The sequence below is a fragment of the Salvia splendens genome, chromosome 7, assembly GCF_004379255.2.
Source record: "Salvia splendens isolate huo1 chromosome 7, SspV2, whole genome shotgun sequence".
Lineage (NCBI taxonomy): Eukaryota > Viridiplantae > Streptophyta > Magnoliopsida > Lamiales > Lamiaceae > Salvia > Salvia splendens.
In genome coordinates, this window is record NC_056038.1 from 22,282,573 (window position 1) to 22,354,661 (window position 72,089).

At 38.6% G+C, this 72,089-nt stretch overlaps 1 protein-coding gene across 1 annotated transcript; it reads right to left on the bottom strand.

Annotated features, from left to right (window-relative positions):
- Positions 1-28,169: 28,169 nt before the first annotated feature.
- LOC121810568 (pentatricopeptide repeat-containing protein At5g04780, mitochondrial-like) lies at positions 28,170-28,559 on the bottom strand. Its single transcript, XM_042211331.1, has one exon. It carries the CDS (start codon positions 28,557-28,559, stop codon positions 28,170-28,172), a length of 390 nt encoding a protein of 129 aa, XP_042067265.1.
- Between the last annotated feature and the right edge of the window lie 43,530 nt (positions 28,560-72,089).

The window sequence follows — 72,089 nt, forward strand, 5'->3', positions numbered from 1 at the left end:
GCCATGTTTTGTTTTGAGGAAATTGTTAGGATTGGTATACTAAAAAGCATATTTCGAGCATGTTGCACGGATAGAATTGCTTGTATACAATAAATTCTACAATCCACTTTTAACCCAAGGCGAGAAGAATTAATTTTATCGCATTGGTGTTTGCTTATGCATTTATAAGATGTTTCTCAAACATTTAAATGTATAAGAAGCAAATAAGTCTAATTCTTCTACATAGTAGACTGGTCGTGAACGACGTTCACAGAAGGTGACGCAGTCGGTCCTTTGTAGAAGAGAAATAGAATTTCACAACCTAGATAGGCTTTGGCTACCTATCGTGAAAGGTTGCAGTGTCAGTCCGCATGTTTCCTTACCTTAGGAAATAAAGGTTTGCCCAACTGGGGGTGGACGAAAAATCAGTTTTTGAGAAATCTGATATTCTGTCTTATTTCTAATCAAGCCCTTTTCGATTCTGATAAGCTTTGCCCACCCAAAGGTCAGATTCTGAGTTCGGGATACAGATTAGAAGATTCGTGGTTGAGTACGAAGATCTTCATGTGGAGAAGGCGCAAACAATCGTCGATTCTTTGGAGAATCAAATCGCAGCTACGGCGAGGGCAACTAACGACGCGTGTCGGCGGCGACAGCAGTTCGAGTGGGAGCCATTTTTGTGGGCAGTTTCCAGGCTCGGAGGAAGCTGTTGTCGCAGCCACTGCAGAGACGACAATGTCGCATTAGCAACGACGATGCAGCGACAGCAGCGTCGGTATATCGCAAAGCGACAGAAACGAGGCAGCTGCAGTGACGTCGCAGTGACAGCAGCGACGACGACATCCAGCAGTACAGCGCCAGAGCTGTGACATCGACGCAACAGCGTCGAAGAGTCCAGCAGCGGCCGCTGAGATGAAAGACGGTCGACGGAGGCAAGAGCAGGCTGTTATGACAGCGGCGACACTTGCGCGTGTCTTCGCCCTGTGACATCACTTTCCAAATTAGTTAGGGTTTCCTAAACCCTAGGAATAATTTTGGATATATTCAAGATATAATTTGAATAAGTTTTGAATTTATCAATTTAATTGGATTATCTAAAATTTAATTTTTTAATTAAAGTATGGATTAATGAGATATTTATCCTTATTTTATGGATTTAGATAGATTGAATTCTATCTAGATAAATCCTAGATAAATTTGGATAACAATAATTATTTTATTTTATCTTATGGATTTATATAGATTTAATTCTATGTGAATAAATCCTAGATAGACTAGATAAATAATTAATTATATTTAGATTTTATCCTCATTTTATGGATTTAGATATATTTAATTATATCTAGAGAAATCCTAGATGAATGTGGATGATAGTAATTAAATTTATTTACGTCATATGGATTTAGACACATTTTATTCTATCTTGTTGGGTCCTTGATTGACTAAGATAAATATTAATTAAGTTTATACATATTTTGTAGATATTGATAGATTTATATCTATGTAGAATATATCTTAGTAGATTTGTATAATTAAAATCCATATTTATCTTTATCTCGTGGATATTTATAGAATTAATTCTATTTAGAAAATATCCTAGTAGATTTAGATAATTAAATGTATCTCTATCTATAGATATTGATAGATTTATATCTATCTAGAATATATCTTAGGAGATTTAGATAATTGTTAATCCAGTATTGTAATTATCTTTTGGATTTAAGATAGATTTAGTTCTATCTAGTTAAATCCTAGTTGAATTAGTTAATATTAATTCTAGTTTATCCTAATTTTATGGATATAAATAGATTTATTTCTATTTAGAAAATATCCTAGATAAATTTGGATAAAGATAATACAAGATAATCCCAATCTAATTGGATTTTGATAAACTTAATTTTATCTATAATAAATCCTAATAGATATGATATATTCTAGTTTATTATTCAAATAATCTAAGATTCTTTAAATCTTGGAATGATTGGATTTTATCTTTATCTTATGGATTTGGAGAAATTTGTTTTTATCCTGAAATATCCTGGTAAGATTTAGATAATGATAATCCAAGGTCAGTTTTATCTTGAATTTTAGGATTTGATTTTATCCATGTAAAATCTAGAATAATCCTAAGAGGATTTAGATAGATTCAATTCTATCTAGATATATCCTAAATTAGTTTGGATAGTCATTATCCAAATAAATCGTATCAAATCCGAAATTCCTATGTTGGATAAGATAAGGAATTAATTATTTAATTAAATCTCCCTAGATTTATTAAATAATTTCAATAATTATCCAGTGAGATTAATTATCATATTTTTAAATGGATTTATCTATTTATTTGGTGTTAATCTGTTTTAAGTGGATTATCTGTCTTATCTACTTATGTGATGATTATGCAAAAACCATGTTTAAAATGACTAAGCGATAATTACAACAGTGCGTTGTATATGGTCTCCATAAATTGGTCTATATATGAAGCAGTTTCTAATATTATCGCGACCCACCTTAGTGGGAGCAATAATCCTACGAAATAGCAAGTTCATAAGATTAGACTTCTTAATGGTAAATTGTTTAATCTGGAAGCATGTTTCTAATATTATCGCGACCCACCCTAGTGGGAGCCATAATCCTACGAAATTGCAAGTTCATATGTTTAAACATATTTATAAGATAGCTATGGAATTTTGTTAGTGGTGTGCGACCTTCCCTAGAAGGAGTATCAAAACAGAAACGAAATTCCTTGATGCTAATATTTATGGTTAAAGCTTAAGCAATATTTGGCGGTCATGCCACCTTAGTGGTCTCTGGACTATTCGTCGGTATTGTGACCAGTAAATTGTTGGAATCCAAATTTGTATGACCTCCCTAGAGGCGTACTTATTTTGGTTGTCACGGTTACGAGATACATAAATTGTTTTGTGGTTGTTTGCGGTTATGTATTAAGCATAGCATGTGATAAATAGTTTTATTTCTTCTCAGCCAAATTCTTAATAATTTCTGCGAACCTTAAAGAAATTAAACTCGAAGGCCAAAATTATGTAGACTGGAAATATTAAATGGATAAGACTCTCATTGCTGAAAACTTAAAGTTTGTACTCACTAATTCATGTCCTCCATTTCCTCGATAAAATTCTACAAAGAAAGTTTGAGAATGCATTTTATGCATGTACTCGATAAGTTCTTTGAGGAAGAAGGTCAAACTACTTTCTTTTAAGTAGTGAGACAAGTCTTGGTTTATATCGATGATAAAGGAATATCCAATGAGGACGTTGTCCAGATTCTGTTGAAACATCCAAGAGAGTTAGAATATTTTGAAGAATCTTCTGATTCAGTTACTCAAATAGTTTCTATACTCAGTTCATCGCCAAATGTAACAAGAAGTGAGTACAGGAAGGTTGTTACTGAAAAGTTAGAAACCTTCGGCATTGTATTCACTTTATTACTTTTGGAGGAAGATAACATGATAGTTGACGAATTCATTAAGGCTGCATCTTTCCTATGTCTTAGTTCAATCGAACAGAAGACTAGCAATGAAAAGAGGGAAGAGCTGAATTGTCGTCAATGTCTGCTGAAAGCAAGAAAGACAAGAAAAATTTGGTGACAAGGCAAAGAGAAGATGTATTGTAAGTCGGATTGACCTCTTCTAAAGAAGAACAATGACTTAGATAACAACGCAACTTCTAAAGGAGGGATCTTAATCCAGTTGGGCAGTTGTTGCAGTGGGAGCTATTTATTTATGCTCACTTTATTGTTTTGTTTTGATGTTAGAGATTTTGTTTTATTGGTACAGTTTAGTTTGGAAAGAATTCAGTTTCAGTTTCTAAACGTGTTAATGATTAAATGATGTTCGATGTCATTTGATAATGCTTGCATTATTGAGAAATGTGGATCGAATATCTATCATAGTACCATAGAAAAACAAATTATACATCATAGTATCTAAACAATATAATTGCAAAAAGATTGAGTTTAACACCACAGTTCAACTTCTTAAACAATGAATGATAAAGTATTTATGGTACTTAATCATAAGACCAAGAAAGTACTTAGTAATTGTTTAAACTGATTTTGTCTAACTCAAGTGACTATCGAGATTTTAACAACTTGTTTGTTAAATAGCTTGAAGGTCAAGTAAGTCTGGTTGATGCACTATAAGTTAGAATCCTTTGGTGGTTCAAAGGATTCAGAATACTATGCAACATAGAAAGACTAGTAAGTCTCAATGGTTTACACCATAGGAGACGAGCAAATGAGTTAAGATCAGTAGTGGGAGTTAAATCCTAGTTGACTACTCCAAGCATTCTTCTAAAGAATGGGATAGTCATATAAGAAGATATCGAAGTCTATCGAAGACAAGTTCGATAAGTGAACAGTTTTACTCAATAACACCTTATCATTGATGGAATATACGTTGGAAACAACGAGTTATACCTTAAAGAAACTATCATAACATCAGTACCTTCTACAACACACGAGTTGTGGACTAGAGGCAAGTTTAGTCCAGCACATCTCAAGGTGTGGAGTTATTCCAACACATGTTTTGGAAAAGGTATCCATGTAATTGGAGTTGTGTACTGAGGTATGTTTTAAGGTTGTCCCAAATGATAGAAAAGGTACAAGTTCTATAATCTTAACGGCAAGATATGTGTTTGTTTACACGAATACTAGATTCTTTGATGAAGATTATGAGGAGAACTACAAGCCTAACAAACATGATAATTCTCAAGATAATGAGAATATCTATTTTCCATCTTAACCAAGAAGTCATACCATTAGAAACTTATGCACTAAGAAAATCAATGTTTGTACCTAAGGGTTTAAGAGTCGTGTCGTAGTGGGAGCATTCTTTGCGAACATAATAAGTTCATGGGTCTAAAAGAGTCTTAAGACTCAGTCTTAGATCAACTTGAACATAATCCCTGTAACTACAAGGACGCAATGACTTATTCAGATAATCATTCTTGATAAGATGATAGATTCTGAATAACAATCTTAAATAGACAAGAATGTTTGCAAGACTTGCGATACTACCCATAGACTATTTCAGTCAGTGGGAGCTAGTGGACCTGCAAGTGTAAGCATGGATCTCAGAAGGCTAGAAAAATGGCAAAGGGTTATACCTAGAGAGAATTATATTCTCGCATGCCATTTTTGCCTAAGTCGATCTGTATATTGTCTATTGTAGCCTACATAAATTAGGATGTATGTACTATGATTGTCAAGACAATTTTCTTTAAGTAGAAGTCTTGAGGAGATCATCTGCATGGAACATCTTAATGGTTTTGTAATACAGGGCAAGAAAGTTGAAAGTGCACTATATTTGGTATTCTTGGTACTCTACGATGATGACATCTATAAAAGTTGATAAACATCTAAGAGGGTTATCTAGCGTAGGAAACTGGCCGTCTACCCAGTTTAAGGATGATGGATTTAAGATAATCTAGTTACATTCTAAGCATCTGTGTCATTAGATTGCTAGAAAAAGAATATTATGTTTCTTAAAGAATCCTACATCTACACAATACTTAGACACTTTAGCATTGAAAATTCCAAGAAAAGGTTTTTCTTTTTCTAGACTGAATTATTTTGTCTCTAGTCAAGTGTTTTTCGACATTGAATGAGATCAAGAAGAATGAGACAAGTTCCATAATTGGAAGTTTCATATATGCTATGATGTGTATTAAGTTAGATATTAGCTTTGCCGTCGGCATAGAAGCATGATATCATTTTAACCATGGCCAAAGACATTGGATTGGGTAAAGAATATACTATAGTACTTGAAGAAGACTAAACGGTATGCTCTAGTTTACCAGACATCCATGTTTTGTCCTTTAGGTTACATCGACTTGATTTTATAATTGATTGATGATCGAGTTATCCTCTCACTATGTGTTAACGTTAGGAGTTGAAAACTGAGTCATGAAGGAGTGTGATTACATCACAGACTCTATCATGAAAATTACAAGTGTGGTTTCATCAAAAACTACTAAGGTAGTTGTTAATCTCAGTAACTTCCTAATAGCTTTGACCGTGAATCTGAGTATGCCTATGAGTATTATATTTTGTTATGATTACTCTAGCCAAGTGTCTAACTCGAGGGAAACACGATCTGATAAAGCTAAGCAATCACATAGAGATGAAGTATGAAATTAATTAAGGATTAAGTGCGCAGCAAGACGTTAAGGTTTCCAAGATATCATCAGAGAACAACCTGGCAGAACTTTTCACAAAAAGCCTATATGGCAACATGTTTTACACATGAGGTGAAAAGTACGGTAGTTCGATGTATCATGGCCCGAGACCTGCTTAGAGTATAATTGGGAGAGTTTTGGCAGTGGGTATACTCGAAAGCATGATTTTGAGTATAAGTGGGAGATTGTTAGGATTGGTATACTGAAAAGCATATTTCGAGCATGTTGCACGGATAGAATTGCTTGCATACAATAAATTCTACAATCCACTTTTAACCCAAGGCAAGAAGAATTAATTTTATCGCATTGGTGTTTGCTTATGCATTTATAAGATGTTTCTCAAACATTTAAATGTATAAGAAGCAAATAAGTCTAATTCTTCTACATAGTAGACTGGTCGTGAACGACGTTCACAGAAGGTGACGCAGTCGGTCCTTTGTAGAAGAGAAATAGAATTTCACAACCTAGATAGGCTTTGGCTACCAATCGTGAAAGGTTACAGTGTCAGTCCGCATGTTTCCTTACCTTAGGAAATAAACGACACTGGTGTGGTATAGCACTGAAGGATCTAACAGTTGAGATAAGTCTTTCTTGCTATTTACTGAAAGACGAGGTCTCGGTGATTGTTATTTCTTAATCATTGTTGATATAACATTGAGCATACGATATTGATTATGCACTACTTTGATTTATCAAATGGTGCGGATTTTTCGCAATCCAAGAATCCTGATATCTTGGGTAGTGGTGATTAATGTCTACAGGTGCTAGTATTGTTATTGCAATGAATCGTGTGCTGGGTGAGTCCAGTTTGATAATATCCTCAAGAGGTGTTCGAAAAAGGTTTTATTATTCAGAAACCCGGCGGTTGGAATTTATTCCAGAATAATAAATAAAGATTTTGAACTAGACAACTCTTGGAAAAAGATATTAATTAATTAAAGTCAAATAGCAGGCTTAAATTAATTAATGGATATTTATATCTTAAACACGGGAAATGTAATAATGGAGTACTCATTTCAGTTGGAAGAAGCTCGGCCAGAAAGGAGTTCGGTAAGCTCGGCTTACCGAGCTGAAACTAGCTTGGAACTAGCAGAAGAAGAAGGAAGCTCGGCTTTGAGTTCGGCTTTGAGCCGAAAAGACAGTTGGTCTTGAGCCGAGAAGCAAAGGAGTTCGGTTTGTGTACCGAGAAAGGAGTTCGGTTTGTGAACCGAGAAGGGAGCTCGGTTGTGAGCCGAAGAGAGTGCTCGGTTGTGAGCCGAAAAGAAAGTTCGGTCTTGAGTCAAGAATAGAGTTCGTCTTGAGCCGAAAAAGAAGAAGCAACAGTTCGGTCTTGAACCGAGAAGGAAGTTCGGCCTAGAGAAACTAGCCGTTGGTGCAGCAGTTAGTTAGCCGAAATGTAGCAGTTATTCTTCTTGCTTTCTTGATTCTTCTTGTAGTTAGTTAGTAGCAGTTGCTACTTGATTGTAGAGCTTTAAATAGCTCAAAACCATGTACGTAGTTAGTAGTGAAAATCAATAAAGAGTTTTCAAGTTTTCTCTCCAAGATTACCATCTTCGATACTCTAAGTGTGAGTGTGTGTTCTTCTGCATTGTGAGTGATCATACAACTGTGAGTGTGTGTGTGATTCACCTGAGTGTGTGAAAGTCTTGTGCGTATTGAATCCCAACAAGTGGCGCCGTCTGTGGGAAAGGGGATATTGAAGCTGATTTGCAGAGGATCAAACGGTTTCAGAGATGGCAGCAAGGCTTGATGCAGAAAAGTTCACAGGCAAGAATGATTATAGCCTGTGGAAGATGAAGATGAAGGCGGTCTTGATTCAACAAGGCTTGGCCGCAGTTCTTGCAAATACAGAAGAGAAAGGAAAGGCTCCAATGCTTGATGATAAAGCTCAGGCAAAGATGGAGGAGATGCAGCTCAAGGCACATTCTGCAGTGATTCTGTGCCTTGGAGATAAGGTCTTGAGGGAAGTTCAAGAAGCCAAGACTGCGGTGGAGATCTTGAACAGGTTAGATGAAGTTTACCTGGCAAAATCTTTGGCTAACCGGCTGTATCTCAAGAAGAGGCTCTATGCCTATAGTTTTTCTGGTGAAAAATCTATCATAGAGCAGTTGGAGGAGTTCAACAAGATCATTGATGATCTGGGCTCTGTGGATGTTAAAATTTCAGATGAAGACAAGGCCATTCTTACATTGAATGCCTTGCCTAGCTCGTATGACCAGTTGAGTGATGCAATTATCTATGGCAGAGATAAGCCTATCACCTATGCAGAAGTCTACTCGGCCTTGATGGCTAAGGAACTCCAGAAGACTACCAGCAGAGGCTCTGCAAGCTCCAATGTTCAAGCTGCAGAGGCCTTGAATGTGAAGAAGTTCAAAAAGCAGAACTTCAAGAAAAAGTTTGAGGGCTCTAAACCCTCAAGTTCTGATGCTCAGAAGGAAACCAGAGCATGTTTTTGGTGCAAGAAACCAGGGCACTTGAAGAAGGACTGCCATGCCTGGAAGAGAAAACTAGCCTCTGAGGGCCACAACACTTCTGATTGTGTAGAGAGTACTGATCCCCCTGCTCAACTCATGAATGTAAGTGATAATGGTATCAGTCACAGGTGGATAATGGACTCAGGGTGCAGCTTCCATATGTGCCCCAACAAATCTTGGTTTCATGATCTTCAGGAAGCATCAGGGACTGTAGTTCTTGGAAATAACCATGTGTGTCAGATCAAAGGGATAGGGAAAGTGAAGCTAAGTTTGCAAGATGGCTCTATAAAGATCCTAACTGGGGTGAGGTATATTCCGGAAGTGAAAAGAAATCTCATCTCATTGGGAATGCTGGAGGAGAAAGGATTCACCATATTGATGAGTCAGGGAAAGATGCTTGTGAAATCTGGGAATGCAGTGATGATGGAGGCTGACAGAGAGCACATTCTCTATTATCTGAAGGCTAAGGCTGTTGATGGAGAAAGCAATGCAGTGTCAGATGATTCCATAATGCTATGGCACAAGAGATTGGGCCATCCAGCAGAAGGAAGCTTGAAAGAACTCATCAAGAAGGGCCTGATCTCTGGGGATTTCAACAAGATGGACCCCTGTGAGCAGTGTATACTTGGAAAAGCAAAGAAGGCACCCTATCCTACAGGTATTCACTCTTCTACAGCCCCATTAGACTACATACACAGTGATCTCTGGGGCCCTTCACCTGTAAGCTCAATTGGTGGTGGGAAATACTACCTTGCTATTATTGATGACTACACTAGGAAACTGTGGGTGTACATACTGAAAGAAAAATCAGAGACATTCACAAAATTCAAGATATGGTGTAAAGAGGTGGAGCTAGAGAAGGGAAGGAGTGTTAAATGCCTAAGAACTGACAATGGCTTGGAATTCCTATCTACTGAGTTTGATCTGTTTTGCAAAGAGAAGGGTATGAAGAGGCACCGCACTGTTCCTGGTAACCCCCAGCAAAATGGTGTTGTGGAGAGGATGAATAGGACTATCCTAGAGAGAGTAAGGTGCTTGTTACTCAGTTCTGGTCTGAGCAACCGATTTTGGGGAGAGGCTGTGTATACAGCAGCCTATCTCATAAATAAGTGTCCATCTACTGCCCTTAAGTCTGAAACTCCTGATTACATGTGGTATGGAGCCCATAGTGACTACTCAAAATACAAGGTGTTTGGGTGTGCAGCCTATGCTCATGCTAGGCAAAGTAAGCTTGAGGCTAGGGCTCTAAAATGCATATTGCTGGGGTATCAGAGGGGTGTTAAGGGGTATAGGCTCTGGTACATTGAGCCTGGTAGGCAGAAGGTGGTGGTGAGTAGGGATGTTGTGTTCTTGGAGGATCAGATGCCATACTTAAAAGGGAAGCTGGACTCCAATGAAGTTGAGAGTGATTTCCTCAAGGTGGAGCCAGTGGGACTTTGCCAAGGAGCAGGTGGAGCCTCTGACTCAGAAAGTGAGTCTGAACCAGAGGATGATGGTGCTCTAGCTCGAGGTAGAAAAATTGATGAGCCTACAGCAGATTCTGCCAGAGAGTACCAGATAGCAAGAGATAGAGGCAGAAGAAATACAAGACCACCTGAAAGGTTTTCTGTTGTGGTCTACTATGCACTTTGTGCTGCTGAGGGCATTGATATTGCAGATCCTCTCACATATAAAGAAGCCATGAAGAGTAAAGACAGAGAAAGGTGGATTGAAGCCATGAATGAGGAAATGGAATCTTTACTCAAGAACAAAACATGGATTTTGGTGGATAAATCCAGACTGACTACAGATGGAAAAGAAAGGAGGCTGATCAGTTGTAAGTGGTTGTTTAAGAAAAAGATTGAGACCACTGATAAAGATAGAATCAGATTCAAGGCAAGGCTGGTGGCTAGGGGCTTCACACAGCAAGAAGGAATTGATTTCAATGAAGTATTTGCTCCAGTTGTTAAGCACACTTCGATTAGAATCTTGTTGGCAGTTGTGAACCAGCTAGACTGGGAGCTACAACAGCTTGATGTGAAGACAGCCTTCCTCAATGGGGATCTAGAGGAGACTATCTTTATGGAACAGCCAGAGGGCTATGTGAAGACTGGAGAAGAAGGCAAGGTGTGCCTGCTACAGAAAAGTCTTTATGGACTTAAGCAAAGTCCTAGACAGTGGAATAAGAAGTTTGATGCACAGATGAAGAAGATTGGCTTCTCCAAGTCAGAATATGATGATTGTATTTACATCAAGAAGGCAGGCAGGACTCCCATTGCCTACCTGTTACTCTATGTGGATGATATGCTACTTGCAGGCCCTTCTATGACAGAAATTCAGAAAGTTAAACAAGATCTGAAGTCGAGCTTTGATATGAAGGATCTAGGAGAGTCAAGGAAGATCCTAGGCATACATATTCAGAGAGATAGAGGCTGCAAGAAGCTGTGGATGCTGCAAACTGATTATATTGACAAAGTTATGCAGAGATTCAGAATGGAGAATGCTAAACCTGCCTCAACACCCTTGTCCCAGAGTTTCAGATTATCAAAGGAACAAGCTCCTAAAACTAAGCAAGAGGCTGATGAGATGGAGGCTATCCCTTATGCTAGTGTTGTTGGGAGTATCATGTACACTATGATTTGTACAAGACCAGATCTTGCTCATGCTATCTCAGTGACTAGCAGATACATGGCAGACCCGGGGAAGGAGCATTGGAATGCTCTTAAATGGATATTGAGGTACATGAAGTCAACTAAGGACTGGGGGATTGTGTTCAATGGCTGGGAAGGTGGATCTGAGGAGGTTGTGCAGGGGTATTGTGATGCAGACTATGCTGCAAATCTGGACACCAGAAAGTCTCAAACAGGTTATTTGTTCACCATGTTTGGAACTGTGATCAGTTGGAAATCAGGTCTGCAGAGTGTAGTTGCTCTCTCAACTACAGAATCAGAGTATATAGCTCTCACTGCAGCTGTACAGGAGAGTTTTTGGATCCAGGGAGTGATTTCTGATTTTGGTTTTGACCAAGAAACAATGGTGATTCATTGTGACAGCAGCTCAGCTATATGCTTGGCTAAACATCCGGGTTTCCATGAAAGGAGCAAGCATATAGACATAAAGTTGCACTTTATTAGAGATGAGATTGAAAGGGGAAGGGTGAAGGTGGTTAAGATTAACACCTTGCACAATCCGGCAGATATGCTAACTAAATCTCTAAGTAGAGACAAGTTTGATCATTGCAAGAAGTTGATCAATGTTTGTGCAAGAACTGAGATGAGCCCTCAGGTGGAGAATTGTAATAATGGAGTACTCATTTCAGTTGGAAGAAGCTCGGCCAGAAAGGAGTTCGGTAAGCTCGGCTTACCGAGCTGGAACTAGCTTGGAACTAGCAGAAGAAGAAGGAAGCTCGGCTTTGAGTTCGGCTTTGAGCCGAAAAGACAGTTGGTCTTGAGCCGAGAAGCAAAGGAGTTCGGTTTGTGTACCGAGAAAGGAGTTCGGTTTGTGAACCGAGAAGGGAGCTCGGTTGTGAGCCGAAGAGAGTGCTCGGTTGTGAGCCGAAAAGAAAGTTCGGTCTTGAGTCAAGAATAGAGTTCGTCTTGAGCCGAAAAAGAAGAAGCAACAGTTCGGTCTTGAACCGAGAAGGAAGTTCGGCCTAGAGAAACTAGCCGTTGGTGCAGCAGTTAGTTAGCCGAAATGTAGCAGTTATTCTTCTTGCTTTCTTGATTCTTCTTGTAGTTAGTTAGTAGCAGTTGCTACTTGATTGTAGAGCTTTAAATAGCTCAAAACCATGTACGTAGTTAGTAGTGAAAATCAATAAAGAGTTTTCAAGTTTTCTCTCCAAGATTACCATCTTCGATACTCTAAGTGTGAGTGTGTGTTCTTCTGCATTGTGAGTGATCATACAACTGTGAGTGTGTGTGTGATTCACCTGAGTGTGTGAAAGTCTTGTGCGTATTGAATCCCAACAGGAAATAATAAATTAAAGAGGTAAATCCCGGATTACTCGTAATTTGGGATTGGACGGGCAGTCAATATTATTTTACTGTAGTGGTTGATAATAATATTCTGTCGGACTTGTATTAAATTGAGACTCAGTAAAAGCCCAACAGGTTTGGCCCAAGTCCAACCCCATGGATCCCTAATCTGGCCCATTATAACTCAATATAAAAGGAGATTAGAAAAGAGATTTAGGGTGAAAAACCTCATAATTTTCGTGCTCCCCTCTGGGAGTGGACGAAAAATCAGTTTTTGAGAAAACTGATATTCTGTCTTCTTTCTAATCAAGCCCTTTTCGATTCTGATAAGCTTTGCCCACCCAAAGATCAGATTCTGAGTTTGGGATACAGATTAGAAGATTCGTGGTTGAGTACGAAGATCTTTATGTGGAGAAGGCGCAAGCAATCGTCGATTCTTTGGAGAATCAGATCGGTAATTCTAAACCGTATGAAATTCATGAACTAGGTTTTAATTCCTTTTACATGAATTGTATGCGTTCTTGTATGCAATTGATTATTTAACATGTAGATATTTAATCCCATAATCGGTCAAATAAATCCATATGTATGATTTATTTGTGTATGCATGACTTTCGCTGTGCAAAGGGCACCAAACCCCAACAGAAATGTCTATCTTTTTGTTTAGCATGGGGAGCGTCCCTACTCCGACTAATTATGTAATAATCGAATTCGTGTCTGGGTGTGGCGAGTGTCCATGCCCAGACTAGTGTACACAACATGTGGATTGGATGCCATCCTTCGAGTTGGGCAGTCTACGGGAATCGAAATATGGCCACATTTCCCGTTCACGTACAGTTCAGATGTGGTATACGGGACCTATCTAAAGTGGTTGTTGCCACGTATGGTTAATCGAATTCGGGTCTTAATATGGGTAGCGTCCCTACTTTGTCTAGTGTACACGAGAGACCGCGAGTCATCAAGCGGGTTGGCTGATTATTGCGACCATGGGAGGTGGCCACCTTCCCGGTACCAGAAAGAACAGATATGATAGTTTTTTAAAAGGCAAGGCCAGATCAGTTGTTATGATTGATGAAATGTGTTAGTGTCCTCGTTCTTTTTAATAAAACCCCGAGCTCACTCGTGATGGATTGACATGAAAGTTTTATGAAAATGTATTTGGCTTGTGTTCACTGAGTTGTACTCAGCCCAGCATATGTTTTAAAAATGTGCAGGTTGAGCAATGATGACGATGAGTGGTGTTGAGCAGAGATGGCGAATTTCCTTCGATAATATTTGGATGCATCATGTGATGTCATTCGCTCTTGCATGCTTCTGCTAAACAATATTTCTTTCGAGTTCATGTAATTGTCGATATGAGATTCTGATTTTATTCAAGTTATTCCTATAATTTCAAGCCAAGTCCAATTATACAATCGTGTTCCCCCTTCTTCCCCTCTTAATCCCCCACTAGTCGCGATCAACCATTCTTTCAATCCTTAGAAAGAGCGGGCGTGACCAAGGCACACTAAATGATGACTTATGATGAGAATTTTCTGATGGGTTGATAGTGTAAAGAAAAGCATACCTTGTTGATGATCCAATCCCTTGTGACTTCCTTTGTAATTACTGGAATTGCCTTTGTTTCTAGCGTGCCTCTCACTCTATTCTTTGAGTTTCTCTGTGCCTGGTACTTGTTAAGTGAATGGAAAAGTACCAAGCTTCCCATAAAAAATTGTCTCCCTATTTCCTCCAAACTGAGCACACATGAACATTACCTTGGTAATGAACCTCTTTAATATACATGATCTGAATGGGTCCTCTTCATCAGGCAACAGGTAGTACCTATCTGCACTTCTTGTCATGTAGAACCATTTTTTTTATCAATGTGAACTATGTTGCGCATATCATGATATGGTACTTTACCTTCATTTATAATGGGTTGGAGCTGACTGAGGCACTATCTCAGCCTTGCCGGCTTGTTCTGATCAGTGAGATGTGACTTCACTACACTTGTATGTACTCTGAGTTGTTTCTTCGTCACCCACCTGCAAAGGTTGGTTTTGCTTACTCCAACCTTTGGTGCCATCTTCCCGTAGGAAGATCTCTCAAGGACAGATAGCGATTTTATCTTTTCCTCATCCACATTGATTTTATATGCTCTTTTAAACCCGGTAACTTTTGCCGCCATGATTGCAGGTTCCCCATTCTTCATCTTCTGTGAGGCTGCCTTCCACCTGTAGATGGTCTTCCTATGCACTCCAAATGTCTCTACCTCCCCTTTGTGAAGAACACCAGCATCACTATTCTTGAGCAGGTGCTGCACAATATTGTTCTTGATTTTGCTGCTCACGAATTTGCTGACTCTCTGCTCTCCATGTTGCTCCTCCTCCTCCATTCCCAATTATGAACATTTTCTGAGGGATCTTTAAAAAAAAAGAAAATGTAGTGGGTTTATTGGATTTTTTTATGGTAGTGGTAGTTGGATGAGTAAATGAGGAGATGGGTGTATTTATAGTGTTTAGATGTTGAATCTGGACAGACAACCAAAATTTCAGGTTCCCTTTCAAATTTTTAAGAGGGAAATTAGCCAAATGTAATTCCCTCATTTTTTTAAAATCTAAGTGACCTTTGATTTTCAGTTTAAGGTTGTACATTTTTTATTGTTTATATGTAAATGGCTAAATTCTGAATTAAAAAAAATTTGAAATCACATGAATTCGGTAATTTTTGGAGTAAATATAAAAAAAATTTATGTTAAATTGTTAGGATTGGTAATGTTGTTTCATTTTGCCAAAGAGAATAACAAAAAAATCACATGAATCGGCCATTTTTGGGGAGTAAATGTAAATAAAAATTATTCTAAATTATCCAAGGGTAGAATTGGCACTCCATTATAAGAGGATAAAATTTGAATAAAAAATGGACAAAAAGTTGGTCCCAAAGTTGTCACACTCATTTACCACATACTCCAACACTTTCCTAAAACTCCCACCTAACTCAACCGGGACCCCTAAAGTGGGACAGATGGAGTATTAATGAGGGTCCCACCAATTATACATTGATTAATCTTCTTTTCATTTCTCATTTCTCTTACGTTACCAATTATACATTGATTCTCGTGCCGTCTCAATTGACCATATTTTTTTGGGACGGGTGGAGTAAACTTTTTCAGTGATATCATTATAATTTAATAAGAAAATCAATTTCATTAAAATTTAAAAGTATAATGTATATTTAATTTATATTTTTATTACAATAAAACTTGAGCTACAAATTTTAATACTTCCTCCATCCCATAAAAATATATGCAAATTTCATTTTTGTCCATCCCATAAGTCATCTAATTTATTATCCTTATGCATAAGTGAATGACAACGTATATCATTAGGCCTGTCAAAATGGATATCGGATATTGAATACCTGATATCCAAACCCGAAAAAACCAGATAATTGGATACTCGATACCTAATTTTTCGGGTTTCAGATCGGGATCGGGTAGTGAGATTTTTGGGTTATCGGGTATCGGATAACCGGATATCCGATCGGGATATCCGAATTACCCGATTTTTTAAGTTAATAAATTAAATGTAATTTTGAAAGTCACATTTAGTGTTAGGGTACACAAAATATTAAAATCCGTGAACTCCCCCCTCTCCTGCCTCTGCTCTCACCTAGGCGTCTCCCTTCGCCGCCATCCATGTTTAGTGGTAAGAAGTGTTTTTGTATTGCTTTTTGTTGGATTATTTAATGTTTGAAGATAATCTTTGATTCTATATCTGTTTAGTTTATCTTGGTGTATATGTAAATTCACTGTAAGAAATTAAGAATATAAGGCAAACAAAATTAAGAAGCCTTTAATTGTGGTTTGTTACAGAATTTGCAGACCTGTTCTATCATAGCTTGACCTCATTGCTGTCAACACCCGATTTTTCCAGATTTAAGACTAAATAACAGAACCTGAATCAAACTTGTTGTATTCCAAAATAACAGTATTAACATACATGTAGAAACAATTTCAAATATTTTGTGAATTAAACGCATTTGTACTCATAATTCATTCACCATCCAGTTTGCCTCATTCACCACCAGTAGCTAAAATTTGCATGAAATAATATGCACAGCTTCACCAATGTACTAATAAAATCAAAATCGAGACTGGATACTCGATTTTCGGGACTGGTCACCCGAGTCGGGTATCCGGATACCCGAAATCAGTTTCGGATCGGGTATCGGGTATCAATTTTTGGGAAATTCTGGATCGGATACCCGAAATTTCTGAATCGGGTATCCGCGGTACCCGATTTGACAGGCCTATATACCATCATTAAAATACTAATGATAATTTGAATTTCATTATCCACTCTTACTACTTTAATTATCATTCTCTTCATCACTCTTATTTTACCAATTTTCTCTTAATTCTCGTATTATATCATATGCCCACGTTATTATGCAACGGAGGAATTACGAACCTAGAAATATATTTAAAATTTGAGTCACATGAACCATTACTGAAGCAGGGTCAAACACTAGAGGGGAGTGTTTGGGTGTTAAATTTGGGATGACAATTTGAGTGTGGAGCTATGATGCGAAAGCAAGTGCTCTCCTTGACGGAAGCGGCAGCCTCTAGAATACGCCACCTCTTAGACCAGCGTTACCGCTCTTTCCTCAAGCTCGGCGTCAAGTCCCGCGGCTGCAATGGCTTATCCTACACCCTTAATTATGCCGGTAAAACCCCCCCCCCCTCCTCCTTTTTGCTTTCTATTCTTAATTAGGGTTTTTGCCTTTTATGGATGGGTATGGAAATGGCTTTTAGGATTGGTTAAATTCATCTTAATTTAATACTATATCATATGATGAAGTTAGCAGTTCCATCAATAAACATAAAACTGAATCGTTTTTATAGATTATATGCGAATGAACCATCTTGACATGTCTTCTTTAAGATAGGATTTTGATTTCAATCTAATACCACCTCCGTTCTTGAAAAATAGAATCAGTACGGTTTTAATGCACAATTAGTAAAGTAAGAGAGATGAAAAGAAAAATGGATAAATTAAGAGAGAATTTGAGAAAAAGTAGTGGAAGTAGTAGTGGTGGATTGTGAGGTGCATATCCTCGAATAGAAAGTTTAGAAAATTTCTAATTTTAAGTGACGATCCAAAATGGAAATAGTTTATATTTTTAAGGGACGATCCAAAATGGAAATAGTTTTTATTTTTAAGGGACGGAGGTAGAATGTGACAAGGGTGTAATTGAGTTCCATTTCTTGGTTAAACATCTGAGCTGGGGTTTATTGTAGTTGGTTTGAACACACAAGCAGACTGTACGACAATTGTTGACTTAGTTTCTCTTTTTCCATGTACTGTTTATGCTCTTAAATGGTAATGGAATTTGATATGTTTGAGTATGATCTTCACTTTATAGATTCCAAATCCATGGTAGAATCGGAAATGCACTTGTCATTTGCACTGATCGAGTTTAGGCATAGATCAATGCTACAACGGGGCTTAGGGCATCCAAAATGGGCGCCCTAAGGCGCGCCACGTCAACAGTTTTATCCTCCTACCCTCACACCTGTAATGGGGCGCCCTAAGGCGCGCCTTATATATTTTAATATTGTTTTGTTAATTAATTTAAATGTTTTCAAATATATAATGCAAACTAATTTAAAAACACAACGAGTAACCAAAAACCAGTGAATATTGCATTAATAAATACACAAAAGTTACACGATTCAAGTTGGCTAATCTACGCAATTCCCAACTTCCGGCGCAACTCATCGATCAACCCCCGGAGAATTTCGGCTTCGGCGAGGTCCGTACACTTCTTGAGGGCCTTATGCGTCTGCAACAACGTCTTTGCCATTGAGGCTGCTGCCAACGACTCATACGCGGCGGCCGTCACGCTCGGGGCCGGGATCGGCGATGGCGCGGCGGCGGTCGAGGATGATGTCGCCGCCGCCTTCCCCTTGGCCTTCGCAGCCTTGACGCCTATGGGACGCAGGGAGGACATCGGTGTGCCGGTACTATCGTCCTCCATGTACGTCCGGTTGAGGTCCACCGGACGAGTTCCACTTTTGCTGCTCGTGTAACCACCAGCTTCGGTGGTCTTCGTCCTCTTTGTCTCCCCGGTGTGCAGAATCCCGCCTTGGAACTTCTGCTTGTCCCTCAAGAGTGCCCAGATGGCCTCGTGCTTGAAGTCGCCGTACAGGGACTGGTACGACAACAACGCTTTAGCGCGCACGTCGCTCAAGCTCTCGCCACTCCCCTGCTCCCTCGCGCACTTCTCGTACTCCGACGAGAACATGTTGATTTGTCTCTTCACCTAGTCCCAGTGCTTGCGAAGCTGCTCCCGTTGGCGCTTGTACGCGCTCGGCGGCTTCGCCGCATTGTAGCGCTCGGCGATGCGCTCCCAATACGCCTGCTGCCTCTGGTTGTTCGCGAATATCGGGTCCTCCGATATATCCACCCAACACCTCGCCAATACGAGGGTTTCATCCGACTGGTAGTTTGTACGGCCGGGGGCGTACTCTTCACATACTCCCGGAGGTGGCAACTTCTTTTTCACGGGGGCAGAAGCGGATGGGGTGTCGTCGGCGGCGGCGGATGGGGTGTCATCGGCGGCAGCACGTTGGGAGGGGCGACGGGTCGGTTTGGTGATAGCTCCATGTCAGACAAACCATACGATTCCGTGCTAAATTTGGGATCATACTGTGCGTTGGCGTCGAACGGCCGATATTCGTCGGGTTCTGTACCCGGCCAACGCGACTCCCCAAACATCGGTCTGTTGGGACTTGCATCCATTTCGTTGAAATAATAAAAATGTGAGTTTCGAGAGTGAAATCGTGAAAATGAAACGTTACAAATGAAGATGGGGTAAGGGCATTATACACAAATAAAAAACGCGTGACATCGTCCGCGACCATCGTCCGCCGATCCCGCAATGAGGCGCCCGATGGCGCGAACGATAGCCCATCGTCCGCGCCCATCGTCCGCCGAGCCCACAATGGCACGGACGATGGCGCGGACGATATGCCATCGTCCGCGCTTCAAACGCAGACGATGCATCAGGCGTGGGCGTAGGGCGCGGACGATGGCGGGAACCACAATGGGGCGGACGATGGCGCCCGCAGAAAATGGCACGTATCGGGCGTCCCATTGTGGATGCCCTTATATGAGGAAAAGGTAGTGGGTGGGGGAAACTTAGTGTCAGGTCATGTTTTGAAAATTTTATATTCCCTCCGTCCCATTACAAGTGATGGATTTGGCCAAATTCCACGAATGGACCTCCTGGGAGGTAGTATTCGTCGTTTGTTCCCACAAAAAAAAAGTTTCCAGAGAGGGGAAAGACACGAGAAGCTCACACGTATATCCATAGTAAACACACGTTAGGCTCATGCGTGTTTCAATTAAACACGCGATTTGCTCATGCGTATTTGAATTTATACACGCGCGTATTTCAATGTATACACGCGATTTGCTCATGCATGTTTTAATTTATACACGCAATAAGCTGATGCGTGTCTCCCTTGGATACAAAATTCAGTCCAAGCTGCTGCTTCTGCTTTCTGCCTCACACAGAACGCGAAAACTGCTCTGCTTCGTAGCCCCATTCATCCCAACCAGCAAAAATCGAACCCTAATCCGACATTTAGCTGCTCCCATTCCAATTTGAAGTGTTGTTAGGTAACTTTCTACCCTTTGTTTCGGTTATTATTGGTATATTTTAGTTGGGTATAAGATTTAGGGTTCATGGTGTTTTAAATTTTTTTGTTGAATTTGGTTGAATTTAGCGTATATGATGTTTATCGTACTTATTTTGCAGGTGTGATGGTGTTTGTGAGTTTATATTGGGCTGGGAAAATTATTCAGCTCCCAGGTTTGGGTGTTGCTTATGATCCCCCTCGTGCAAAATCATTTATTATATTAAATGAAAAGATATCTTATTATCAGCTAGTTTCAATGATATGTGAAAAAATTGGAATTGATTTAGATGCACATACGATTGATTTAACATGGAGGCATAATGTGGTTTTTAGTGGAGTGGTGAATTATATAGCTACACCAGTGGATGATAATTTGTTGGAGTATATGTTTGCTGAAAATCCACGTCAAATTGAATTTTTTATTGAATATACTCCTTTGACTACTGCGTTGCAATCTGAACCACCTATCACTCAGCATGATGTTGGAACATCTAGGAGAGATGATTTTCATAGTTTTGATGTCGGGACATCTAGGAGGGATGATGAATATCATAGCACTGAATTCAACACATTTGGGAGGGAGGTTGATGAACAACTAGATGTACCAAATGTGACATGTGATGGTTATGATGGTTCAGATGGTTTAGATAATTGTGATGGTTCTGATAATTGTGATGGTTCAGATGGTTCTGATAATTGTGCTGGTTTAGATGGTTCTGATAATTGTACTGGTTTAGATGGTTCTGATTGTGATGGTTCTGATGGTTCTCAACCAACTGATCTTGATTATAGTGTAGAATCATGTGAAGATTCTACAGACGACGAGACACTTGAAATGATAGTTGAGAATTATGTACAACCATCTGTTCATGGGGAGCAACCTGTTCCCGACTATGTGCCTGAAGGGTTACCATTTTTTCGATCATAGAGATGTGGGAACGAAATTTGATAGCAAATTGCAGTTGAAAACTGCTGTGACATTATGGCATGTGGGAATAAGTCGGATGTATGAGGTTATGGATAGTAAATCAAGAAGATGGCATGCAGTTTTTAGGGACCCATTTGGTCCGAAAAGAAAAGGCAAGGATATTGGGCAACGATACCCATGTAATTGGGAGGTTAAAGCAACGTTTAAGAAACGTGATGGTAGCTGGTCTATCAACTCATGGGTTGATCGTCATTGTTGTATGGGAGATCACGATCCAAGTGAACATGTTAATCTTACATCATCCATGATTGCTCTCTGTATTCGAAGTCAAATTGAAAATGATGTTGAATTCAAGCCTTCTTCGGTACATACATATATCAAAGATAAATTTCACGTGAAAATCAGCTACAAGAAAGCATGGTATGCTCGCAGAAAAGCTATTGAGCTTGTATATGGTGGGTGGGAGGGATCATTCAGACAACTCCCCAGCTACCTGACTGAGTTGTAAAGTCAAAATCCTGGAACAATCGTTGAGTGGTTGCATGACCCTATATTGAGTCAAGGTACTACAAAGGTGTTCCGGTACGTATTTTGGGCATTTGAGCCAGCAATAGAGGCATTCCAACTAGCAAAGCCGGTCTTATCTGTTGATGGGACTCACCTGCGTGGAAGACTGAAAGGTAAACTACTTGCTGCAGTAGGGTACGATGCAAATAAGAACTGTTTGCCTGTTGCTTTTGCTATTGTTGATGAAGAAACAAATGAGTTGGAGTTGGTTTTTGAATCTTGTCACAGTGCATATTATAAAGCATGACCAGGAAGTGTGCATAATATCAGACAGACATCAAGGCATAATAAATGCTATGCAGTCTGATGTGTGGAAAGAGGTACCCGTTGGTTATCATCGATACTGTTTAATTCACGTTCGATCGAATGTGTTACAAAGACACAAAGGCCCCGGAGTAAAGAAATGGGTATGGATAATGGGTGAAGTAATTGAGGAGCGGAGATATTGGACTGCAAGGCGTGAATTAGAAAAGGTGAGTCCAGAAGCTCTGAGGTACCTTGAAACCACCATAGATAGATCGCAGTGGACTATGGCACACGATGAATTTCGTCGATGGGGTGAGACATCTACTAACATGGCCGAGTGTTATAACAATGTGTTGTTATATACGAGGGAATTCCCAATTAGAGCTATCATTGATATTACATTCTGGCGGACCATCAACTGATTTGTTAATCGAACGACTCTAGCCAAACAATGTCAGACGCCTTTGACACCGTGGGCTTGGGAGTTATTTCAGAAGAATGACCGTCGAGGGAGACGTCATCATGTTAGGACTACAAGCATAGCACAAGGAACTTATGAGGTGCTAACCTATCACAGAGGTCCGGGTAGAGGCCATAATATGCATGTTGTGGATTATCGTGAAAAGAGATGCTCATGTGGAAAGTGGCAGACCTGGAGAATGCCTTGCTCTCACGCTGTTGCGGTGCTGAGAGAACGCAGTGATGATATCTTTAGTCATGTTGATTCCCGATACCATACAGATGTTTGGATTCACCAGTACGCAGGTATGTTATTTAGATACTTCTTATTCTTACATTATTATCATGTCTTACGGTTGCAATTTTATGCAGCTGCGTTCCGTCCATTGAGACACCAAGATTATTGGTATGAACCTGAATGGACGTTGGAATGTTCCCCAGCACGGCTACTTCCTCGTTCACGTGGGCGATACAACAGAAGCAGGATACACAACCAAATGGATGAGCGCGAAGACGATCCGCCAAGAGCTCCTCCTCGATGCCGCCTTTGTGGAGAGACCGGCCACAACAGAAGAAAGTGCACTTTAGGACGTGTTGTGTAGTCATATTATATTTGAGAATCATGTTTGAGACTTAAATATTATTATGTTTACGAACAGTATTTTAGATTTTCTAATAGTTAGTCAGACTGAAAGTACATGCTTAAGTAAATTTGTTATGTACAAACTCATCTTGTAACGAAAAAATCATCAGGTTTGAGAACAGTATTTTACAAGGCATGCGGCGCCCAGACCAAACACCCGGCCGGGTGTTTTGACATCACCAAAACACCCGGTCGGGCGATTTCTACGTGGTGTTCAGAAAGTTCACCCGGTCGGGCGATTTGAAGTCCCAATTTCGCCCGGCCGGGCGATTTGATGTCTAAATGCTAATCTTCATTTTCTTGCAGCAGTTTTGGAGGAATAAAAAACGGTGTACGACGAGAATTGATTTTAGAGCTATTTTATTAAGCTTGTGTGTTATTAGTGCGTTGATATAAAAGCTCGAAAAATTATTGGTATGAACCTGAATGGACGTTGGAATGTTCCCCAGCACGGCTACTTCCTCGTTCACGTGGGCGATACAACAGAAGCAGGATACACACCCAAATGGATGAGCGCGAAGACGATGCGCCAAGAGCTCCTCCTCGATGCCGCCTTTGTGGAGAGATCGGCCACAATAGAAGAAAGTGCACTTTAGGACGTGTTGTGTAGTCATATTATATTTGAGAATCGTGTTTGAGACTTAAATATTATTATGTTTACGAACAGTATTTTAGATTTTCTAATAGTTAGTCAGACTGAAAGTACCTGGTTAAGTAAATTTGTTAAGTACAAACTCATCTTGTAACGAAAAAATCATCGGGTTTAAGAACAAAATTTTACGAGGAATGCGGCGCCTAGACCAAACACCCGGCCGGGTGTATTGACATCACCAAAACACCCGATCGGGCGATTTCTACGTGGTGTTCAGAAAGTTCACCTGGTCGGGCGATTATCTGGACCAATTTCGCCCGGTCGGGCGATTTCTACGAGATGTCCAGAAGAAGTCCCAATTTCGCCCGGCCGGGCAATTTGATGTCTAAATGCTAATCTGCATTTTCTTGCGGCAGTTTTGGAGGAATAAAAACGGTGTATGACGGGAATTGATTTTAGAGCTATTTTATTAAGCTTGTGTGTTATTAGTGTGTTGATATAAAAGCTCGAAAAATACACATCACAATCCACATGTAATAAGTAGACAATACATCTCATGATAACTGACTACTTAAATGACGATGGTGTATATTTAATCGGGCCTTTTCCTCTGTTGTCACGGCTAGACCTTCTACGTGGGAACATGCCCATAATTGTCTGAGACAAACTTGGCCTGGAGCGTTCCTTGTCGAGACGGGCCGTATGTGCACTACTACTAGGGCGATCAACTTGTACACTACTCCTAGGAGGGTCAATATGTTCTCTCCTCGTGGGGCGCTCTATGTAAGCACTACTTCTGGGACGCTCCAATTGTGCAGAACTCTCAAGAGCATCATCAGCATCGTCATCATCATCATCATCAGCATCATCATCATCATCATCATCATCATCATCATCCGCAGCATCATCATCTAATTCCTCATTTGTTGGAGAGTGCACGATATGGACACCTGAGAAGAATGAATCATGTGTAGTGGGCTGCCATGGTAGCCCAACTCTATCAAACAGAGTCACCCAACTAGTCTGTGGTGCGTCTGACCAGGTAGGAAACCAACTAGAGGGATCTGATGCTGGTGGATTTTGCATTTCGGGCTCAGCAGCAAAATTGTCAATGAGTGTATCCAAATCTATGTTGTCATCTGAATTAATATTTTCTTCATTTGCTGCTTGTGATGACCCTGGCATGTCCTGGGACATTCTGAAGTGCCGTGAATAACCGTGCCCGCCTGTTCGGACACCTCTTTGACCAATACCGCGAGCACTTCAGACAAACCCCCGGGACATATCCACATCAGTGCGCTGTGTGGAAGGTATGACCGTGCGTTCACTGTCGCCGCAATCGGTAAGGCAGTTAAGAACAAGATTGTTAATCTTATGCAACAAGCCTACGACGTCTGCTGGATCAAAACCGCGCGACAATTGAAATACACGGGCCAATGTCTCAGACTGTAACAAATAAAACATGAATAGTTAATAACATAAATACTTTAAAAATGAAACAACAACTATAAAAATACAATACTTTGAGTGTTGATGATGATGCAACATTGTTCATCCCTACTTCTGGAAGCCTACCCGGCAGTGTGATATATGTGATAGTTATTTTAAAATACCACTCCATGTATAATCGAGTTCTAGTCACCTGCACGTGGTCTTCAAGAGGCTCCAAGTAATGATCAGACACGAACTCCGACCTTCTCTCCCACTGTTGAATGTAAGCCTTGTTCTGCGTTGCCCAGTTCGTCTTAGCTTTTCCATGCCGATTTGTTTTGAAATGCATTTCATTGAAACCCCAATCACGCAATTCCAGAATGAACAGAGTGCCTCCAAATTGTCTCACAACGCGCTCAGGCTCATGTGCTTCGACAATAGCCCAACAAACCATGTACGTCACAGATCTCCAACTGTTGTTTATCTCGAGGCAGGAGTCTGGCAATTGACGGTCCACATATGGCATCCAAATAAACTACAATAACAAGTTTACATTAAACTAATACACAAATATATATAATATTATACAAATATATATCAAAACATTATTCATTATACCTGGCTATTTTGGAGTAATGATAACTGTTCACGATAATGTCGAACAGAATGTTTGGGGGCCTTGTTTATCATATATGAGCCAGTCCACCTACAATGAGATAAGTTTCCAATTTAATATGTTGTCATTAAATACACAAAAGAGAGAAAACAACAAACTTACATTAATGCACATGGAGTGTTGTTTGTATGTACACGTGTCATCACAAAATCAGGTCTCAAAGTGGGCATCCTCTCCCACACCCACAACTGTAGGAGTACGGTCGGACCTCCAATGTCTATCCTTTTGCCCAGGGACGCCTCACAAAGATTATGATATAGTGTAGCAAGTGCAGCACTCGCCCAACTAATCATAGATGCAGCCTCTACATCTCGAAGTTGGGTCAACCACATCAGAGGTATCTTACACCCTGAGCCGTCGGGTAATATCAACCCTCCCAATAGCACAAGCACAATCATACGTGCCCGTTGAATGTAGGCCTCGTCTTCCAGACCATCTTCTAACGGTTCAATCGACATCCTATGTATTAGAGTCGATGCCAAGATACCGTTTTCCTTCATCTCGCTTTGAAGGGGATAGAAGCCCAACAGCTCATCACATAAACTCCTCCACCCAGATTCACAATACCCATTTCCTGTAAAGGGTACTCCATCTACACGTAGAGCCCATAATACTTGAACGTCCTGTAAAGTAATAGTAGCTTCTCCTACGGGAAGATGGAATGTATGTGTCTCTGGCCTCCAACGTTCAACCAAAGCTGTGATTAAAGCATGATCTACATCTAGCGCCTTCCCACAGTAAAAAACCCCACAGAAACCAAATCTGCAGACATAATCAATCACGCGTCTGTGATGATTATCTATCTCCCAAAAATGGCCCTCAAAGCGCCGAATATTGAAAGGAGTTGTTTCCTCGCCTGCCCACGCCTTGCGAGATATATGACTGTGCTGATAATGCAATACAGAAGGATCTTCTGGTCCATATCGCGACATCCAAATATAATCAACAATTAACAACATTCGACACCAATTTCAATAATTAAACAAAAATTCGACCCCAATTTCAATAATTCACAAATTCATCACAATTCAACACAAACTTTATCACAAATTCATCCCAACACCTAACATTCGAAACCAATTTCAATAATTCGACAAAAATTCGACACCAATTTCAATAATTCCCAAATTCATCACAATTCAATCCAAAAATTCTTCACAAATTCATCCCAACACCCAACATTCGAAACCAATTTTAATAATTCAACAAAAATGGCAGACACCTATTTCAATAATTCACAAATTCATCACAATTCAACCAAAAATTTCAACTCTTGAACCCTAAATCTATAACCAACAAAAAACGAAATTAAGGGTAAAAACTTACCTAACAACACTTAAAAGAGATTGGGGAGCAGCTAGATGTCGGATTCACTTTGATTTTCGTCGATTTCTCTTCATTTTCGCCGATTTCTCGCGTGCAGAGGGGGAGCGCTGGAGTGAAGAAAGAGGGCAGAAGCTTCGGTTTTCATCCAAGGCAAACACGCGTTAGCGTGATGCGAGTTTAAGGCAAACACGCAAGAGCGTGATGCGTGTTTAATTGAAACACGCGAGAGCGTGATGCGTGTTTACTAAACACGCGAGTGCCTCATGCGTGTTTAGTTAAAACACGCGATAGCCTGATGCGTCTTTCCCTTATCTGGAAACTTTTTTTTTCCGGGTACAAATGGCAGATAAGTTCCTCCATAACGTCCATTCATGGAATTCTGCCTGATGGATTTCTTTTGGACACAGGAATTAAGAAAATGATATGTATTGAGTTAAAGTGGGGAGAGTAAATTATGAGAGAGGAAAAAGTAAGAGAGATAAAGAGAGAATAAAGTAAGAAAGAGAGAATAAAGTAAGAGATGATAGAAGTTTTGTTTTCAGCTAAAAAGGAAATTGATCACTTGTGGTGGGACGGAGAGAGTATTTTGTCTGGCTTAAGAGTTATATTACTCCAATTTTTGATTCACATCAATGGTTGTGTAATATGTGCATATTCAGTTTGCAAGATTATATCCCATGATTAAATTTGTACTCCCTACGTCCTATAAAAATATGTGCACTTTCCATTTTCGTCTGTCCTACAAAAATATGTGCATTCCATTTTTAGAAAGTTATATCAATTAAATAATATAGGTCCCACTATCCACTAACTCTACTTTAACTAACATTCTCCTCATCTCTCTTACTTTACCTCCTCATCTCTCGTAATTTACCAATTTTTTCTTAATTCCCGTGCCGTACCCATTGCCCATATTTTTATGAGACGGGGGAGTATTATGTTTGGTTCATGAGATTGAATTTAATAAGATGGATAGTCATGTGATAATTAGTCATAGCCAACCCCCTCCTACTAAATAATCTCACAGCTTAATCCTAGATTATATCTTGCAAAGCCCGAGATCATCGTGTTCCAAAGGATCACACTTCTCTTCTCTGCTTCAGAGAAAACAGAGTGAGACTGTTTAATGCTTCCACATCTCACATAAACATCGACAAGAGAAGAAACAACGTACTCGTTAGCACCAAAACCAACTTTACACACAATTGCGTGCACTTGCTTCCGTTGTATCAATGCCGCCAAGGCAGCCGAGGCACAGAGAACAGAGGAGATCATGAAAACATTCATCTCGACTCCATTTCTCTGCGCTGTGAGAAACAATCTCAACGCCTCCTCATATAGATCGTTCTGCACGAATCCAGCCATCATCGAGCTCCATGTGACGTCACTCTTCTCCGGCATGGCCTCAAACACGTGCAAAGCGTCGTTGATGAATTGACATTTTGCATAAACATCAAGCAAAGCTGTGCCAACGAAGGCATTCGACTCCAGTTATTTAATAGTAAATGCAGTTCATCATTATTTGATAATATTGGACTAATATGATATAAATGTTGTAGTTCTAAGCTTGTGAAACACAGTCTTGGCATACTCTCTCCAATATGAGCTGCTTCACCACCCTCTTCTCTCTCTATTAGAATGACGTCTCACAACGTTTTTTAAATATAACAAGCTGATTAGTTATATGAGAGGGTGTAGGTGAGCTGCATCACATGAGATAAAAACCATGGGGTATATCATTGGAGTTGAGTATAAAGACTCAATCGATTGGTATTCTATTGTAACAGAAATTGACATTCAAATTGGGGATTCATTGTGGAGAGAGCTCAAGGTTAATCGGTTAAGAAGAAGAAAGGGTTCTTGGTGATCATTGGTATGGCTCGCTCAGTGATTGTCGCTCACATTGGTTAGTGAATTGAGCTACTGCGTTTTAGCTGTGATTGTATAGGATCAGTGTGGGATTGATTGTGTAGTTTCTGCTATTGTATGCTTCTGTAACTCTCCTCTCTTCATCAATACAAATTTGTCCGAGTTCTCCCGTAGACGTAGGCCATATTGGCTGAATCGCATAATTTGGTGTGTTGTTGATTCTTAAGTTCGATTATTGCTTAGTGTAGCTGTGAATTGCATATATTTGATAACAAATTGGCGCCGCTCTGTGGGAACTATTGATTTTGCAATTGATGATGGCTGCCTCTCAATTTGATTTCGAGAAATTCATGGGTAGAAACGATTTTGAGCTTTGGAAGGTAAAGATGAAAGCCATGCTCGTGCAGCAAGGGTTGTGGGAGGCGATGAAGTATGAGCAACCAGGTAAAACTGCGGATCTTGAAGATAAAGCGGTAATCAAGAAGCTCGACATGATGGATAGAGCGCATAGCGCGATAATGCTGAGTCTTGGAGATCGGGTTCTTAGAGAAGTGTGTAAAGAGAATACACCTTCTGCAATTTGGAGCAAACTGGAGTCGATTTGATGATGAAGTCTCTGCGAATAGGTTGTTCTTGAAACAGAGACTCTTTTCGATCAAATTTCTTGAAGGGAAAGGGATCATGGATCAGCTGGATGACTTTGTGAAGGCAGTGGATGGTCTTGAGTCTATTGATGGGGAACTAAAGGATGAAGATAAGGCAATCATGTTACTGAATGCCCTCCCTAAAAGTTTTGATCAGCTCAAGGATGCGATCTTGTATGGAAGGGATACCTCACTGACATATGATGAGGTTCTTACTGCATTAAAGGCCAAGGAATTTTAGAAGATCTCTACCAGTAAGCCAATTGATCAAGCTGGTGAAGCCTTGATTGTGAAAGGCATTGATAAGAAAAGTTCCAAGAAGAAATGGAACATGAAAGGCAAAGGTGATAAGAAGGAAGAAAAGGAGACTAGATCTTGTCACTATTGCAAGAAGTCGGGCCATTTAAAGAAGAACTGCTATTCTTGGAAGAAAAAGAAAGAAGAAGAGGCAGAGGGGCAGAATACATCAGAAGTCACTCAAGATATTGAAACTGCTCATGCTTTGAATATTAGAGATGCTGATATCAGTGAGCAGTGGATTATGGATAGTGCATGCAATTTTCAGATGTGCCCGAAGCTTGAGTGGTTTCAAAATATGCAGCACTCAACTGGCTATGTACTTCTTGGAAACAACTAAATTTGCAGAGTCAAGGGCATGGGAAATGTGAAGCTAAAGATGAAGGATGGCTCTGCAAAAATCCTCACAGAAGTAAAATATATTCCTGACATTAAAAGGAATTTCATTTCTCTTGGAGCTCTTGAAGGAAAGGGGTATTCTTTTCTCTCATCAGGTGGTCAGATGAAGGTCTTAAAAGGATCTGAGGTGGTTATGGTGGCCAAGAGATTCAACAGCCTTTATTATCTTGAGGCTGAGGTTAATTGGATGGAGATATTTGGCATCTTAGATTGGGGCATGTATCCATGTATGGGGTAAATTGCCTTATCAAAGCTGGAGTTATAGAAGCTGACAGCAAGATGGTCTCCAGAGAATGTGAAGTGTGTGTGCTTGGTAAAAGTAAGCTGGTGTATCCAACTGGCAAGCACACTTCACAATCAGTACTTGATTATGCACATAGTGATATATGGGGACCTGCTCAAACTTTATCAGTGGGAGGCTGCAGATATTTTCTATCCATAATGGATGGTTATTCTAGAAAAATTTGGTTGTACATCATGAAGGAGAAATCAGATGCCTTTGACAAATTTAGAGAATGGTGCAAGGAAGTTGAGGTTGAGAAGAGATCAAATTTAAAGTGCTTAAGGACAGATAATGGGCTGGAGTTTCTTTCACACCAGTTTGAAGATTTCTGTAAATTGAAAGGAATAAAAAGGCACAGAACCATCCCCAACAATCCTCAACAAAATGGTTTGGCCGAAAGAGCAAATAGAACTATCCTTGAGAGAGTTAGATGCATGCTTATATCTTCTAGAATGCCTCACAAGTTCTGGAGAGAAGCATCATCTACTGCAGTTACTCTGATGAACAAATGCCCAACCGCAGCTATAAATAATGAGACTCCAGATTTTAGATGGTATGGCCATCATGGAAATTACACAATGCTGATGCCTTTTGGATGCAGAGCATACTCACACATTAAGCAAGGGAAGCTTAAACCAAGGGCCCTCAAATGTGTATTGCAGGGATATCAAAAAGGAGTTAAGGGATATAGGTTGTGGTCTATGGAGTCTGGAAATCAGAAAGTAGTGATCAGCAGAGATGTGATATTCAGAGAAAAGGAAATGCATTATAAAGAAGCTGAGGAGAGTAAGAAGCCTAAGAGCTCAACTGCTCAAGTTAAGGTGGAGCTTCTGTACAGCAATGAAAATCAGAAGCAAGATGATCAGGCAAAATCATCTTATGATGAAGAACAAATTCATGAACTCAGTGATGATGAAGGTGGAGGAGGCTCTATTGATACTAATATGCAAGATTATATGTTGGCAAGGGACAGAGAAAGAAGAAAGAATGTCAGTGAGCCAGCAAGATATAGTAATGCAAGTCTGGTATATTATGCATTCTGTGCAGCTGAGGAAGTTGAGTCCATTGAGCCTGGGACATATAAGGAAGCAGTTAGATCTAGAGAAAAGGATAGATGGATTAAAGCTATGCAAGAAGAAATAGAGTCATTGCTGAAAAACAAGACTTGGATTCTGGTCATTAGAAAGAAGCTGCAGAAACTGATTGGATGCAAGTGGATCTTTAAGAAGAAGATAGAAGCATCTGAAGGAGATAGAATAAGGTACAAAGCCAGGTTAGTGGCTAAGGGATATAACCAGAGAGAGGGAATTGATTACAATGAGATTTTTTCCCCGGTGGTAAAGCACAGCTCCATAAGAATGCTCATGGCATTAGTTGCAAAGAATGACTGGGAATTGCATCAATTGGATGTAAAAACAGCCTTCTTGCATGGTGAGCTTGAAGAGAGTATATTCATGGAACAACCAGAAGGTTTTGTAAAGCTAGGAGATGAAGACAAAGTTAGTTTGCTTAAAAGGAGCATCTATGGTCTCAAGCAATCTAGCAGAGAGTGGAATCTGCAATTTGATCAGCGCATGAAGAAAATTAGGTTTGAAACTTCCAAATATGATAGCTGTGTGTACATAAAGAAGAGAGATGGGAAATCAGGAGCTTTCTTGCTCTTATACGTGGATGATATGTTAGTCACTGGATCAGATATTAATGAAATACAGAAGGTGAATAATGATCTCAAATGCAGATTTGAAATGAAGAATTTGAGAGAAGCTAAAAGAATCTTGGGAATTGATATCATAAGGGATAGGAAAAGGAAGGTACTGTGGCTGAGTCAGCAACATTACATTGAAAAGCTGCTCAAGAAATACTAAATGAATGAATCCAGAATTATTTCAACACCATTGGGGCAGCAGTTTCAGTTATCTGCAAACCAGGGACCAAAATCTGAGGAGGAGCAGAATTAGATGAAGAACATACCATATGCCAACATCATTGGAAGTGTGATGTATGTTATGATATGTACAAGGCCTGATCATGCTCAGGCAGTAAGCCTCACATGCAGATACATGAGCAATCTGGGCAGGGTTCATTGGCAGGCTCTAAATGGATGTTGAGGTACTTGAGGGGAATTTCTGAGTATGGAATTATGTACACGGGTTATGAAGATCAAACTAGAGATAGCCTTGAAGGATTTTGTGATTCAGATTATGCCTCAAACAAAGACAATAGGAAGTCACAGACCGGGTATATCTTCACTATGTTTGGATCAGCTGTTACTTGGAAGTCATACCTGCAATCTGTGGTGGCTTTATCTACAACTGAAGCCGAGTACATTGCACTTACAGATGCTGTAATAGAAAGTTTTTGGCTCAGAGGAATCATGGAAGACTTTGGAGTGAAGCCGAGAAAGGTTGTTGTGTACTGTGACAGTAGCAGCGCTATCTGCCTGTCCAAACATCAAACATTCCATGATAGGAGCACGCACATTGACGTGCAGCTGCATTTCATCCGAGAAGTTGGGAAAGGGATGATAGAAGTGAAGAAGATAGGAACCGAGCACAATCCAGCAGATGCTCTGACTAAAGTGATACCAGCCTCCAAGTTTGGTTATTGTTTGGAGCTGGTGAATATTTTGAGGAGATGAAAAGATGGGGTCTTGGAGGATTATTTTGGATACGAGGTGGAGATTTATTAGAATGACGTCTCACAACATTTTTTTTAATATAACAAGCTGATTAGTTATATGAGAGGGTGTAGGTGATCTGCATCACATGGGATAAAAACCATGGGGTCTCAATCGATTGGTTTTCTATTGTAACAGAAATTGACATTCAAATTGGGGATTCATTGTGGAGAGAGCTCAAGGTTAATCGGTCAAGAAGAAGAATGGGTTCTTGGTGATCGTTGGTGTGGCAGCCCTTCCCCCACCTCCAACTGCATCGCCAGCCTCACCACGCACCGCGCAAACCGCTTCCGAGCTAAGCAGCTGTACTAACTTCTGAATCACGCCACCGTCGATCATCACCTCTACCGCCTCCATCCGCCTTAAATATCCGATCTCCATCGCCACCGCCCTGACTCCCGCCTCCTCCACCGATGATTCCCCACGATCGTAGCAATTCCACCGCAGATCCTCATCTCATCCACTCAACGCCGACACAACTTCCGGACAACGCTACACGCTCCCTCCGATTAAAATTGATGTCACAAACATGTCCTTGTTGAACAGCACCAGCTCCTTCATAGACACCGCCGCCATCTCCCGCACCCTAGGAAAGCCAGTATTGTAGAGAATCTCCGGATTGCCTCCCAGAGATTTGAGTGTTCTCGATTTGGTAGTGGCGATGGGATTGTAGGGATCGTGGCTGAATCATCTTTTTTTATACCCTTCACTCTTCTGCCATTTTAATATGAATAAAATAATAATATTTTGTAATTTTTGAATGAATTAATATGACCACAGTGACGATGCTAGAATTTTACAGTTAGGAGGTCCAAATAAAAAATTCAAATAATAAAATTAAACATAAATAATATTACATAATATAAATATAATGTTGTAAATACATAGTTCCGTATAATGATATCATTACACACCTCTTCTACTTTTCACATTCTGAAATCGCTGCATAATAGTTCATCAGTTACATTAACAAACACATCCTTCAATAGCTGGTCTCCCCTACGATTCCGTAGAGAAGGCTTAACGTGCTTCATTGCTAAAAAAAGCTCTTTCTACTGAAGTAGTGGCAACAGGTAAGAGCAATGACAATTTAATTAACAAATAAACCAACGAAAAATTCTCATATTTCCTTGTAGAAACCATATTCTGAGCAAGACCTGCAATTCCCGATACTTTTGAAAACCTTTCATCTGTGTGCACATCACAAATAAAGTTATTAAGCTGATTTTCAAGCTCATACAAAGTAACTTTAGAAAATTCAGATGGATAATACTTTGCAAGGCGAAGTAGCTTCTGTGAATCAAATGCAGAAAATGAGTCTCTAGGATCGAAACATGATATATAAAGAAGGTTTACTTCATTAAAACGGTGATTCAACTCTTGAGCTTGCATGTCAATGACTGAACAAAACAACTCAACTCAATAATGGTAGAGATTTTTTATTTTCTAAATCTTACGCCTTCCTCTTCCTCTAGATACACACTCATCTTCCATGTCAAGCACATCTATCTCATTTGTTCTACAAATCTTTGTAACTTCAGTAAGCAAAATCTCCCAGCCTTTTTCCCTCATTTCTTGTAAACGTGTTTTTGCTACTTTGACAAGATTCATAGCATTAACAATTTTTTGATCCTTCTTTTGTAGAACTTGAGAGAAATCATGTGTAATCCCAAGAGTTTCCTCATAAGATGCAACACAAAGATAAACTCAAAATGATTTAGAATTTCTTGCACATCCAAAGCTACAGCCCTATGTGCATCCTCATGACCATTCTCCCCAGCATACTCAAGAACATCATTAATAGAAGAAAATAAATGCATCAAGTTGATGAGAGTACCATAATGCGAACTCCAACGAGTATCTCTGGGTCGTTTTAACGACTTCTCTTGATTCAATCCTCTTTCGATATTAATTTCATCACTTGCGATCCCTTCAACAACCTTCGCTCTTTGACTCTCTCATAGCACATCTCTGCGCTTACAAGAACTTCCAAAAATATTACACAAACGGTTACATAATTAATAAAAGGCCCAATACTTGTATGTTTTTTAGCAACAACAATAAATGTGAGTTGAAGCTGATGTGCAAAACAATGCACATAATAAGCACTAGGATTTCTCTTGAGAATCAAACTTTTCAACCCATTGAATTCTCCTCTCATGTTGCTTGCACCATCTTATCCTTGACCTCTCAAATTTGATACACTTAAACCATGAGTCGATAACAAAGAATCAAGTGCCTTCTCAAGTGTGGTTGCAACCGTATCACTGACATCCATAATACCAAGAACACGTTCTTTGAGACATCCATTCTTATCCACATATCGTAACGCAACACCCATTTGTTCTTTGATAGACACATCTCGACACTCATAAATTAACATGGAGAAAGAGTTGTCTCCTATATCATGTACAATAAGTTTTGTTGTCTCAACAGAAGCTGCATTAATGATGTCTTTCTGAATATCCGATGATGTCAGTTTGAGGTTTTCAGGAGCATTTTTCAGTACAACATTAGCTACCTCTTCATTGCAAGAAGCAAAAACTTTCAAACGGTCAAGAAAGTTACCTTGATTCAAGGATTCATCGTACTCATCATTTTCTCGAAAGGGTAATCCTTGCTTAATAAGATAGCGAAGACACATAACGGTTGCACCTAATCTGCGATGGTACTCAAGCTTAGATTTTGTTGATTGTTTAGATATACACACTTCGATGTGTTGGGGTTGATTCATCAATCTTGACATGCTAATTTACACTTATTATGATCACTCATATGATCCCCAACAAGATCTCTCAACCTTTCTTTCTTGGGCCAAGCTGTAAATCCCCCAGATAAGAAAGGGTCGTGTCCATTTCCATGGAGTCTAGCGAAAAGATAACAATATAAACAATATGCTGCATCTTTGTAATACTATACTCCAACCAATCTTTGAATTCATCAAACCAATGCGCGACAAATTTATGTTGTCACTTTCCATCGGTTCTTGGAGGAAAATCATGCTCGCGTGGTTGACATGGACTTTAAGTAAGTAAGCTCTATGCACCAGTTCTATTGAGTTTGACGGATATCTCATTATATCAGGCCATTCCCCTAGATCACTTGGAATATTTTCTGGATCAACTTCAAGTTTATGTTTATTCAATGACTCTTGAGGTTGAAGAAGTGTAGGCCCATTAAGTGACGAAGATGAAGCAGCAACACTAGGAGAGAGTTTCTTAAAATATCGATCCATTTTCAATTTTCAACAAGTACTTGCATTCAAAATTTGATAACAAAGTTTATTAGCAATAAAATGCATAAATCATGACACATTATACTGTGTTCATTTGTCATTATATATATATATATATATTGTTTGTGTTAAAATCACAACACCTCTTAAAGTGACACAATTCCACCATTCCTAGCCAATCATTTGTACATGTGGACGAATAATCAGCTGCCATGTGGCAATCATAAAAAACGCCCAAGGGTAAATTTTCTTGGTCTGCAATATCCAATATCCATGTGGCAATCATAAAAAACCCCCTTCGAGGCTTTGTATGGTTACCCTCCCCCACTCCACATCCCTTACTTCCGAAGGGATTCTTCTGTGCATATGTTAATGAGAGCCTCCTGGCTCGTGAGGCGAAGATTGAGGTCCTCAAACATCATCTAGGCCGAGCTCAATAACGGATGAAACAACAACATGATAAGCATAGGTCAGACAAGAAGTTTAACCTTAGTGATTGGGTTTATCTTAACCTGCAGCCTTACAAGTTTGGGGAGGTGGCCTATAAGTTAATTTTAGAAGCTAAGCACACCATTACTTCGGGATAGGCAATTTTAGAAGCTAAGCACACCATTACTTCGGGCCCTTCAAGGTGCTTAACAAGTTTGGGGAGGTGGCCTATAAGTTACAGCTACCTCCGGATTGCAAGATTCACCGGGTGTTTCATGTTTCGCAGTATTATACAAGCTGCTCTGATTATTCATATGCTGCACAAGATTATTACGCTAATGAGAATTTTAAAACATGTGCAGGTATGGCAGAACTGAAGGGGTATGTAGCGGAAGCGGGCGTTCTAACGGATCACACAAAACTGATCTTTTTAGCAGATTATTCAGACAAACTATATTCGCGTAATTATCACATGTATCATGCTCGCAACTTGAATTATAAACATGCTTTAGCACAAAATATCCCTAAAACATGCGTACTACGGAGTTAGCTAATTTACCTCGTTGATTCACTTGAGAATCAAAGATGGTTTGCGTGTTGTCTACGTGAAGATCTTGAGTACTCAACCTCGGATCATCTGACTGGTATCCCGAACTGTAGACTGATATTTGTGTGGGCATATCTCACCAGTGTACTAGGACTTAAACAACGAAGACGGAAAACTGCTCACGGAAGGAGAACAATTTTCGATTCTCTCTCTAGATGGAGAGGGACGAAAATTATGATTAGGAAAAAGTGTATTTTCTGTCTCCTTTATTCTCCTATTTATATTAAGTCACATATTGGGCCCAGTTAGGGATCTAAGGAAGAATTTGGATATGGCCTCACCCAATTAGCTTTTTACTAATTAAATTGAACCCACAATTTAATACAAGCTTATACTGGAATATTACAAACAGCCACTACAGAAGTAATATTGCACTGCCTTTCCAAATCCGAAATTACAAGTATTCCGGGTTTCCTTTTGTGTGTGTAATTCATTTCTCGTGCTTAAGATAGAAACATCCATTAATTAATCAATGTCTGCTATGGACTTAATTAATTAACATATTTTAATCTCCAAGAGTGGAAGTAGCAAGAAACTTTTATTTATTATTCATAGAGTAATAAAACTCCAACTAGCTAGGTTTTGAATAATAAAACCTTGTTTCGAGCTCCTCTTGTGGATGTTATCAAACGAGACTCTCCTCGCGCACGATTCAACATAATAGCAATTCCAGCACCGACAGATAATGATCACCTCTACCCAATATACCTGGATCGTTGGGTGACGAAAAACCTGCACCTTTGGTAAGTCAAAGTAGTAGATACTCAATATCGTATGATCAATGCTAACGTACATTGATTAAGAAATTAATTATCAAGACTTCGTCTTTCAGTAGATAGCATAAAGACTCATCTTGCTGTTAGATCCATTCAGTGATATACCACACCAACGTCATCTTACTTCAATAAGGCTTAGAAATAGTCGGACTGACATCGCAACCTTTCACGATAGGTAGTCTAGGCCTATCTAGGTTGTGAAATTATTATTTTTCTTTGTTCAGGACTAACCGCGTACCTTAAATTGAGCGCAGCCCACAACCGGTCTACTAAAACAAAGACTTAGACTTTGTTATGTTCCCTTGTACATTTAAATATGCAATAAACATCCATTAAATGTAAAACATAACAACATCATGAAAAATAATCTGTTGCATTTATTGGAAAATAATAATTAGAGTTTTACAGTATTCAATCACTCGAAAGATGATTTCTAGTATACAAACCCTAACAAGAACAACCCCGCTCCAAATGAGAGATCTGCATCATTGAGGTACAAGAGAATAGGAAAGTGACGAATCAGAGATTGATAAATTTAGAGAGAAACACTTGCCTTTTGGAGCAGGGATTGGCAAATCTTGCCGTACGAGTGGGAGAGTTGGAATTCAACTTAGGGATTTTGGCCACCGCAATAGGAAGCAAGCATATTCTGGGAACGTTTCCCAGCCTACCAGAGATAAATCCAAAGGGGAATTGTTATGTTGTGCAACTACGAAGTGGGATCACATACCAGCCTCCACAAGCAGCAGATATAGGCAGGACAAGGAAAGAAAGAGAAAGGGAACAGACTGATCCCATGCCAACTGTCGATCACACCCAACGGCCCGCTGCACAGTTCCACAGCGGTCCGCTGGTAACTTCCTAACCAGTTGAGCCAGAACTAGACCTAGATGCAGAATCAGCACCAGGGGCCGCTGCACCACCTCACAACGGTCCGCTGCAGAAGAGTCAGTCCCCAGAACCATAGTTCTCCAACACTGTTGTCGTCCCTTATCCCCACCGATTGACAAGCAAAAAGCTAGACGCCCAGTTCGCCAAAATTCCAGAGGTTATGAGCAAGGTCCACATCAACATACCACTAGTGGAGGTGTTACAACAATCGCCCAAGAAGAGGAAGTGGGGGAAGTATAAGATGGTTGGTCTAACTGAGAACTGCAGTGCTATAATTCAGAAATGACCGCCCACCAAACACAAAGATCCAGGGAGTTTTACTTTATCTTGTGTTTTGGGGAATAATGTAGAAGGTAAAGCTTTATGTGATCTTGGAGCAAGTATTAATTTAATGCCTTTATCGTTCTACAGGAAGCTTGATACTGACAATATCTGCCCCACATCAATCACTTTGCAAATGGCGGATAGGAGCACAGTAACACCGAGGGGGATCGTGGAAGATGTTTTGGTAAGAGTAGGTGAATTCAATTTTCGTGCTGATTTCATTGTTTTGGATATATAGTAGAACAAGAAGGTACCTTTGATACTTGGGAGACCATTTTTAGCTACCGGGGAAGATATGATAGATGTGCAGAAAGGGGAGTTTACATTGCGAATGAATAATGAAAGTATTGATACGCTCGGATTTTGCACTATTTTAAGGCCATTTTTGGTCCGTCTTGAGTGTCAAAGTTGCATTACATGTTCATAATTTGCATATTTTTTCCATTATGGTATTTTGACGTGTTTTGTGAGAAATATGCAAAATAGAGTTGAAAAAGGGCATAAAAGTGTCAAATCTAGAAGCTGGACCTAAAGTGCAACCCAGCGGCCCTCTGGACCCATGCCAGCGGCCGCTGCGACGAGTCCAGATAGTTCTGGAGCTTGCCAGCAGCCCGCTGGGCCAGGTCACGCACGGCAACCTGTGTTCAAACTCAATTAGCTGGCGATCGTGAAAGTCCGATCAGGGCATTATACATGTCATTCTCTTCTTCTTCGAAATTGTTTCACGGTGATACCTTGATCATCTCAATCGGAGTTACGTGGATAAAGTTATAGCTATTCTACCAAAGTCGTGCAAAGCTGTCAAGTGCAGAATTTTAGGCGGAAATTTAAAGAAGGAAAGAAGACATTACCTTGTGAAGCCATATCTTTTCCTTAAGCTATGGGGCACGAAAATTTCATATTTACTATTGCCTGGAGGAAACTTTTTACCAAATTTAAATCTTTTTCAAGCCTATAAATACCACATAACCTAATTCATAATATTCACTCATCCATAGCCCCAAAAGGGGAGCCTCCAAGGCTCCTCCCTCTCCACTCAATATTTTAATTCTTTCATCATTCTTGGAGATTGAAGCAAGGCAAGAGGAGCATGAAGACTTCAAGATTCAACCTTTGGTTTTGTTTGTTTATTTCATGTCTCGTATTTTAATTATTGTTTTAGTTCACCTGTCTATGGATTACTAAACAATAGAATTTTGAGGTTTGATAGTAATTAATTTTTATATAGTTCTTTTTATGTTTAATATTCAAAACTCGTTCCACTTGATTTTTCTTGAACTTTTGTTCGACTAATTGGTCGTTACCTTGATTATTGTCAATCTTTGATCGGTGATAGCTTTGATTGGTTTATCTTATATGTTCATACAATAATTGTGACATGAGTATTGATGCATGATAAGGAGAAATCGTGGTAAAACTTGAGTCGGATGAACAGAGAACTAATTAGAATAACAAAAGAGTTAGTGATATCAATATCCTTGAAATTCCTCTGTTTCCCTGATTCTATCTTATTTGTTTTATGCTTTCTCTAGATAGTATATGATGCTTAGTACATGATAGACATTTGCAATTATATTCCCTGAGTTCGATATCCTGGTACTGACCTTTAGCTATACTATTTCTTCCTTGTATACTTGCAAGTAGTTGTAGTGCTAAAAAATAGTGCATCAAGTTTTTGGTGCCGTTGCCGGGGAATATTCTTGCTTTAAGTTGATATTGTAGAAAGGTTGATAATACTCAATTGGAGTGTAATATTATTTAATTTTATTTTTGTTTTTCTTTTATTATTTCGAGGTACTCTGGGAAAGCAAGGAGCGCAACATTGATTTTTTCCCGTTTTAGTAGACTTCTGATATGGGCAAGGACATGGGAATACGAGAGTCTTGAAGACTTGATGATTGGGCTCTTAGAAAGAAGCAAAAGACGTGCAGAGGAGGTGTCTGAAAGCAAATATAAATTGGACAGTAAACATCAATGGAATAGTGGGAGAAAAAGGAACACGATATGATACTCGAACTAAGTTCTAATATACTCGAAAAATTGGTGAATTCTTTCAAACCTTCTCTCTCTTTAATTTTAATTCCTTGTACTGCTGACGAAACTAATTTTGATGAAGATCTACAATTAATTCATGCATGGAGGGAAAGTAGAAGCAAAGCTCAAAAACCCAAATTGAGAAATCAGTACAATTTGTGTGGGTTCAATCTTATGTGTCCTTTGTCAAATTCTGTATTTGCACAATCTTCTGTTGCAACACTTGTTAAGCTCCGTATAGCGTGGGTGAGATATAAATTTCCATGTTAATTGTTTCCTTGTTTTCAAGTATAGTTTTTTTTCCTCCGTAGAGCTAGTAGTTATTCTTATTTTTATTTTTATGTTTAGTATCTTTTTTTTAATTTTTGTTTTTATTTAAAAAAAGTCGTGAAAAAAATTGTTGTGTTTCGTTTTTCTTGAAAATAAAACTTACTGGAGCAAGGTCAGTGGTCCGCCGAGAAAGGAACGGTGAGGACAGACCATTCACAGTGGTCCGCTGAACTGCAGTCAGCGACCGCTGTGGCGTGTCAGACGCAAGATTTTCACTTAAGGTATGTTTTCTTCTTCCTTCTTTCATTCTTTCTAAACCTAGAATCCACTTTCCCCCTCTCTTTAAATTCTATTTCTCCACATTATTCACACACCCACACTCCAAATTCACATCACTAAATTAAATTCTTTGGATTCTACCAAATTGTTCCTTTGCTCAATTATCAACCAACACAAGGTAAGTTCTTCTTGTAATTTCTGAGCTTTGATCTTGAATTCTTTCAGTGGATGACTTTGTTGTTGGTATTTATTTTGGTAGTTTAGATTGGAATTTGATGGGAGATGATATACTTTTGATAATTTGTTGGTAAATTTGTGAGTTGGATTTATTGAAATTAATTATTGTTGGGTGTGCTTGAATTAGCCTCTTTTTGTGGATGAAATTTGAATACCCCTTTGACTTGATTGTTGATACACATAGTTCATGTTCATAGCATTGTGAGGCTATTTTATCTTGCATGACTTGTGGATATTTTTGAGATTATATTGTTTTGCATGATCTTGGTCTATTATTGGTGATTCTTGCAAATTATTGGGGGATAGAGATCATGATTGGGGGGATGATTTTTTAATCAAGGTAGATTACTTGGTCTTGCATGTGATTATTTTTACACCTTGATTTGGTTCAAGTTTGGGGGATTTCCAAATATTATGTGTTGTATCATACTACAATTTTCTTCATTCTATGCTCACATTGCAAATTTGTAGGTACAAAGGCATCCCAACAGAATTCCCACGATGGTGGATAACTAATGAGCTTCAAAGAACGTCAAGATAAAGATGAAAAATAAGCGCTTGATGGGAGGAAACCCAACCATTTATTTCCAGTCTTTAAAGTCCTTTTTGAGTTTCATTTTCGTTTTGTGTTGATTGAAAATTTTCGCAGGTTCTGGACTCTCCACAGCGACCGCTGCAGAGTCCGCAGCATCCCGCTGGGCACTCACTGGAAATGATCTGACTCGTCGTAGCGACCACTAGAGGACTCCCAGCGACCGCTGCCCAATTGTTGTTTCCAGCCACTACGCAAAACATTTCAAGGTAACTTTTCTTTTTAGTAGTTTACTCACGTCCCTACCGACTCTACAAACTTATTTTACACTTTGTTGTAAATAAGTTTGGGTTGACAAAGTGGTGGACCGTGAGTTTAGGTTTTTGTTTTTAGGTTTTTAGTTTATGTTTTTGTTTTAAAATCCCAAAGGTGAATCCATGTCATGAACTTAACATGAAGAACTTTGAAACACGCATGCTTAGGGACACATTAGACCGAGTTGGCAATGATATGAAGTTCTTTTCATCTTTTATTAAGTATGGCTTACCGTTTTGATATGATGGTTTTGTGAAAAGGTGCAAAATTAGTGAATTTCTTATTCGCCTTGATCATTCTTATATCTTGTGAGATTTGAGCCTAATTTCTTTCTTGTGTGATTTATTGACACTCATGTATATGTTGCTAGAACTTGCTCCTAGTCTGCCTAAGTTTACATAGTGTTTAAATTGATTTAGGAGGATGATAGGCCATCTTTTCTTAGCTACTTTTATTCCTAAATTTTTGACCCTCTCAAATTTCCCTTTGGAGTCAATTTTGAGCCTTTAAGCTTATTCTTTGGAAACCAAATAAATGGGGACAATTGCTTGGGTTTAGTATAGTTAGTTTTTGATATCTTTTGTAAAGAAATTGGAGAGATAAGGAAGAAAGTTATAAAAAGTAGTGTGCTTAAACATAGAAAAGTGCAAGTTGTGAAATAGTAAAAAATCAAAATGTGTGCTTGATCTAGAAATGATGCTTATGAGAAAGAAAAGAAAAGAAAAGGTTGTGGAAATAAAAGAAAAATCTAAGGCTTGGAAAATGAGTTGAAGGAGAAAAATGAAATGTTGAAAGTGTCTTGCGTTTTAGAAAAGTGGAGTCATTTTAACTCTACTTGTGATATTTTTTTGTTTGAGTCACATTTTCTCCAAATATTCATCACCTACCAAAGAGCCTACATTACAATAAAAAATAAAGACCTTTCGAACTTTTGATGCTTAATCACATCTAGTAGTGGAGGCTAATGACTTTGAGCAAGCTTATGGTAAACTTTGCATGATGCATGATTTGAGTGCTTATACACATTACCTTTATACACTTTGAGAGTGAGACAAAGAATCACTTCCCATCTTTGGAAGTCTGCCACATGTGAGTGCATGATTTCAAAGTGCACTAATAAGTCTTGCTTGATTTGATTTCGTTAATTCATGCTTAATCTATCTTTTCCATAATTTGAGGAAATTATGACGTCTAGTCTTTATGCAACCCGTGCGTCTATTTTGTATCTTTATAGCTTTGTTTGAGGACAAACAAATATTCAAGTTTGGGGGTATGATACGCTCAGATGCACTATTTTAAGGCCATTTTTTGGTCCGTTTTGAGTGTTAAAGTTGCATTACATGTCCATTATTTGTATATTTTATCCATTTTGGTATTTTGACGTGTTTTGTGAGAAATTTACAAAATAGAGCTGAAAAAGGGCATTAAAACGTCAAATCTGGAAGTTGGAACTGAAGTGTAACCCAGCAGCCCACTGGGCCTGGTCGCGCATGACAGCCTATGCTTTCTACATATCATTCTCTTCGTCTTCGAAATAGTTTCACGGTGGTACCTTGATCATCTCAATCGACATTCTGTGAAGAAAGTTATGTCTGTTCTACCAAAGTCGCGCAAAGCTGTCAAGTGCAGAATTTAAGGCGTAAATTCAAAGAACTAAAGAAGACATTACCTTGCGAAGCCAAATCTTTTCCTTAAACTATGGGGCACGAAAATTTCGTATTTACTATTGCTTGGAGGAAACTTTTTACCAAATTTAAATATTTTTCAAGCCTATATATACCCCATACCCTAATTCATAATATTCACTCATCCATAGCCCCCCAAAAGGGAGCCTCTAAGGCTCCTCCCCCTCCACTCCATATTTTAATTCTTCCATCATTATTGGAGATTGAAGCAAGGCAAGAGGAGTATGAAGACTTCAAGATTCAACCTTGGGTTTTGTATGTTTATTTCATGTCTCGTATTTTAATTATTGTTTTAGTTCATCTGTCTATGGATTACTAAACAATAGAATTTTGAGGTTTGATAGTAATTAATTTTTATGTAGTTCTTTTTATGTTTAATGTTCAGAACTCGTTCCACTTGTTTTTTCTTGAACTTTTGTTCGACTAATTGGCCATTACCTTGATTATTGTCAATCTTTGATCGGTGATAGCTTTGATTGGTTTATCTTATATGTTCATACAATAATTGTGACACGAGTATTAATGCATGATAGGGAGAATTCATGGTAAAACTTGAGTCGGGTGAACGTAGAACTAATTAGAATAACAATAGAGTTAGTGAAATCATTACCCTTGAAATTCCTTCGTTTGCCTGATTCTATCTTATTTGTTTTGTGCTTTTATTTTATTTATTTTTGTTTTATTTCAAACCCAAAACTCTTGTTTCTCTAGATAGTATATGATGCTTAGTACATGATAGACAATTGTAATTATATTCCCTGAGTTCGATATCCCAGTACTGACCTTTAGCTATACTATATCTTCCTTGTATACTTGCAAGCAGTTGTAGTGCTAAAAAATAGTGCATCAAGTATCACCTTCAACTTCTATGACGCTTTGAAATTCCATGGGAAAGTCGGAGCGGAAGGCTATAAAGAGTGTAGTGTATCCTAGTAGTCACGGATTGTATAGGAGAAGTGGAAGTCACATACCACCGAACTCAGGATCCATTAGAGGCTTGTCTAATTAATTCTTTCACTCCTACTACTGATTTATCTAACTGCGAGGCTAATCATTGTGCTATGATTGCAGAACTCGAGGTCCTTCCCGAAAGAATTCCTCAAAAGGGAAATACATTATTGCCGTTGCGCACCCCTGAAGAAGAGGAAGAAAGGAAAAAAGCATTAGGGAAACCATGAGGACCGCCAAAAGTAGAATTGAAGCCATTCCCCGAGCACCTCAGTTACACGTTTTTGGGAAAGGACAACACTTACCACATGCATGCATAGGATTATACTTGAAGAAGGGCATAAGCCTCGTGTGCAAAACCAACGTAGACTGAACCCCATCATGCAAAATGTAGTAAGAAGAAGAAATTAAGTTGCTAGATGCAGGGATAATTTATGCTATATCTGACAGTGAATGGGTAAGTCATACGCAATTGGTAGCTAAGAAAGGGGGGATGACTGTAGTGCCCGGTAAGGATGGTGAGTTGATTGCCACGAGAGTAGCCACAGGATGGAGAGTTTGCATAGACTATAGGATGTTAAATGCAGCCACAAGGAAAGATCACTTCCATTTACCTTTTATTGATCAAATGTTTGATAGACTTGGGGGGATATGATTACTATTGTTTCTTGGATGGCTATTTTGGTTATAATCAAATTGCAATTGCTCTAGAGGATCAGCACAAGTCTGCTTTTACTTGCTTTTGTGGGATATATGCTTATAGGAAGATGTCTTTTGGTTTATGTAATGCTCCAACCACTTTCTAGAGATGTATGATGTCTATTTTTCATGATTTGATTGAAAAAGTAATGGAAATCTTTATGGATGATTTTTCTGTTTTTGGTAAATCTTGTGATCACTGTATTGACAACTTGGCCAAGGTTTTGCAGAGACATGTGGAAACTAACCTTGTTCTTAATTTGGAAAAATGTCACTTTATGGTTAAAGAAGGTATAGTTTTAGGACACAAGGTATCTTCTGCAGGGATAGAAGTAGATAGAGCCAAGATTGAAGCCATTGAGAGATTGCTACCCCCTCTAGTGAGAAGTTTCCTAGGACATGCAAGATTCTATAGAAGATTCATCAAGGATTTCTCTAAAATTTCTAAGCCTCTTGAAAAAGATGTAAAATTAAATTTTACTTTTGAATATTTGCAGGCTTTTGAAAATTTGAAGAAAGCTTTAGTGAGTGCTCCCATTCTCATCACCCCCGATTGGAGCCAACCATTTGAGATCATGTGTGATGCAAGCGACATTGTTGTTGGTTCCGCATTGGGGCAGAAAAAAGACAAAATTTTTAGGGTCATTTATTATGCTAGTAGAACCTTAGATTCTGCACAAGCTAATTACAGGACCACAGAAAGGGATATGCTTGCTATTAGGCATTTTTTAACGAAGAAGGACGCGAAACCTCAGCTCATACGATGGATTTTGATGCTGCAAGAATTTGATGTGGAGATACGCTATAGAAATGGCTGTGAGAATGTAGTGGCGGATCACTTGTCTCGATTGGAGCATGCTGTGAAGATCTATCATGAGAAATCAATGAGGACTTCCCCGACGAGCATTTACTCTTTACTCAAGCCACTTTTCCATGGTATGCTGACGTTGTCAATTATTTAGTGGCTAAGGTACATCCTTCCGATCGTACTCCTTATCAAAAGAATTTTTTTTTTGTAGAGATGTAAGGTCTTATGTGTGGGATGATCCATATTTGTTCAAGAGATATGTAGATACCATACTTAGAAGGTGTGTACCCCAAGAAGAGTGGGATGCCATAGTGGAAAGATGCCATTCATCACCAACCGGAGGACACTTCGGTGTGCAAAGGACTGCCATTAAAATCCTCCCAAGTGGTTTCTATTGGCCGACTATTTATCGCGACTCCGAGAGTTATGTGCTGCAATGCAATGAATGCCAACGCACAGGAGGAATATCCAAGAAGAAGGAGATGCCTATGAACACCATCATTGAGGTAGAATTATTTGATGGATGGGGGATAGATTTTATGTGACCATTCCCAAAATCGGGGGAGTATCAATACATTTTACTTGCAGTTGAATATGTTTCCTGATGGATGGAAGCAATTCCTACCAAGACTAATGACTCTAAAATTGTGACTACTTTTGTAAGGAAAAACATTTTTAGTAGGTTTGGTACACCCCGTGCCCTCATAAGTGATGGACGATCTCACTTCAATAATAGATGGCTAGACAACGTGTTTAGACAAGTATGGAGTCAAGCATAGGGTCACTTCTCCGTGCATCCTCAAGCTAATGGGCAGACGGAGTTTACAAATAGGGAGGTTAAGTCCATCCTACAAAAGACAGTGAGCACAAACAAAAAGGATTGGGCACTACGTTTGGATGATGCGTTGTGGGCATATCGCACCGCATAAAAATCTCCTATAGGTATGTCTCCTTACCAATTAGTTTTTGGAAAATCATGTCATTTACCTTTTAAGTTGTAACATAGGTCCTATTGGGCGGTGAAGAAGCTAAATCAAGATTTCCAAAAGGGCGGAGAAGAGAGGCGCATGTTCCTCAATGAGATGTACGAATTTCGAATGGAAGCATATGATAGCTCTTCTACCTAAAAACAAAGGATGAAAGCTTACCATGACAAAATCATCAGTCCAATAGAGCTCGCATTGGGGGATGTTGTTTTGTTGCACAATTCAAGACTCTCTCTCTTCCCCGGAAAGTTGAGGTCCAAATGGACCAGCCCCTACATGATCAAGAAAACTTATGATAGTGGGACGGTTGAGTTATTAGCCCCGGATGGAACGTTGTTTAAAGCCAATGGCCACCGTGTGAAGAAATTCTATAGCTCGGACAAGGTGATAGAAGAGGATGAAGTGGCACAAGAAGAACCTCCCAAGGAGTAAAAAGGGGTAAAGTCAAGCTAATGACTATAAAAGAGCGCTTGTTGGGAGGCAACCCAGCCACTTATTTCCAGTTTTTCCTTAAGGTTTTAAGTAGTTTTTGTGTTGATTGAAATATTTCGCACGTTCTGGACTTCTCCCGGCGACTGCTGTAGCATGCGCAGCGGTCCGCTGGCTTCTCACTGGAACGGTTCTGACCTTTCCCAGCGAACGCTGGAGATCTACAATGGCAACTTGGCCTTTCACCGCACTCCAACCGCAATTTTTCAAATTTTTCAAATTTTTGCCCCGTCCAGCCACTATGCGAAAAATTTCAAGGTATATTTTCTGTTTTCGTAGTTTACTCACGTGCCTACCAACTCTACAAACTTATTTTACACTTATTGTAAATAATTTTGGGGGGACAAAGTGGTGGACCGTGAGTTTAGGTTTTTATTTTAGATTATTAGTTTAAGTTTTTGTTTTTAAAATCCCGAAGGTGAATCCATGTTGTAAACATAGCATGAAGAACTTAGAAATATGCATGTTTAGGGACACATTAGACCGAGTTGCCAATGATATGAAGTTCTTTTCATCTTTGATTAGGTATGGCTTGACGTTTTGATGTGATGGTTTGGTGAAAAGGTGCAGAATTAGTGAATTGCTTGTTTGCCTTAAATCATGCTTATACCTTGTAAGATTTGAGCCTAAATTATTTCTTGAGTGATTGATCTGCATGTATGTATATGTTTCTAGAACTTGCTCCTAGTCTACCTAAGTTTACATAGTGTTTAAGTTGATGAATGAGGATGTTAGGCCATCTTTTCTTAGCTACTTTTATACCCAAATTTTCGACCCTCTCATATTTTTCCCTTTGGAGCCAATTTTGAACCTTTAAGCCTATTTATTCTTTGGAAGCCAAATTAATGGGGAAAATTACTTGGGTTGGTATAGTTTTTATTATCTTTTATAAATGAATTGGAGAGATAAGGAGGAAAGTTATAAAAAGTAGTGTGCTTAAATGTAGAAAAGTGCAAGTGGTCAAATAGAAAAATATACAAATGTGTGTTTGATCTCGAAAGGATGCTTATGAAAAAGAAAAGAAAAGAAAAGAAAAGAAAAAAGAAAAAGAAAGAAAGGTTGTGAACAAAAGAAAGAAAAATCAAAGGTTTGAGAAAGTGAGCTGAAGAAGAAATTAGTGTTAAAAGTGTCTTGGGTTATTAAAAAAGTGGAGTCATTTTTACTCTACTTGGGATATTTTCATTTTTGAGTCACTTTTTAGTCAAATATTCTTCACCTACCAAAGAGCCTACATTACCACCAAAAATAAAGACCTTTCGGACTTTTGATGCTTAATCACATCTAGTAGAGGAGGGATTAGACTTTGAGCAAGCCTATGGTAAACTTTGCATGATGCATGATTTGAGTGCTATATATACTTTGCCATATACACTTTGACAGTGAGAGATAAATACACTTCCCATCTTTGGAAGTTTGCCACATGTGAGTGCACGATTTCAAGGTGTTCCACGAGGTAGTAATGAAAGTGCACGAATAAGCCTTGCTTGATTTGATTGCGCTAATTTAGTGTTAGTCTATCTTTTCCGTACTTTGAGGCAACGAAGAAGTCTAGTCCTTGTGCATTCCGTGCGTCTACTTTTGTTTCTTTATTGTTTTGTTTGAGGACAAACAAAAATGTAAGTTGGGGGAAGTTGATACGCTCGGATTTTGCATTGTTTTAAGGCCACTTTTTGATCCATTTTGAGTATCAAAGTTTCATTACACGTCCATTAATTGCATATTTTATCTATTTTAGTATTTTAACGTGTTTTGTGAGAAATGTGCATATTTGAGCCTAAAAAGATAGCTAAAAGTCGAAGTTAGAAATCTAGAGCTTTCGAGACGTCCAGCGATCTGCTGCGGCGGCCAACGACCATTGAGCCAGTAGTGGTCCGCTCCGGGAAAGTTGTGTTAAAAAGAGGAACACGCCCAATGACCTATGTGGTGTGTGTCACGACCGCCCTTCTAGGGTATAATAAATGCGGGCGATCGCGACTTAAACAGACTTAAATATAACAAGGAAAATAGGCTAGGGTTTCATCAATAAGGCTTGACCAACATATTAAACGAGCAATTAAGTATAAAACAAGATGAGGGCTCAGGTTTAAATAATGAGTTGGGCCAGACATTAATATTAACGGAAAAGATTAAGAGTTTGACATTATCCAACAAGACTTTAAAATATCCAATAACGGAACAAATTCAAGTTCAAGCCCAATTGCTAATAAATAAAAGAAATATCGCAGCGGAAAACGACCAAGAGAAAGAGTGAAGTCATGTGTGAAGACACGACGACACTCGGAGTTTCAAGACAATATTATCATTTCGTTTAATTTGCTCAACACCGCCAACCGCTCGTCGCCGCTCAAACTGCACATAAGGAAAACATATGCAGGGCTGAGTACTTATAAAATACTCAGTGGACTTATGCCGAAAACATTTTTAATAAAGATATAGTTTATCATGCCATACGTAAGTAACCATCGGGGTTTAGCTTTAGAAAGGCCCGAGGCACTCAAATCATTTCCCATTGTAAAATTCGACTGATCAGTCATTTTCCCATAGACAATAGCCATATCTGCCAATACATGACAAGGAATGCGGCCGCAAACCAGGTCACTAGACCGGCCAGCCCGTACGCTAGCACACGATCTACCATAGGTGTACACTAATCCAAGTAGGGTTTGCGGCCCTACGAGGACCCGAATTCGATTTATATAACAGTGGCAACAGCCACATCAGATAGGCACGTTAAAACAAATCACGGCATGATAAATACTTTAAACCACCCTTATAGCTCCACAATCATACGTAAAAGAGTTTAGTAAAAGAAAGCCCACACATAGTGTAGGGTAGAAAAGAAGCCCACCTCGACCGTTTAGATACCAACTACTGCCTTTCCTTTGTTATCACGCTTCGCGCACGAATTTTCACCTTTGGATAAGGTATTCCCAATTAGTCACTAACATGGACTTAGTATTATGCATGTCCTTAATTTTTTCCTTTTCCCAACAACAAATGGAAATCACATCATAGCATAACATCTTTGCATATCACATCATCTTGTCACACATATAATTCATGTATGCCATTCAAAACATAAAAATATAGTTATTTTGCAAAGTTAGAAATCTGGCCACTGCGCAACCATTTTATAAAAATCATTTAAAAATCATCCGACTTCTGTTGGGGCTAAAACTTTACGACAAAGCAGTAGACTCATCAAATGACTTCCAGTTTAAATTTCATGTCAAAATAACCTTTTTAGGTCAGTCAAATAGAAAACGTAACCTACTGGTCAAGAAAATAGTTTCTGCCAGAAATGCGCAGTCAACTTTAAAAATTCACCACAAATCCATAATTTATCTAAATGAGTTGAAATTTACACACAACATAGAAGACATCATGAAGTTTACTCAGGAAAAAGAATCGATCAAATTGGAGTTCATTTAGTCGGTCAAAAACGAGTCAGAACTTACTGTTCGGAATCACAGTTCCTCGTGCTTTTAGAAATTCGAATTAGGGTTTACCCCCACTTATTCAAAATCAACCTTTTCATGGTTTTAACACACAAACATGCTCGAGAGAGTCCTTATACTCATGTTTTCGTAACATCATATATCATTCACCATAGATTCATTAAATCATCAAACAATTCATTCAAAACGCAAATCACACATCCAAACATAAATTCCCACCGATTAAATCCCTTAGATTTGAGATCCCTCCACTCACTAGATGCATGAGGGAACAAAAGAAGAGTTGAGATGGAGAGGAATGAAGAATAGGGTCCGATTTTTACCTCTCTTGGACGAAACAAACGGTAGGAACGAATAAAAGTCTTGATTCTTCAATAATCTCTTGGATATTCGAAAGGATCTTGAGTAGAGTGGAAGAACATGTGGGAGAGGTGTGGGGAGGAAAATGGCGTGAACTTCAAGGGAAGGGGGGAGCGATTTTTTTGATTCTAGGTTTTAGGGTTGCTCTCTTATTTATAGAGTTCAAGAATAATCTCCACAATTAATTAAAGATTTGGGAGAATATGAGAGAAGGAAAATAGGCGTGATTTTTAGAAAGAATTAAGGAGATTTTCAAAATCTTGGCTATTTAATTAGCCTATGATTAATTTGGTACTTTTACGGAGTGGGATAAAATAATACGGAGCAGAATAAAATAATAAAAATCCTCCCACAATAAATGGAAATAGGCGTGTGAAATATTCCTTCCACAAGGATAAATTTCCAAATCTTGAATAAAATAAGATAAGGCAAATTTGCTAGGATATTCCAATTAAAACATGGAAAGAGATAATTAAGGGATCAAATGAATAATGAATAATTTCTTTCTCCCACAAGTTAAGAGATTTCGAAATCTCCCTTAGAAAAATAATAGGGGCCGATTCTTTCATCAAGAAATAGGATAATTAGGCTTTGGATTTAATTGGGTAATTATCCCAAGCAAATAATTAAATCCAAGAATATAATTTCTCTCCATAAATTCATAGTGGTCGAAAATTCCAATAAAATGGGTAAGGCAATTATTGATGATCCTATTAAAATCTCACTCCCCAAAATAAAAAATATAAATTGCGGCTATATTTCATTCCGCATCGATTAATTAAGGCCACGTCATCAATTCGACAAGATTGACTATTCCACCTCTCAACTCCAAAACAAAATTAGGTCGCATAGAAATCAAGCAATTAATTCACTCGTCAATTAATCCACATACTTCACGGCATTAAAACATTTAATGCAAAATTTCAGTGTTCGAAAATTAGGGTTCGAAAAGTGGGGCGTTACATCCTACCACTCTTAAAAGAAATTTCGTCCCGAAATTTGGTACTCTCAAGGGAAGAGTTCTGGGTACAGTTCCATCACCTTGTCCTCAAGCTCCCACGTGGCTTTCTCGTGTCCGTGGTTTCTCCCAAGTACTTTCACGTAAGCAACCGGTTTATTTTGTCACGTTCTGGACCTTTCGGTCTAAAGTCATTTGGGGTCTCTCCTCGTAGCTCAAGTCCGGGTTCAACGCGACTTCTTCGTAGTGAATCACATGCTTTAGGCCAAATACGTGTTTTTGCAATTGTGATACGTGAAAGACGTTGTGCACGTTTCCAAGGCTTGGGGGTAGCGCCAAACGGTACACAACGGGTCCCACTCCTTCTAGAATTTCATAAGACCCGATAAATCGTGGCTTCAACTTTCCCTTGACACCAAAACGCGTTATCCCTCTTGACGAGGATACTTTGAGGAAAGCTTTGTTGCCGGTTTGAAAATGCAAGTCGGTTCGTTGGACATCCGCGTACGACTTTTGTCTGTCCTGAGCTTCTTTGATCTTTTCACGAACTTGTCGAACAATTTTAATCATTTCTTTAACTGCATCAGGTCCAAGTACTCCTCGTTCGCCAACTTCGTCCCAAGAGAGCGGCGATCTACACTTTCTCCTATACAAGGCTTCGTACGGCGCCATGTTTATTGTTGTTTGGAAACTGTTGGTGTAAGCTAATTCGATCAGCGGTAGCATTGATTCCCAACTTCCTCCGCGGTCGAGCACCACGGTTCTCAACATGACCTCGAGAGTTTGGATCGCCCTCTCGGATTGTCCATCGGTCGGCGGGTGAAAAGTCGTGCTAAAATTCAATCGAGTTCCAAGCTCGCGTTGCAGACTTATCCAAAATCTTGATGTGAGTTTCGAGTCACGGTCAGACGTGATCGTCACTGGGACTCCATGCAGTCGCACTATTTCCTATATGTAGATCTGAGCTAGCTTGCTAGTTCCAGGCGTTGCGGGAATCGGTAGGTGAGTCGGTCTATACTTACTCATATGGCAGTATTCCCTTTTTGCGTCTTTGGCAAAGCTGTCATAAGGTCCATGACAATGTGCTCCCATTTCCACTCGAGAATTTCTAGTGGTTGCAACTTTTCGTACGGTCGTTGATGTAGAGCCTTCACTTGCTGGCAGGCTAAGCAGCATTCCATAAATGTCGCTATGTCACTCTCCATACAATTCCACCCAAAGGACTCTTTCAAGTCTTGATACATCTTCGTGCTTCCCAGGTGAGCGGTGTATGGAGTCTCATGAGCTTCACTCATGATCTCGTTCTTGAGTTCCACGTTGTTTGGTACGCACAGTCTCTCTTCAAAAGTGAGGGCGTTGTCGGATTCCTCACTAAAACTTCCAGATTTTCCAGTTCTCACTTTAGTTCGAAATTTTCCAACTTTCGTATCCATTCGTTGTGCTGCAACGATTCTTGTTCTTAGATTAGGTTCAACTATTAAAGTGGCGATTCGCGCTTCCACTGTTTCCGGTGCTCTCACCACTTCCAAGCGCATCTTACTAAACTCGCGAACCAGGATTTCTTCTATGGTGAGAAAGGTGGCTAGTTGGGAATGACCCTTCCGGCTCAAGGCATCTGCCACTACATTTGCCTTGTCAGGGTGGTAGTTGATGCCATAATCGTAGTCCTTCACCAATTCGAGCCATCTTCGTTGTCGCATGTTTAAATCTCTTTTGCTCGAAGAAATATTTCAGGCTCTTGTGGTCCGTAAAGATTTCACATCGAGCTCCGTAGAGATGATACCTCCAAATCTTTAGGGCATGTACTACTGCACCTAGACCCAAGTCTTGGGTTGGGTAGCTCAACTTATGCGGTCTCAATTGGCGTGGCGCGTATGTGATAACTTTGTTGTTCTACATCAACACGCATCCTAGTCCCACCTTCGAAGCGTCGGTGTAGACTACGTAGTTCACTCCAGGCTCCGGCACAGCTAACACTGGCGCGGTGGTCAATTTCTCCTTCAAGGGTTGAAAGCTCGCTTCAAACTCCGGGGTCCAATTGACTTTGACTCCTTTCTTGAGTTGTTGGGTCATTGGTCTCGCTATCTTGGTGAATCCTTCTATGAACCTTCGGTAGTATCCTACCAAACCTAGGAAACTCCGAATCTCGTTCGGTGACGATCGTGACTTCCGTTGTTGTACAGCCTCAACTTTGGCAGGATTCACTCGGATTCCTTCTGCCGACACGATGTAACCAAGAAAGTTGACTTTTTCCAGCCAAAACTCACACTTGCTGAATTTTAGCATATAGCTTCTCGGTCCTCAACGTCTCCAAGGTGATTCGTAGATGTCCCTCGTGCTTTCTCTCATTCTTCGAGTAGACAAGCACGTCATCGATGAACACCAAAACGAACTTATCCAAGTACGGATGAAACACTCGGTTCATCAAGTCCATGAATACCGCAGGTGCATTCGTCAATCCACACGGCATTACAACAAACTCATAGTGACTATATCTCGTATGAAAAGCCGTCTTTGGTATATCCTCTCTTCGGACTCTCAACTGATGGTACCCGGACCTCAAGTCCATCTTAGAGAATACACCGGCTCCTCGAAGTTGATCGAATAGTCATCTATCCTCGACAGTGGATATTTGTTCTTGAGGGTCATCTTGTTCCCTATAATCGATACACATTCTCATCGATCCATACTTCTTTTTCACAAAAAGCACCGGTGCGCCCCACGGTGAAACACTGGGTCTAATAAGACCCAGGTCCATAAGCTCTTGGAGCTGTATCTTGAGTTCCTCTAACTGCTTAGGCGCCATTCTATATGGTGCCTTGGACACAGGTGCCGACCCTGGCTCTAGGTCGATTGTGAACTCCAGTTGTAGGTCCAGGTAAAGTTTTGGGGAAAACGTCGGGAAATTCTCGTACAACGGCAAGATTTCCCACTTTACTTTCTCCTACCTCTTCTCCTTGTAGTTAGGCAAGATAGGCAGGACGCCCCTTTCTTACCATCGTACTAGCTTGGAGCGCGGAGATGATAGATGCTCGCCGGTTCATCAAGATTCCATAGCATAAGGTGGGTTCCTTGCCCTAGGCTTGTAGAGATATCTGTCTCTCCTTACAACGAATCATCGCAAAAATTCGTGGTTAATCAAACCATTCCTAGAATTACGTCGATATCCCTCATTGCCATAACTTGCAAATCGTGAGCGACTAACTTAAGTTTTCCCATGAAAATTTCTATTAACTCTTCTCGTTTTGTCTTCTAACTTCCACACGATTTTTTTTCTAATAAACATGGCATCATCACACATTTCTTTTCTCGATCGTATCGCCGTCCCATGGCTCTTTCTCGTCACCTTTCATAGGTTCTTTCTTGCTGACGATATTTATTTTGTGCAATAAACTCTATGAAGGGGCTTGTACTTCCTCTATAATTTCCTCGCACGATGGTGACCGTAAATACATCTTCTCATATTCTTTATTCGCTTATCGTTCGATCGATCGTTCACTCATATATGTATCTCGTCGGTTATGTCGATGCTTCTGGTGGGTGTGTCATTTTTGAGCCTGTCCGACTATAGAAACTTATTCCTTGCATATATCCGAGTCGACTACTGCATTTCCCTACTGTCTAGTAACAAGGATCCGAAATTTGACCCAACAGTCTTACTTGGATATGAACAGATTTCAAAATGTTGCAACATTGCTGAGGATGTTTTTAGTCGGGAAGGCTCCAAAATTAATCAAGGAAACAAGAACAACAATGTAATGATTGAGTTTCATTAGACTCAACCCGTCAATTCTGAGAATCAAATGGTTTAGAGGTATTAAATAAAACCCCTAGAGATTTGAGAATTTACTTCTGATGAGAGCTCGAAAGAACATGAGATAGGTCATGGAAACAGGATGAAACTGCAAAAATTCTCAAATTCCATAGCCGACTGCTAGATCACAATTTACAAAAATTCCGGACAACAATGAATGATATCGTTCAGACGGGTCATGAAGTAGTACAAATAATGGTTCAACAACATCATGGTATTGGAAAAAGATGAACTCACATCAATGGGTTCGCGGGTTTGTTAAAGACAACTCAAAGTGAATGGAATTTTTCAGAAATTTAACAAGATCAACCATTAAGGAAGAAGAGAACAAGATAGTCTTAACTTGGTGTTGCAGAAAGAAAAATCATTGAGTATGAAGCAATATATGTAGTGAAACCGAGTTAAAAAGAATTTTACTTCTGCAAGAAAGAACTTGCCACATACATGGTTACCGAATAAAGAGGTGAGCTAGTAGTTCCAAGAAGAATATTCCATCCTTTAAAGAAAACAGGTCTGGAGGTGTGATCATACTGAAGGTCATAACTGCAAACGACCTTAGGAATGAAGTTCAATGACGGAAGTTCACAAGGTCAAGACATTGTCCTTACGAAAGATGAATCAAAGAAGACGACTAATCAAGATGTCCAAGGTCACGAAGGCAAGTACTCCCTCCGTTCCATTGTAGTGGGGGCATTTCTTTTCGGCACGGAGATTAAGAAAGTAGAGAGATGAAGAGAGAATAAAGTAAGAGAGAGTAAAGTAAGTGAGAAGAAATGTGTTAACTTTTACTAAAAAGGGAAATGACTCCACTACTATGGAACGTACCAAAATGGCAAAATGACTCCACTACTATGGAACGGAGGGAGTACAAATTTTCAAGAACTGAAAGCGAGTCATGACTCGATATGGGAAAAATATAGTGGGCATTACTTGCAAATTGGGAGTCAACCAAGGTGTTTAAATAGACAAGGGCTCACGTTTATTCAAAACGTCCCGAAAAGAACTTAGAATCCAAGTAAGTACTGTTGATTTAAAAAAAAATCGTTCATTCTAGCTACGAGGGTCGTACTCCCTCGCACATTTTCACGAGCCTGAACATGGTAACATCGTTCTATGGAATCGTGGATTCCAAGTTGAGATTCATCGTATTGTCGAAATTAATAACATTTTTTTTGAATGTCGCATCTTCAAAGTCTTCTTGCCATGCCACGTAGTTTTTGAAAAGCATTGCCATTTTACACATGGTCTTAAGGTGTCGTAAACGTCGTCGTATTTGTGTCGCATCGCCACTTTGGCATGGTATGCAAGACTGCATGGTTTTATTAGATCTTAGGTATGATCTCGCCATTGTGCGGATACACCAAAGTTCGAAATATATATTTTCGTTGGTTTTACCACTCAGGAAAGTGATATTGCAGTTGTCAACTTACAGTTATAATTTCAAGCATAGCTTGAAGCCTCGTACTTCAACGTCTATCTGATCATTACCTAACTTAAGCTTCATCTGGCTCCTACGTTTGCAGCTAAGTTCAAAAGTTCCACATTCCACTTTAATAGTGGTTCTATACGATACCTCGTACTTCACCGGTCATGAATTTTCACCACATAAACGTCATGCATATATTACACAATCAACACATTTATTCGTATAAATCATTTGGTGTTCCATAGCATAACAAACATCGTACATTAATATATGTGAATAGCAACACTCAGTCAATCAATCATCCATGGAATCGCATTTCAAAAATCATGCAGTTCATGTTCATCTGTATCACAATAAAAACTCGCAACTACACGTGTATCATGCTTTGCATTTCACAGTTTCATAGTCATGAAATTGTAACCGCCTAGGCATAAAAGTTTTGTCGTTCATGGAAGCAGCATATATTTTCTTCAAGTAAAAATTGCAGTTTCGTGGACGTAATAGCAAATCTCAACATCAATGAATACAAGTTCACAATCATACTTCAATATCCAGCATATTCAAAGCCATCATGCCTCACTGTTAAACAAAAGCAATTGTATAATCTCATAGTGTCTCACGGTTCATATCTTCACAACATTTTCCAAAAGCCATAGTATTTACTTATTTTCCATAGGTGTTGTTTCATAGTATAATCGAGTAATCACACGCATACTTTACGTTTCACAATTCATGTGATTTCAATCATTTAGAATTTCATCTATCCAAACTCATACAAGTCCAATCACATATTCACCGATTTTCCTCATCGGGGTGTGCATAATAATATTCATCATTTTTTTTGGCATAGTAGTATTAAACAATTTCATATACATGTATTTTCATCATCCCACACTTCAAACAACATTTTTGAAGACGTCATATTATCTTCGATTTCCATCGAAATAATTTCATTCTCACAAGAGTAATATTCCCATCGAAATTTCCAACATTTCACAGGTTCGGATGAATATAAATTGAGATACTTGTTACCTCATTCTTCGGGTTGGGCGGAGACGAGTCGTGGTGTTGAGCCTTCGACGATTATCATTTAGTCAAATTACACATGAATAGACTTTGACTTAACAAGACTCTTGGGTCCAGAGAGGAAAGAACTGAGGCTCTGATACCAAACTGTCACGACCGCCCTTCTAGGGTATAATAAATGCGGGCGATCGCGACTTAAACAGACTTAAATATAACAAGGAAAATAGGCTAGGGTTTCATCAATAAGGCTTGACCAACATATTAAACGAGCAATTAAGTATAAAACAAGATGAGGGCTCAGGTTTAAATAATGAGTTGGGCCAGACATTAATATTAACGGAAAAGATTAAGAGTTTGACATTATCCAACAAGACTTTAAAATATCCAATAACGGAACAAATTCAAGTTCAAGCCCAATTGCTAATAAATAAAAGAAATATCGCAGCGGAAAACGACCAAGAGAAAGAGTGAAGTCATGTGTGAAGACACGACGACACTCGGAGTTTCAAGACAATATTATCATTTCGTTTAATTTGCTCAACACCGCCAACCGCTCGTCGCCGCTCAACCTGCACATAAGGAAAACATATGCAGGGCTGAGTACTTATAAAATACTCAGTGGACTTATGCCGAAAACATTTTTAATAAAGATATAGTTTATCATGCCATACGTAAGTAACCATCGGGGTTTAGCTTTAGAAAGGCCCGAGGCACTCAAATCATTTCCCATTGTAAAATTCGACTGATCAGTCATTTTCCCATAGACAATAGCCATATCTGCCAATACATGACAAGGAATGCGGCCGCAAACCAGGTCACTAGACCGGCCAGCCCGTACGCTAGCACACGATCTACCATAGGTGTACACTAATCCAATTAGGGTTTGCGGCCCTACGAGGACCCGAATTCGATTTATATAACAGTGGCAACAGCCACATCAGATAGGCACGTTAAAACAAATCACGGCATGATAAATACTTTAAACCACCCTTATAGCTCCACAATCATAAGTAAAAGAGTTTAGTAAAAGAAAGCCCACACATAGTGTAGGGTAGAAAAGAAGCCCACCTCGACCGTTTAGATACCAACTACTGCCTTTCCTTTGTTATCACGCTTCGCGCACGAATTTTCACCTTTGGATAAGGTATTCCCAATTAGTCACTAACGTGGACTTAGTATTATGCATGTCCTTAATTTTTTCCTTTTCCCAACAACAAATGGAAATCACATCATAGCATAACATCTTTGCATATCACATCATCTTGTCACACATATAATTCATGTATGCCATTCAAAACATAAAAATATAGTTATTTTGCAAAGGTAGAAATCTGGCCACTGCGCAACCATTTTATAAAAATCATTTAAAAATCATCCGACTTCCGTTGGGGCTGAAACTTTACGACAAAGCAGTAGACTCATCAAATGACTTCCAGTGTAAATTTCATGTCAAAATAACCTTTTTAGGTCGGTAAAATAGAAAACGTAACCTACTGGTCGAGAAAACAGTTTCTGCCAGAAATGCGTAGTCAACTTTAAAAATTCACCAAAAATCCATATTTTATCCAAATGAGTTGGAATTTACACACAACACAGAAGACATCATGAAGTTTACTCAGGAAAAAGAATCGATCAAATTTGAGTTCATTTGGTAGGTCAAAAACGAGTCGGAACTTACTGTTCGGAATCACAGTTCCTCATGCTTTTAGAAATTCGAATTAGGGTTTACCCCCACTTATTCAAAATCAACATTTTCATGGTTTTAACACACAAACATGCTCGAGAGAGTCCTTATACTCATGTTTTCGTAACATCATATATCATTCACCATAGATTCATTAAATCATCAAACAATTCATTCAAAACGCAAATCACACATCCAAACACAAATTCCCACCGATTAAATCCCTTAGATTTGAGATCCCTCCACTCACTAGATGTATGAGGGAACAAAAGAAGAGTTGAGATGGAGAGGAATGAAGAATAGGGTCCGATTTTTACCTCTCTTGGACGAAACAAACGGTAGGAACGAATAAAAGTCTTGATTCTTCAATAATCTCTTGGATATTCGAAAGGATCTTGAGTAGAGTGGAAGAACATGTGGGAGAGGTGTGGGGAGGAAAATGGCGTGAACTTCAAGGGAAGGGGGGAGCGATTTTTTTGATTCTAGGTTTTAGGGTTGCTCTCTTATTTATAGAGTTCAAGAATAATCTCCACAATTAATTAAAGATTTGGGAGAATATGAGAGAAGGAAAATAGGCGTGATTTTTAGAAAGAATGAAGGAGATTTTCAAAATCTTGGCTATTTAATTAGCCTATGATTAATTTGGTACTTTTACGGAGTGGGATAAAATAATACGGAGCAGAATAAAATAATAAAAATCCTCCCACAATAAATGGAAATAGGCGTGTGAAATATTCCTTCCACAAGGATAAATTTCCAAATCTTGAATAAAATAAGATAAGGCAAGATTTGCTAGGATATTCCAATTAAAACATGGAAAGAGATAATTAAGGGATCAAATGAATAATGAATAATTTCTTTCTCCCACAAGTTAAGAGATTTCGAAATCTCCCTTAGAAAAATAATAGGGGCTGATTCTTTCATCAAGAAATAGGATAATTAGGCTTTGGATTTAATTGGGTAATTATCCCAAGCAAATAATTAAATCCAAGAATATAATTTCTCTCCATAAATTCATAGTGGTCGAAAATTCCAATAAAATGGGTAAGGCAATTATTGATGATCCTATTAAAATCTCACTCCCCAAAATAAAAAATATAAATTGCGGCTATATTTCATTCCGCATCGATTAATTAAGGCCACGTCATCAATTCGACAAGATTGACTATTCCACCTCTCAACTCCAAAACAAAATTAGGTCGCATAGAAATCAAGCAATTAATTCACTCGTCAATTAATCCACATACTTCACGGCATTAAAACATTTAATTCAAAATTTAAGGGTTCGAAAATTAGGGTTCGAAAAGTGGGGCGTTACAGTGTGTGCAGCGACCGCTCCGAACAATCCAGAGGCTACGGGAAGATTACCAGCGACCGCGAAAGCGAAGTGTAGTGGCCGCTGTTCAAGAGGCAGAAGCTACGAATTAACCCACAACGACCGCTGGCCAAGGTGCAGCGACCCGCTGGAAAAATGCGGCGCACGATTTTAAACTACTTTCCCTCCAAGATTTACCATACTTAGCCACTGTTTGCCTTAATTGATGCTGCTCGAAAATATTGCTATAAATACCCCCTCAAACCTCTTCAAAAAGGATCTTCTTTCTGCTACATAATTCCAGAGCATATATTTTGAGAGTTCATCTTTGTCAATCAAAGTGCAAGGGTTTGAAGAAGGAATCAAGAGAATATCAAGGCTATAAGGATTCAACCTTTGGGTTTTATTGCTTATTCTTATGTTCACTTTGTTTTCCCTACAAACTATGTTTTTAGCTTATTCTATCATGTGTAACTAAACTCATAGAATTCTAGGGATGTGTTAGTAACGACTTTGGTTATACAATTCCCTTTTTATTTAATATCCGTTTTGTTCTTACTTCGTTTCTTTTCTAAGTGTTGGATAATTGCTTCACGTTTGAGTGACAAATTCTGTGATGATTTAATATAACTTGCTACATAATCGTGAGTGGAGGTTGGCGAGTTAGATCTTCTTAGTAGACACTACAATTAGCTTACCTTAAAACTAAATTGTTAATTGAGAGTGAGGACTTTTCAAGGGTCTTAGGAGCTTGTAGGAGTTACAGTTCTAGGATTGACAACCCCAGTGTCAGTAATCTACGTTTGTATCGCAAGAGCATAACTTTGGTGACTCATCCTACTGAAGTAAGAACTGTGCTAGGGTATTATAGTTGGAATTTGTATAACCATAATTGTGAACGCACATCCCTGGAATTCCATTATCTCATATATCTGTTTCTGTGTTTTATCTGCAAAAGTTGTTTCATTCTGCTTTTTATTTTCAAACATTCAAATTTCTCTCGGTTTTCCAAATAGTGAAACAAGCTTAGTAGAAGGTAGACAGTCTGTGATTTAAAAGTTAGGTTTTAATTAGGACTATTAATTTGTTGCACTTAGAATAATACTTCATACATACTTTTGAAATAAATTTTTTTTATAACTAAGTTATTAAATTTATATACTATTAATTAGCCTTATATTTAGGTTAAAATTAGAATTATGCTAGAGAGTTTAGTTTGCCTTCCATTTATTTAGGTTAAAATTGAGATTTAATCCGTTGTTGCAATATTTTTTCACTGAATTAATTTACAAGCTAAAAGACAACACAAATATGAAATATTTACAATTTTCATTGTATATTTACTTTTTAAAAGTTTTTAATTCTTATATTTTAATTAGTCTCTAATTAATTAAACAATATTACTAAGTGTATAGATTAAATTACTGAATAAGATGAAATTATATATATTTAAAATTAAATCTAACTTATAAAGTTTGTATAACTTCTTAATATAAAGAGTAGCGTAAATTTTCACATTATTCAAAACAAAAATTCATTTAGTCTTTACCGTGTATATCAAGGTATGCTATGGTCTGACTTATCGTTATTTTAAGTGATAATTTATCGTTATTTCAAGTTATTCAATCTAACTTATCGTTATTTCAAGTTATTCAATCTAACTTATCGTTATTTTAAGTGATAATTTAATTTATATACGTATATGTGGCGGGAAGTAAGAAATTTGTTCTTTACAATATTAAAAATTCATTTAGTCTTTGTCGTGTATATCAAGTTATGCTATAGTCTGAAATTAAACAGAAGAAATAAATTGTCAACTAAAATGTTATTATTGGATAATACTCCCTCCGTCCCAAATAAGTTGAGTAGTATTTCTTTTTGCCAACTAAGTTGAGTCATTTCCTTTTTTAATAAAAGCAAAACATCCAATTGCTCTTACTTTATTACACCATCTACTTTACTCTCTCTTTATCTTCCCTACTTTATTCATATCTCCAACTTTTCAACACAATTTCTTAATCTCCGTGCTCAAAAGATTTGTCTCAACTTAGTTGGGACGGAGGGAGTACAAATTTTCTAACTTGACTTCTCAAAGATGTTTTAAATTTTTATGATTTAAATTAGTCGTATATATAATATGGATATTTCAGATTAATTTTTTTAATTAAGGTATTAAATTTATATACGAATTTACCTTTTATTTGGATTAAAATTGTAATTGTGCCAGAGAATTTAGTTTGCCTTCTATTTAGGTTAAAATTGAACTTTAATCCTTTATTGCAATACTTTTTCTCATAATTAATTCACAACCTAATCAACAACACAAAGATGTAATCATTACAATTTTTATCCTATATCTACCCAATTAAAATTTTAATATATTTTAATTAGTCACAAATTTAATACTATATTTTAATTAGTCTCCAATTAATTAAATAATATATATTTGGAATAGGATGAAATTATAAATATTTAAAATTAAATCTAACTTATAAAGTTTGTATAACTTCTTATAATGTAAATAGCAGTGTAAATTATCACACATATACTGATATAAAGAGACTTTTAATGGAAAAACGAGACTTCTATTCACAGTTGGGTGAAATAACACAAAAGGGTTTTTAGCGGGAAAAGTTATGAAAGTTGTGCCTTTTAATGACTCTGTCAATAAACAGATGCATGCTAGACAATTTACGACAGAACAAAGAATATTGTGAAAGTCTTTTACGGGATTTAAAAAAATGCAGTTTGGATGTCTGCTATTATACCTTCATGTTGTTTTACCTTAGAGGCTTAGATTTATGGCTGTCTTTTACGAGTCTAAGATATGTTCCCTATCTGCACCTCAGGAGATAGATGTGTATGACCATATCGATCCAGTTGGTATATTTTAAAGCCATTGGAGAAGTCTGGATTTTGGGAAGCGGTGGTAAGTGGCCTATGTTTGTCATTTACCTATAACAGATATTAAAAAAATAATTTAATGTAGCCTTTTGTACATATGTTTTGTATTTTATTTTCAGAAAGCTTCAAAATGGTGTGAGAGGAAAGAGACTGTTGCTTAACTAAACAAACTTGCAGCCACCAAAATGATTGCTCCTAGAGATTTTTTCAGTAGTTTGTCTTGTTAGAGTTTTGTATACTAGAAATCAGTGATTGGATACTGTAATAACTCTTATTTTATTTTCCAAGGAATAAAACGGTTTATTTTTTGTCATAATGTTGTTATGTTTTACATTTAGTGGTTGTTTCATTACATGTTTAAATGTATAAGAAACTTAACAAAGTTTAAGTCTTTGTTTTAGTAGACCGGTTGTGGGCGTCGTCCACTTTAAGGTAATACAGTCAGTTCTGAACAAAGAAAAAGAAGAATTTCACAACCTAGATAGGCTTCGACTACCTATCGAGAAAGGTTGCAATGTCAGTCTGATTGTTTCTAAGCCTTAGTGAAATAAGATGACATTGGTGTGGTATAGAACTGAACGAACCTAACAGCAAGACGTGTCTTTATGCTATCTACTGAAAGACGAGGTCTTGATAAATAAGTATTTCTTAATCTATATACGTTAGCATTGAGCATACGATATTGATTATGCACTACTTTGACTTATCAAATGGTTCGGGTTTTCGTAACCCAATAAGCCTGATATATTGGGTGGTGGTTATTAATATCTAGTGGTGCTAGGATTGCTATTATGTAGAAACGCACGCGAGGGGAGTCTCGTTTGATAATGTCCTCAAGAGGAGCCTGAAACAAGGTTTTATTATTCGGAACCTAGCTAGTTGGAGTTTGATTACTTTAAGAATAATAAATCAGGGTTTCGTGCTAAGTCCACTTTTGAAATTAATAAGAAGTTAATTAATTTTCGTCCATAGCAGACAATTAGTAATTAATGGACATTTCTATCTTAAGTGCGAGAAATAAATATTTAATTTAAAATGGAAACCCGAATTACTCGTAATTTCGGATTTGGATGGGCAGTGCAATATTATTTTTGTAGTGGCTGCAAATAATATTCCAATATAAGCTTGTATTAAATTGTGGGTTCAATTTAATTAGTCCTAAGCTAATTGGGGGAGGCCATATCTAAAACCTTCCATAGATCCCTGTCTAGACCCAATATCAACTAAATATAAATAGAAGAATAAAGGAGAGACAGAGGGACACATAATTAATGATAGAAATTTTCACCCCCCATCTGTATTAAGGACTGGACGATTTTTTCAGCTCTCCTCTGTGAGAATTTCTGTCTTCTTTATTCGAGTTCTAGTGTCATGGTGAGATCAGCCCACACTGATATCGGAATACGGTTCGGGAACCAGTCAGAAGATCCGTGGTTGAGTATTGAAGATCGACACGTGGAGAAGTAGCAAACCATCCGCGATTGTTTGGAGAATCAAGAAGGTACAACTTCTGCTCCGTAGAAAAGCATGTTTTAGTGTTCAATTAATCAAAAGCATGTTTTAATTCAAGTTATGAGCATGATACATGTGATAATTGCGCGAATAGATTTTATCTGAATAATCTGCTAAATAGATCTAGTTCTCTAATTTATTCATGCTTCCGCTGCCAACCCCATCATGTCTATCATTAAAGGAGGTATGCTATGGTTCCCTTGACCACAAGTCCACAACTCAATCCAGGTTTTTCTTGAATTTATGCAAAACATATTGTTGGTGTTAATGTCGTGACCAAGTAATTGGTGTTGCCTGCGCAACATTTTTGAATTTTGCAGGTTATCACAAATGTAAACATTAATGAAGGAAGGGGGGGAGAAAAAAACATTGTTGTTGCAGTTGAAGCTATTCAAGCACTGGGCAACCTTGCTAAAGGCCTGAGATCCCTTCCCAAACAAAAAGGGAAAAAAAGAAAAAAAATGAAAAAAGGAAGAAAAAGAAAAAAAAAACGTTGTTGTTTCATATAAAGCTATTCAATTACTGGGCAACCTTGCCGGGGATCCGAGAGCCCATTTTTCAGCCCGTTGTCGCTTCTTATTGCATGTACTACCGGTTAGTCCAGAACTGTGTTATATTATTTTTTAAATCACAATGTGTCACGACCGTCCATACTAGGGGTACGATAAACGAGGAGATCATGACCACGGAATAACAATAAAGACAACATTTAAGGATGACAGTTTATATGAAAAACTTCATTAGCTTAAAGGATAATATTTTAGTTTAAAGAAACTTAATGTCATAAATTCATTATTAATTAGCAAAGACTTATAATAAACGATTATTCAAAGGAAGCGGCGGGAAAAATAAATATCAAAATCCAATTAATTTTCGAAAGAACAAAGGTTTTAGTTTACGAAAAACAGTTTTAGAGTAAAAAAAGTAAACAGCGGATTAACGTCTAAAAGTATTTGACATGCCAAAAGTAGTACGAAGTAAAATAAAGTCTTGAGGCATAGTTCAAAAATATAGCAGCGGAAATAAGGTTGTAAAGAGAGTCAAGGATGACGCCTATGTATGAAGACACAACGCATCCAAATTCCCTAGGCCGACTCAACATCCATCGCAACATCCCGCTCAACCTGCACATAGGGAAAAACATATGCAGGGCTGAGTACTTGTTGTACTTAATGGGCTTATGCCGAAAATATTTTATACAGTTATGTCATCCATACCAGTGATCTCGAGTTTTACATGTAGTTAAGAAATATCATCGAGAACACAAAAACATTTCATAGACTGGCCAGTTAAATAATCTCCCCACTTTCTCAACAATCCATCAATCACAATCATCATTCCATGTGCGACGAAAGTGTGGCCACACTATTCGCTCACGAGACCGGCCGACTAGCAAGGACGGCTCACGATCCCACCAGTGTACACAACCTGATAGGGTTTGCGGCCCTACTCAGACCCGAATTCGTTTCACAACACAGCCATATAGCCTAACGGAGCAAGCTCGGACGAACTAGGCACCAAGCAACAATCTCATAAACAAAACATCATGGCATGACATAACGAGTTAAACCACCCTTATAACACCACATCATATTGGCTATCCATACAACTTGCTCGATTAGCTTCCTGATGCAATACAACTAATCAAACCCACTGCATCTACTATGACGGTATTTCATTATGCAATGTTGTTATTCTTTAGGTAGCTGTTTGTGTCAACTTTATGTCTCAGGATATTTCTTGGTTACCTTTCTAGGATAAATCAGCAGATGTTCGTAAAGCGTCCGAAGCATGCTTTACTGAAATGTTGAGGGTTTGTGGACAAGAAACGGTATGAACATCCAAAATTTTTATTACTTGATTGAGGTTTGCTAACTCTTTTAGCTGCTAGATGGCGCTAGACCTATCTTACATCTCTCTCCTTATAGGTATCCGAAAATTTGAGAGATATACAAGATTCTGCTTTAGCTGTTATTAGCAAACAACTGAAGCCATATGGACATTTCAAGGTATTATCCTACTTTCCATTAAATCACTGATCTCCTAATAAAAAATATATATTGTTTTTCTACTTTTCTATATCATTATGTTGATTTTTCTCGTGCCACATATATCCATTGCAGATAATTATGAATCTGGTGAATCTGTTTCATCAAGCATCGCGTTGGAAAGCAGCCTAAAGACAACAAAACCAAATGGTCATGGCGAACAGAAATGAACCTTCAGTATGATTTCTGTGGTTAATATCTTTCTTCTGAACCATAATGTATTTGTTAACTGATGTCCTGTTAATTTAGAGAGTTGTGCCTAACAAGGGATTCAAGCAAGAATCCATCTTGTCTTTTCAAGACATCAACATTCAGTCACAACAAGGTTGGTACGCATTTATTTTTTCCAGGCAACAAGGTGCAATTATTTTGGTAATGCTGCAAACAGTGTTGTAGATTATTGACTTAGTGTTATTTTCGCAGGATGACAGAGATAAGGATTATTGTTCGCAGATCTAAATTAGAAGAATTGCGTGTGGAGGAAATTCCAAATCTAGAGGTCTCTTCTCTCTTTTAAGATTTCTTTATTAATTTTATGAGATTAGCTTTTCCATACCACAGAGGAGGTCTTCATACAACTTTTTAGAATTTTTGTCAACTTTTGTGTGGCAGACCATCGGTGTTGACTTGGTTTAGCATCTGTGTGGCTTATGTAAATTTTTTGTATGTGATGATATGCTACATTCTTTATAGATGTTAGTAAGGGACTATACTTACTTCAAACAGAATGATGTCAAGAAATACTTTCGAGAGGATCTGCATCGGATGCTCTTAAGTGCTGACTTAAAAAATCAAGTTGATGGCATTGAGATGTTGCAGAAAGGATCTTTCAACATAAATTCTAGTTCTGATTGTGTAACTTTAAATTTTCTTTTAACCTTCGATTTGTTTATGATATACAGGCTCTTCCTCCATGGGAAGGGAGGTGATTGAAGTCTTAGATATACTCTTAAAATGGTTTGTGTTGAGGTTTTGTGAATTCAACACATCGTGCTTATTAAAGGTAAATATGATTTAATTAATTTGTTTGTTTTTTCAGTTAGCATGCCCGTGCGCTTGGCTGTTTGAATTTATCAAATGATATTTTTGAAAAAGAAATGAGTGGTTGCATATTTTATGACATTTTTGTTTCGAGAATTGCTAAAATTCAAATTTTTATTGATTCTCCAATATGTAGCTCTCTAATGACAGTGAAACATATGTCCTTATAATTCTTATATATCATATTTAAACCATCTCAGATCCTTTCTTGACTCTTGACCTTCTGTAACTTTGATAAGGTACTTGAATATCTTCTAGAGCTTTTGGATCTTTGGGAAATGAGGGGCTACACTATGACAGAAGGAGAGGCAACCCATCGAAGGTAACTGATGTGTTAACTGTGTATGTGATATGCTTTTCGTTGTTGTTAAGAGTAAGAGTTTTCTGTGTGTAAGTCTATAAGAAATGATTCTGGTTGTTTTGAATTGGCTTGAATTTTGTTTTTCCAAAATGTAATATCTCCAGCAGTATCCAATGTCTTATTATCTCGGGCTGCAGTCTGGACAAAACATTGAAATAGTTGGATAAAAATGTGGGAAGTGATGCAACTAGTCATCCAAACATAACGTCTAGGAACAACAGAACAAGGATTGAGTGAGTGTATGTTGGTTTCTTATTAAATAACTTTGGAGCTGAGGTCATGGTTAGCCAGCAACCTTATTTATTCGTCACTGCATTAAGTCTCTAGTGCTTTGTTGTTTTTGTGTGTTATATCTTTCCATGTATTCCACTTGGCAGATAAGTAGCCCGTTACAAGTTGAACTACTGAACGATATGATGACACCCGCAAAGCTGCATTATATACTTTGGCTATAGGCTATAAGATTCTTATAACTTACTATTGCTGGGTTGTTCATTTAGAATTTTTATACGATATTCATTGTTTCTTAAGCTAAGGAAGTTGTGGTGGCAAGTGAATGCATATTTATTACTTTTGTTTTGAACATCGTCTTTCCTTATAATTCTGCAAATTATGTAGTTGATGATATTTGGAGATATTTTGGGAAGCTTACTGTGGCACAAAGACGTATGTTATTTCAATAAAAGGTTAGTAAGTCGAGGTTCACATCAATTTTTCATCAGCTTCTTCCTCTCAAACAGTTCTTGTGCTTTTTTTGAATCGTCAAGCACGAAAAATGGAGAAGAGGAAGGAAGGCAAGCCAGGAGAAGCTACCTGGAAATGTGTGCGATTTTTCTTGCACAGTTGCATTTTGTTCAACCAAACAATGATTATTTCATGGAAATGTGTGTTTCTCTTATTTGTCTACAATCTAGATCTTTCTAGGTTCAACTAAGATATCATGAAAAGGTGTGCCGTGAACATCTTTCAACCAAATCCTGACTCAATCTACCTGGAAATCCATTATGTATACACTTGATAGTTATATGTTGGTTTTAGTTAGGCATGCACAATCCGGCCCGGCCCGGCCCGCCGGTTAACCGCCGGTTCGGGCCCGCCGGTTCATGAACCGGAACCGGGCTCGGAACCGGCGGGTTGAACCGGCTGAAGGGTCGGAGGGCCATAAGGGCCGGTTCAGGTTCAGGTTCAGGCATAACTTGAACCGTGAACCGGCGGTTCAAAACCGGCGGTTCGGCGGTTCGAACCGCCGGTTCAAAGGGTCGAACGGCTAGGGTTCGTAGGGGTTCAAAGTAGGGATAGGTATGAACCGGC

What these genes read in the sequence shown, in the direction of transcription:
- LOC121810568 (XM_042211331.1), bottom strand. Translation starts at nt 28,559, where the DNA reads ATGCCGGAGAAGAGTGACGTCACATGGAGCTCGATGATGGCTGGATTC.